General features: G+C 38.0%; 4 protein-coding genes and 1 pseudogene across 5 annotated transcripts; 1 reads left to right on the forward strand and 4 right to left on the reverse strand.

The window, feature by feature from the left end:
* LOC147866446 (uncharacterized) overlaps positions 1-101 on the reverse strand; it is a 630-nt pseudogene extending 529 nt beyond the window's left edge.
* Positions 102-4,990: 4,889 nt separating this feature from the next.
* On the reverse strand, positions 4,991-18,227 carry LOC147866447 (alpha/beta-Hydrolases superfamily protein). The gene is made up of 11 exons (XM_087316893.1): positions 18,063-18,227; positions 11,189-11,370; positions 8,038-8,174; positions 7,780-7,953; positions 7,431-7,664; positions 6,823-6,923; positions 6,669-6,741; positions 6,524-6,592; positions 6,324-6,431; positions 6,115-6,240; positions 4,991-5,451 (listed from the first exon to the last, which is right to left on the reverse strand). Exons 1-11 carry the CDS (start codon positions 18,206-18,208, stop codon positions 5,257-5,259), a joined length of 1,545 nt encoding a protein of 514 aa, XP_087173019.1. The 5' UTR covers positions 18,209-18,227; the 3' UTR covers positions 4,991-5,256.
* Positions 18,228-21,082: 2,855 nt separating this feature from the next.
* LOC147866448 (uncharacterized) lies at positions 21,083-25,599 on the reverse strand. The gene is made up of 7 exons (XM_087316890.1): positions 25,417-25,599; positions 23,677-24,105; positions 23,385-23,571; positions 22,978-23,251; positions 22,301-22,461; positions 22,077-22,153; positions 21,083-21,930 (listed from the first exon to the last, which is right to left on the reverse strand). The coding sequence occupies exons 1-7, from the start codon at positions 25,465-25,467 to the stop codon at positions 21,628-21,630; spliced, it is 1,482 nt and encodes a 493-aa protein (XP_087173016.1). The 5' UTR covers positions 25,468-25,599; the 3' UTR covers positions 21,083-21,627.
* Positions 25,600-33,030: 7,431 nt separating this feature from the next.
* LOC147866449 (uncharacterized) lies at positions 33,031-59,091 on the forward strand. Of its 2 annotated transcripts, none has more exons than XM_087316891.1 (17): positions 33,031-33,168; positions 40,910-41,231; positions 44,119-44,557; positions 44,636-44,698; positions 44,820-45,032; positions 45,123-45,650; positions 46,182-46,910; positions 47,015-47,305; positions 47,406-47,558; positions 48,301-48,683; positions 48,766-49,651; positions 49,785-50,559; positions 54,627-54,694; positions 54,997-55,072; positions 55,143-55,282; positions 55,436-55,474; positions 58,709-59,091. In XM_087316891.1, exons 1-17 carry the CDS (start codon positions 33,114-33,116, stop codon positions 58,892-58,894), a joined length of 5,346 nt encoding a protein of 1,781 aa, XP_087173017.1. In that variant the 5' UTR covers positions 33,031-33,113; the 3' UTR covers positions 58,895-59,091. The 2 variants fall into 2 exon arrangements, with proteins under 2 accessions (XP_087173017.1, XP_087173018.1); XM_087316892.1 differs by having other exon boundaries at positions 54,997-55,046; positions 58,709-58,847.
* Positions 37,237-37,998, reverse strand: LOC147866450 (uncharacterized). The gene is made up of 2 exons (XM_087317518.1): positions 37,910-37,998; positions 37,237-37,846 (listed from the first exon to the last, which is right to left on the reverse strand). Exons 1-2 carry the CDS (start codon positions 37,981-37,983, stop codon positions 37,369-37,371), a joined length of 552 nt encoding a protein of 183 aa, XP_087173644.1. The 5' UTR covers positions 37,984-37,998; the 3' UTR covers positions 37,237-37,368.
* Positions 59,092-60,948: the final 1,857 nt, after the last annotated feature.

Consider the following 60,948-nt stretch of genomic DNA (forward strand, 5'->3'; position numbering starts at 1 on the left):
TCTTTGCGAACCTGTACTAAGGAAATAATACCACAGTCGCAACACTTTAAGTTGTTTATACAAGTCTCTACAATCCTCATCATACACTTATTATGTGGCATAGAACCTGTTCTACTGTGATTGGAGTGTTTCACGTATGGGAGCTATTGATTGTTGTTGAGTGAAGGATGTGTGTGAGTTCTGTAATGAGGTTCTCTAAAGGCAGGGAAGGATCAAGAGAGGAGAGATGGACTTGAACACGTCGGGAGTAGATTTCAGAGAGCTCATGCGTGAAATGTATTGTGGTGTGATGGTTTGGTTGACTAGGGTTGGTGGTGTTGGAGGTGTCACACTTTATCTCAAAGTATAGGAAGCTATGCTTGGCACCAATAGGGCATGGGGCCACGGGAAGGAGTTAATCATGTGGGTAGCTTTAGGGCGTCCTATTAGGTAATCAACTGTGCTTTCCCCTCCTCCATGTGGGAAACATGTGAGCTCTTCCGAACCCAACCACTTGGCTAAGCCATTATATATGATCATTTGGTGTCTACTTCCGAGTTCAAGCAGATGATGGCCAAAGCTTGTGGCATCCGCACATTGATCTTTTGATCTACGTGTTATGCCTATGGCTAAAGCCTGGTCAACATTCACCATTTCCAGGTTTTTATCCATTTGAAATATTGTGCATTGTCGAGATTGGGTTCTCACATTGAAATCTCCTATAAGGAAGACTTCCCCTTGAGAAGAATATCGGATTATGTCATCCGATAAAGGTTCGTATGGAGAAGGCCCATGTGGCACTCCTTCATCAACTATACTCGCCTCTCCAACCATATTATACCGGGATCCTTTCAAGGGGAAGTAACAAATGGCGATAAATATCGCCTGATCCTTGCTAGTGAGGACTTTCACCCACATAAAACGGGCTTTTGGGTTTGTCCTTAGTATTTCTATCCTATTCTGTATCTCTCTCCAAAATAATATTGCAAACCCTCCAGACCCTCTGGTAGTGTGTCAACGTGAGGTTTGTCTAAAGTCAGATTCCCAACGAAAACCTTCAACTCGTGACAATCCTTGATTTGGACTTTGATGTGTTTCTACTAAGAAAAGTATATCAAATACCTTCAAAATCTCCTCTAAACGGCCAAGATGTGTCCAAAGTGCACCGTTACAATTCCATAAAGTCATCCTAATTTTATTGTCTATCACATGGGCCACACACCATCAACTGGCAGCGAGATCATTTATTATCACTCGTCTGTTTTGGTAAAAGGCACGATGCCCTTCTTTACGAGCTTGTATGACTCGCGACATACAAGTTTTACGTTGCTCAATTTGCACCTTGGTAAGGTCCTTATCTAGGTAGATAGGGTCCCCACCTAGTCCTCAAAGAATTGGTCTTTTCTTGAAAAATGTGATTATAGATTTAGAGTCTTTAAATTGAAGGACTAAAGCTCTCTTCCTAGTAGTGTCACGTCCGACCCTCCAAGGAGAGAGAAAGAGAGATGCAAAGGAAGAAAAAGCCTCTCTTTTTCTTTGTGTTTTTTTTGGCTTCATATAAATGTGTATGTATGTATTATTTATTTACTTCACGAAAATGTTTGTTTATTTCGCTGGATACCTCCCTTCCCCCCCCCCCCCCCCCCCCCCCCCCCCACTTTTCTTTATTTCCCCAAAATGCCCCTATCCCAAAGAAGAGAGATCAAAGGGAAGAGTAAAATCACGCTTCTTCAAAAATGTGCAGTTTAGGTTTAGAATACATTTTAGAATTCTATACATGTATTCTACGTTTCAAAACCAACTGCCATTTTTAAATACTTTATGTATTCTACATATTTAACAAGTATCTAACGTTTCCAAAATGTTACAAGTTTAAAATTTTAAAAATGTAGGAAGTATTTATCACATTCTACACATTTCGATGTATATTATCTATAAAATACGTATTCCAAATCATTTAAAAAAATGTGTAGAATACTTTGATGAATATGGAGACATGTTATGTAGAGGAAAGTGTGGACCTGTAGGTTAGTGTCAAGCAAACAACACAGTAAAATAGATGAGCAGATATGTGCACTGCAAACAGAATCAAGAAGATGACACAAACAAACTGTTACACAGAAAGTTACCTCAAAGACAGACATTGTTATTCCCACCCTAACTCTCTCTAAGACATAGTTGTTAAAAAACGTGTATTCTACGTCTAGAGTATGTTTTAGAATACTCTGAAGTATTCTACACGTAGTCTACATTTTAGAACTGTTGTTTTTTAAAATTTGACGTATTCAACGTATTTAACAAGTATTTATCATTTCAAAAAATATTTTTTATTTTAAAAAAAACTTTAAATTTAAAGAAGTATTTAACGTATTTTACAAGTATTGTACGCCTATTCTAAGTATTTAACGGATTTTATCTATAAAATACGTATTCTAAGTATTTTTTTAAAAAAGTTAGAATACTTAGAGTACGTATTCTACACGTATTTTATGCTAAGTATTTTACAACAATGCTCTATTACAATGACTTAGATGGGCTTTATATAATAAAGCCCTAACTTGGTCGTGTGTTCACACTAGAGATACAAATGGGTGGAGTCGGCCTTTTATGCCAACAAGCTCCCCCATAAAAGGACTACTCTATATGGGTATACAATCTGTTGGGGTTATCTCCCCTGTAAACCTAGATTACAATTTGAATCTAAAGTTATGGTTGTATATAAAAGTGGATCGGCTTATGGCTGAATCAGTGGAGGATAAGTTTGAATCTAGCCTAATTCAGCTAGTGTTCGGATCTGGTATCGTTCAGATAGGCTTTCCGGATCAGCCGGATCGGATCGTGTCTGATTCCGGATTTCGACCTCTAGTCGTCCTTTGGTTCTCCACTTGCACTTGCATATGTGATCGGTCTTTGGCTCCAATTGCCCCACAATCGTCTCCTTTCCATTTGACTTCCTCGCACATTAGCGTCCTTAGCCTCTCGACTTTGCGGCTTCTTTGGCTTTGCCTTTTCCGCCCATCCGGTCTGGCTAGTCTTCGACTTACCTATTGCTTTTGTTCGTTCGACCCTTTGTTGCTCGGTTGCTTGTCGTAGTTCCATATGCTCTCGTAGACCTCCGAAGTGTTATTCTAGGAGTGGCTTCATCAGGCTGTCAGCGATATTCACCTCGGTATCTATCTTCTGAACTTCGAGATTTTTCTCTCTTACGAGCTCCCGGATGTGATGGTACCACACCTCAATATGCTTCGTTTTAGCATGGTAAATCGGATTCCGGATGAGGTGTATTGTGCTTTGTGAGTCGCAATGTAGGGTCGGTGTCAGATGGTCGATTTGGCTTTTGGCCAAAAAATCAGCTGACAGTAAGTGCATCCAGATCACTTCCTTGGCTGCCTCCGAAGCGGCTATGTATTCGGCCTCTATTGTCGAGAGGGTCCTAGAGTCTTGAACCTTCGACCTCTAGGATATGGCTCCGTCGCCATAAGTGAATATGTAGCCAGACGTGGATCTCCGATTATCCAGATTGATAGGATACTCAAAATCCGTGTAGCCTTCGACTTCGATCGGATTGTTCGATTCGATTGTCAGCTACATATCTTCGGTTCCTCATAGGTACATGAAGATGTTCTTCACAACTTCCCAGTGCTTCCGTCCGAGATTGGACATGTACCAACTAACGACCCCTACAACATATGCAAGGTCGGGTCAGGTCTCCACCATTGCGTACATAATACTTCCTATGGCCGATGATTAGGGTATGCTACTTGTGAGTTCCCTCTCTTCATCTGTCAAAAGAGAGTCTTTGTATGATAGTTGATACAATGTCGGAAGCAAAGTCAGTGTTGGCTTCGCGTTCTCCATGTTGAATTGCCCTCAACACCTTCCGGATGTAGTCATACTAGGAGAGTCGGAGGGTCTTTGCCGTCCGATTTTGCTCTATCCGCGTGCCCAATATATGGCGGGCTTGTCCAAGCTCCTTCATCATGAATTTCTCATGAAGGCTCTGTTTTAGCTTTTCGATTTCGGCTCAATCCTTACTAGCAATGAGCATGTCGTCAACATATAGGATCAGATGGATTCGGAACTTGTCGGCCAGTTGCCGAATATACATACATGGATCAAAGTTCGATCAATTGTAACTAAGTTGCCAAATGTAGGTATCAAATTTCTGATACCACATTCGCAGCACTTGCGTTAGGCCATACAAGCTCTTCTTCAACTTATAGACAAAGTGGCCTTACTCCCCCGTCGTCGTGAAGCCAACCAGTTGAGACATGTAAATGTCTTCGTCAAGATCTTCGTGTAGGAAGGTTGTCTTGACATAGAGTTGTTCAAGCTCTAAGTCTTCCATCGCCACAACCCCGAGTAGGAGCTTGAGGGTGGTCATCTTGACTACACGAGAGAAGATCTTGCCATAACCAGCCCCGTGTTCTTGCTTAAACCCTTTGGCAACAAGACGAGTTTTGTACTTAGATTGTTCCGAACCGGATACGTACTTGTATCGGTAGACCCACTTACAAGGCAACGGTTTCCGTGCAACTGGTAGTTCGACCAACTCCCATGTGTTATTTTCGTTGATCGAGTTCATCTTAGATCGAATGGCTTCTAGCCATGTGTCGACGGCCGATGCAACTATAACTTTCTCATAGGAGCTTGGTTTGCCTGCATCCATGTAATGAACGTAGTCAAGACCTGGTTGATAAAACTCTGTCAGCCTACGGACTCGTCCGGATCTTTTTGTTGCCAATTTTTTTGGTTCATATTCTTCGATAAACGTGTGTTGCTGATAGACATTTTTTGAACCATTTTCATAAGGAGTTTGTTGAGGTGATCTATTGTGGCAATTGTTATGCGTTTGTGTCAGATCATCCTCTCCTCGGGAGTGATTGACCGGTGTTTTGATGCCTTAGTTGGTTCTTATTGATTTTTGCCTACACCGTATCTATTTCTTACTGATATCTGTCTACCAATCTACAACGGACGAAGTACACAAAGGTGGCAATAAAACCTTAAATGGACAAAACATTGAATTCTCTCACTCATTATTTTTATCACTAGTATCCAAAACAAGAGAAAGTAACCAAGACCTTCACTGTTGAACACAACAATAGCCATGAAGATATTGCATTAAATCAATTAAAAATAGATTCCATGCATTACATGATACTAATAGACTATTTCAGTAAAACCAATTTTCCAGTTTTGGCAGTTATACCATATCAGTGGATTGGTTTCTTGCCTTTCAGTAAACCAAACTGGTTCAAAATTTTCTCGTGATGATCAGTAAATTGGTTTCTTGCCATTCAGCAAGTCAAGCAAGTAGTCCAAGATTCGCTCACCATCCTCACGTAAACCAGAATGCATATACTCGTTAGTTACCCATAACCTAGCTCCAGCAATCTCATTTGCTGTTTCTTCTGATATACGAAAGTCGACATACATATCTTCATAATATGCTACTGCAGCTACTGGCACCTGAAAAGAATAGAAAGAAATGCCACTTCATCAAGACAAACTAAATGCTGCTTGGAGAAACAGAAGCTTCAATGCAATTGAGGCAGTCAAAAAAAATGTTAGTGATGACATGCGTGCAAATGTGGCCTATATGCTCTTCATAGGGAATATATACTGCTTTTCTTGAGATAACGCTATCCAAGTGATTAGCAGGATTTTTCACTGAAAACCAGGGTTCTCTACTTCATCTGAGAAGACAAAAAAGTACAGGTAGCCATTACATTCAATACATATGCATGTGTAAGTACATACATACACACACACACACACACACACATTATATACACATCTGAAGACATACAGGCAACCAAGACTTGGAAATGATACAGAACAATGGACCTGTGATCATGGACAAAAAAACTTTTAGAGCTTCTTTTTAGTGTAGCAAACTAACAGATATAACACCAGTCATGGCTAGTGGAAAAGTCATCCTTAACAGACTAATTTACTCTTTTGCTTCTGTTAGAAACTAAAGATATGAAAGTTTTGGCAATCTACATTTCAATTTGGAAAGGACAAATAAGATATGAAAGTTTTAGTAAGATCATGGAAGTAATGTGGTCGCAATTAACAAAAAACATACAGCAAATCTTATTTATGAAAACCTAAAAATCAGATGCTTACTCTGTTTGCATTTAGAGCTTGTCTGTCATATAACACAGGCCAATCTTCTTTGGCTGCTAAGATAGCAGCTGCCTCCTTTAATGGAGCTAAAGCACTAAACTCATCAAACATCCATGGAAATACCATCTGCTTCAAACAAGCTGCCGATAGGTTATGTTCATATTGCATTAACCAATTTCCATCATTCTATTCATGTTGATAAAACAGACCTCTCCTGTGAAAAAAACAGGTCTTCCATCCTTTGCGGCCTTCAATGCATTGAAGTATCTTTCAAATTCATTTCGTACTCTGTGAGCAGCCCAATTAGATGCAGCACCCTGAAAGGATATTCATTGACACTACAAATTACTATCCTTCCATTAAATGCCTCATGCACAATACATTTCTTAGACACACTGTGATGATATACCTGGCAATATATTGATTCATGCATCAACGCATACAATGGGTTTGTATCGAAAGAGAGCCAATTCTCACACTGGACATTAGACTTGAAATCAGCATGCTGACATCATATACTTCAATAAGTAAATGCATCCATAAGTATTAATTACCTTCCGAAGGAAAGAACTACTAAGTTTCCTTTGGGACCCAGGCACAATCACAGGGTCCCATGCTGTCTCTAGCCTGCAGTTTCTTGGGCATCAGTTTTTCCAGAAGCTTATCATGATATGCAAAATAGAATCTATTAAAGGGAGGAAACCATACAAATGATAAAGGCGTTCAAAGCCTCCACTTGAACCTAATCCAGACAATCCTAAAAGTTGCAGACCACAAGAGCTTAATTTACCGCCTGTTGGTAAGTCCACCTGCCACCAAATAAAAGGAAGAACACATGAACAGTTTGAAATTACTCTTTCATGCGACTTTGAGAACAGTAAGTTGTCGAACATGCATTCTACAAATATTTCAATACTACATACTATTTCCCTTTGATATGTAGAAGGCTAGACTGTAATCAAAGTTTTGGAAATTAGCCTTTTCTGATAGCTAAAACCCACATGGTCCACTGGATTGATCCCATCCATATGCCCATGTACTCACCCTGGACCAGACCATGTTGGAGATCTTTTAAAGACAAATTATCTAATGGGAATACCAAATAACTTAGGCAGTTTTAATTAATCTCGTTATATTTGTTCTCCAAAATGAGACAGTATTTTAAAATGTGATCTCTCATTCAGTCTCATATGCCAATCTGGCCTCTTAAAATATATTAGTATATCTTCTTCTTTTTTATGAAAACAATAAAAGAAATGGTTTAAGTATGCCGAAGTATGTTCTTAGATGTTTATGACAATGTATTAGAGAGAGACCATTCCTCCAGCATTGTGAAGATGCAAGACAATTTCCTGAACTGTCTTAACAGCGTCTGGGAAACGGCTGTAGAACTTCTTATTCTGCTTGATTACATGTTTGAAACAGTTACGATACACAAGTTCTGCTGTGCAGCCTGAACCAATGGGTGGAAGACCACCAGTAAGCAGCACCTGTTTCAGCCCAGATGGAGCCAAACTGAGATATGTAACTGCACAGAATCCACCAAAGCTCTGCAAAATACAAGATGTAAGTGTATTTAAGAACAAGCTTAGATTCCAACATAGGAAGATGATTGAGTATTTCAAATCAGTCAAATTTCTGTATAAAAGAAAAGAGAACACAAACCTGTCCAAGCACAGTCCAAGGCTCTTTGGAAGGAACTAAAATATTTCTCAAATATTCAGCATCTTTTACAATACTATCAGCTCGAAAATGTTGTAGATAATCCGCCTGTTCTTGGGCAGATGGAAATTGACCCAAAGACGAAGTACTTAATGGAGTTGACAACCCTGTGCCTCTCTGTAACCCCCAAAAGAACCCATCAGAAATCCTGGTAATCATATTCTAAATGGTAAGATATTCAAAAAAGGATTCAGAGCATGCTTGGTCTAGAAGGAAGACACGAAATTCCTTGCAAGCTCTCTTTAGCCAAGCCCCAGCTTCTGAAGGACGAGGACTTTCGAAACCTGGACCCCCTTGCAAGAACAATAAGCAAGGCATTTGGTGTTCCTGTTTTCCAGCTTTCAATCCATTGGAAAACAAAAACAAGTTTAGAAAGTGAGCAGGCTCATGTATAATTATGCCTTTCTTTCACTAGATAAAATTTGCAAACAGTAACACAGAGAATAATATAAATTCTATGAATCATGATCCAGAAGTCTGTGCCACCCTTCAAACTAGCGCTTCCCTTCTAACCAGCTCTAGTATTGTAGCATGTTGTAGACAAAACCAGCCAATGCATTGCTCTAGACTAAACACCACATGGCAGAGTTTCCATTTCTCCATGCAACAGACAACAATAACACACTCATCATCAACATAGACTTTGAAAAAGTTATAATATACATTGCTTTTGCCTTCCACGAAAAAACAATATTCAGTTTCCCGTTTTACACAACCTTTATGCACAAATTTTAGCTTCCTCATTGGCACTTGAGATCATTACAAGGCAGAATTGATTGGTCATAAGAATACACAACAATGTGAATCATAAAGGAGTGTCCATGTCTGAGCTTAATGAATGTCTGGCCGAATACAAAGAATATTTTTGTTAAAATAATCAGTCGCTACCCTGCCTTGTCCCTGAAGGGTGACCCTTGTATTAAATTGCCAGCTTAAGTGAATTCAAATATCTAGGAAATCTTATCAGTGCTACTATTGTAATTCAAATAGTCACAACAGGCCTTTTCCATAATGCATATTAGGCGTTGATGGTATTTCTCATGAGCTAAACTTATGCAGACCGCCAACTATCGAGATATCAAAAGACATACACTTTTATGAGAGAGTATCAAGAAACTTTAGGCCCTGAGAGGAATCTGACAAGATGGCCAGCACCATTGGAGTAAATAAGGATGTCCTAAGCACCCACTGTCTTTGGACTATACATCAATGATATTTCAGATAGATTGGTGAATCTAGTGCAATTCTCGTCAGGGTATTTAATATACATACTTTCTCTATGAAAATGCTTATCCCTGAAGGGCACAAAAAAACATCTAGATGTTCTACTTGCATTTAGGGAAGAAAGCAATATTATTAAGACCCTTGACATAATCAAGCTTAAAATGTTTTATAATAAGTCACATATGACTAGATAGGTTGGATCATTAGATTTTATTTAGAGGGAAGCCAGTATAGTACACCAAGTCATACGTATATTTGGGAACCACCTTCACAGGATCCTTCCCTGAAAGAGGCATCCACTGGCAGATTCTCTAGAAGTGTGCAACTTGGGGAACATGTTTTTATGTGCAGTTCCAGGTATCATGCACCAAGCCGTAGTTGTTCAATACATTGGTCACACCCACACAAGTCAAATTGTATTCATCAAGCTTCACAGGGTTCTTTCACCAGAATTTGTCCCTGATTGAATGTTCAAAAGCCCGTTATATTGGGTGAAGGAATCTTTTTTCATTTGCCATTTTTTTTACTTCTCTTTTGCTTTATTTCTGTTTTTTCCTCAGAAAGAAAGAAAGATATATTAACGTCTTTTTGGCGCAGAGAGTGGACGGGCATGAGTCAGCAGATGATGTGAATGAGAATGGTGAAATGACACCCTATTTTCTTTTTCTCCACCCTGCATGATGCTTCTATAACTATTCAGCTCATTTGTAAAAGCCCCTATATGGCTTCTCATTAAAGCCATTAAAAAGTCTTAAATAAAACTTGAGAAGGCTTTAATAAGATGAACTTCAGCCCTTAAAGCCTCCTCTTTCCTTTGCACATCCCTTTCATCCTTCGAACACATGTTTCATTTTTCATTTTGCTTGCATTCTAATTCTTAGATTCGGGGACATCACAATCATTTTTATTGCTATGGATATGGATGCACTTTCCCCAGTTGAGTATAGACTATTGTCCATTTTTGGATATGTCTAAGTCAAAGAGAAATAAAGTTATGAGAACAGATATCATTAAAGTAGGCATAAAACGAACTTGGATATACCTAACAGGTCAGTTAGGCACAACCTAACCAATTATAAGTCTTTACATATGTCTCTAAATGGTTTCATTATTCAATCCAAGTTTATGCAGAAACACATGTCACATGCTTTTTGCACAAGGACAGGACAGGTCCAGACATCATCTCATTCAAGGATATATACCAGACCATGGCATTGCCCAGTCTATTATGAGTCGGAGGAAGATAGCATGTGTCTTGTTAGAGAAGGATTTGAACATCTTTGCAGAGTATGTATGGAGTGCACTGATTGAAGATGCTTTGAGCTCTTTCTTATTAAGATAAGGATGCATAGATAAATCCACTTCAGAGAGAGGTCCACAATCACATATCCACCCAGGCATATCTTTGACATTTCTTCCACAGGGATACTACCAGGGACACTATTGATGATGTTACATGTACAAGCAACCAACCAGACTGACTGAAGTTACAACTTAGAGGACTGAAGACAACTAGAGTCATAGCTCCTTTTTAACATCACTATGCCAGCTTTGACCATGACCCCAATGTTTATACCTTTATCGCTTCAAAGTCATCATCACATGCCATCTTAGAAGTCTTCCTTGTCACTTCAACCTTTCCGTATTGAATCACCACAACATGGATACTTTCTGAGGTTGACAATTTCAGTCCAAATGAGCAATTTCACTTCTAACGATCAGACACTAAACTTACATTTCAAGCTGTTAAGTTTTAGGACGCCAGAGTGGAATAATAGAATAAACAGTTGTATATTTATCAGGTTTCAAAAGTCATTATGGTTCGTTTATATATCTTTCTTACTTTCTTTCTGAATTCAAGAACTATACGGTGCTTAATTGATCTTGTTCTTTAACACAGTTTTTGCTGGATTTGGGGATTCACTACATCCCCTGCCATTCAATGGTTTTCATACATGGAAAAATATTGACTCTTGTTATATGCTTGATACCCCTACTTGCATCAGAGGTGATACCATCTCCTTTTGCCAGTAGAGATCTTCTCCACCAGAATTACTGTTGCTGGGGCATACATAAAGCAGGAAAAGAGTGTAGTTATGCAGGCTTTAGTGATCAGTAGCTCACTCACTTTCTGTAACTTCTCTCACAAAAAGTGTGATATGAGTTGAATCAGTTGATGCATGATTTAATGGCACAGGTATGTGATAATCCCGAAATGATAGGTGTGGCACTTCATACCATCGGCCAGTATGACTAGTATTAGAGCCACTGTTCCATTCTATCACTTTCTCCATTGCTATTCCTTTGGATCTGTCAAACATAAAATATTATGAGTTAGCTGCTAAGCTTCTTGTAACTATTTTTATTTTAGAAGATTATTTAACTCCATAAGAATAATGCTTTTCTCATAACTATTTGCTTTTTCTTGTGAAACTGATGCATGGATATCCAATTTATAGACAGCATTAAAAATAGGGGACGTCTACACCCACAGCCCCAAATTTCTATGTACACTCCTTTCATATAGATAATGGGATTATTTAGCTACTTTTATTTTTACTTACTTTTTTACTTAGTTACATCTATATTTTGGATTAATCTCTTGTTTGGTCTTATCGGCCATTTTGAGCACTTGAGGATGTTAATCTCTCTCTCTCTCTCTCTCTCTCTCTCTCTCTCTCTCTCTCTCTCCTTTGACACTGTGCCACATGCTCGGCATATGAAGTGGCTAGAAGCTCTTGGTGTTCCTACAGATATGCAATGGGGAATCTATGCACTCTATGAATCTGTGTCAGGGAAAGTGCGGTCTTCCAAGGGTTTGTCAGAGGCGGTAGCTAGCACAATCAAAGTGAAGCAAGGATGCCCACTATCACTCACTCTCTTCGGTCTCTATATAGATGAGGTATCACATTACATAGAGAGATTTGGGGGTTCAGGAGCACGCCCAACAGGTATAGCTATACAAATATTACTATATGCTGATTTCTGACTCTGTGGAGGGACTACAAAGACATCTAAATGCCTTAAAACTATTTTGTACAGACAAAGGTTTGTCAAACAACATGGATAAAACTAAAATGGTGGTGTTTAACACCACTCAAGCATGGGTAACAAGATCAGAACCGGAATTCTTCTTGGTAAAGGAAAAGGTGGAATACACACACTCCTACACATACCTAGGAGTAACATTTACATGGCCTAGGTTCTCTTTACATGAGGCTGCTTGTGCTCGACTTTCTCGTGGATATGCATCCCTTAGTGCTTTCGAAAGACAATGTGCACATTTGCAGTTCCAAGAGCCACGAACTAACCTGTGGTTATTTGATACACTTGTCACACCAACTCTTCTCTATGGAGTAGAAAAATGGGGACCGAGTCTTAACAAGGCAAATCATTGGAAAGATTTAGACCTTTAGTGTCAATGATTGCTCGCATGATAAGGAGCAAAGCGTCGGTGCCCCACGATATAATCCGGGCAGAGATGGGAGCAGCACCTATAATCACCGAGGCATTGTTCCGATAAGTGACATTTATCCAACGTCTTTGGGAGCTCCCTAAACGAAGGTACCCAAGGTTGCACTTATGTCATCAAGACAACTAGCTGAAAATGGAGACATTCATTGTTGGTATGCTAAAATGCAGCAATGGTTCGAGTCACATGGCATGAGTATAAATGCACTACCCCCATTCCAATATAGCTTGGACTGTCCCCATCTAAATATGACCAAAGTGGAAAAGAATAGAGTGATCCGAACTGATATTATTAACTTGGAAAACAAGATAACATGGATCAACTCTAAAATACCACTTGGTACAAAGATGGCCCACTATAAGACACGCTGCTTACACACATCGGAGGATGGATTCATCATCAGGCCACCTTATATGGACATACATCTATCCTATGCGCTCCGTAGTGTGATAGGCCAACTTCGAACTTCATCACATCAGTTACAGATTGAGGTAGGCAGATATATACGACTACCTCTAGAATAGAGGACTTGCCAATTGTGTCATCAAGGAGTGGAATCCAAAGAACACTATGTTTGTCACTGTAGTGTCTTTTATGAAATCAAAGGGAGATACCATTGCCTCTTTAAACAAGGCTTTGGCCCACTACGCAAGGTGGAGCTCAAGAGACATCGGGAAAAGTTGTTGAAGAATACAACCACACAAGCTCATCCACGAAGAACAATCACAATTTTCTTTAGCCCCATCACTCCTACTAATGCTACAAGTCAATCACGGGATACACAAATGGGCTCCCGACCAGGACATAGCAAAGGGGTTACAATTGATTGGGCAATAGCAATTTGTCGTGCACGTAAGCCCCGGCCCCATGGACCCCGACCTCGACACCCTTGTCATCGACAGATAAAAGCCATTATCTCCCGCCATCGCAGGTGTTTCGCTTCGGAGACATTTCCATTCTGGATTGACCTATGCTAGAGATCTTTCGAAGACAAAAGCTACAATATATCTAGCTTGAGAATCTCACATGTGCCGAAAACCAGATTCCCTCGTCTCTTTTTATCTTATATACTTTTATATTTACGGGGTATTATTTACTTCTTCTTTTTTGTTGTTCTCAAAGACGAGAAAACACTTAAGATGTAATCTCTTGTTTGGTCTTATAGGCCATTTTGGCCTCGTAAAAGACATTAATATTTCTTTCTTTCTCTCTCCTGCACATACCTAGGATTAACATTTACAGGGCCTAGCTTCTCCTTACAAGAGGCTACTTGTGCCCGACTTTCTCATGGATATGCAGCCCTTGGTGCTCTCAAAAGACAATGTGCACATTTGCAATTCCAAGAGCCACGAATTAAGTTGTAGTTATTTGATACACTTGTCACACCAACTTTTCTCAATGGAGTAAAAACGTGGGAACTAATTCTTAACAAGGCAAATTATTGGAAAGATTTAGAGAGACCTTTAGTGTCAATTATTGCCCGCATGTTAAGGAGCAAACCATTGGTGCTCCACGATATAATCCAGGCAAAGATGGAGCAACCCCTATAATTACCGAGGCATTGTTTTGATCAGTGACCTATATCCAATGTTGTCACATAAACGCACGTGTGTGTGCTACTCCAGCAGGACCACGGGGGACTTGGACCAAGGAGAGCGCAAGGACTAGGAAGGTGTGGACGTTAGCCGACTCGAACGCTCCTGGGAGTCGAAAGCTCGTCAAACTCAAAGGCTCTTCATACTCAAACGCTCTCCAAAGTCAAATATTTTTTCAAACTCGAAGGTTCTTCAAAGTCAGAGGACATCTAGCGTTGAAGGCTCGTCAAAGTCAAAGGCTTTCTAGAGTCAAAGGCTTCTCAGACTTGAAGGCTCTCTAGAGTCAAAGGCTTTTCAATGTCGAAGGTTTTCCAAACTCGAAGGCTCGCCAGACTCAAAGGCTAGTGGGACGCAGAGGGAGCAATGTGTCAAATGATGATTAACACGTGAGGTTAAGATCAAAATATGTGATTAGCACAAGGAACACAAGATTACCAAGGGTTTGCACAAAAAATAGGACATAAAGTGCAACTTTGAAGGCCGAAAACGATAGATTAAGAAGAAAAAGAATCCCTTTAACAAATAGGGTTACAAGTGTACATAGTGATTAGATACAATATCGGTAACGAGAAGAGTTTCATTGAACAATTAGAAGATAAACATTAGGCTTAAATGGAACAAAAGTTGGGGAGTCAGCCCCAAATGTATGAAATTTCTTAAATGTAGCAAAGGCTTCATCCTTAGATTTTACCAAATATACCCAAAGCTTCCTAGAGTACTCATCAACAAATGAAATAAAATAAAGAGCTCCCCCACAGATTTGGTGGGCATGCTGCAAATATCAGAATGAACTAGATTAAGAAGATTCGGCTTATGCGAGACACCAGAGTAGTAGGAATCCTTTACTTGCTTACCGTATTGGCATCCATTACAAAAATCAAGTTTTGATCCTTTAGCATTAAACTTGTCCAAATTACATAGTTTATCAAGGCCTTTTTGGCTCATGTGGCCAACGCTTTTATGCCATACTTCCATATGTGAATGGATTTCAACCAAAACAATAAAGTTGCCCATCAAAGATTTACAATGCAAGCAATACAAAGTTCCTTTCTTAGTACCTGTAACAATTAGCTAAGAGCCTTCGATAAGTTTCCATGACCCTTTCTCAAAGGTCCTATATCCATGCATATCCATTTGTCCAACAAACAATAAGCTTTTCTTGATGCTTGGTACATACCTTACATCATGCAAAACCAGCTCATTAGTACCATCCACTATGAGATGCATTGTGCCAATACCTTCAATAGAACAAGTATGGTTATTTCCAAGGTATATATTTCCATGGATGCCTACATCAAAGGTAGTAAACCACTCCTTAATAGGAGTAACATAGAATGATGCACCTGAATCCACAATCCATGTTTGTGACAAAGCATCATTCAGAGTAAGCAAGTCATCAATTAGTTCACTCTTTGTAATCTGCATATCATGTGCATGAATAAAAACAGAAGCACCATTAACTTCAGCATGATTTGTTGCCATAGTAGCACAAAGAATATCTTTTGCATCTAATGGTTCCTCAATGATGACACTAGAGGCCACATTGGCCTTCTCTTTGTCCTTGTCCTTAAAGATGTTATGTGCTTCATTCGCGTTGTCCTTTTTCTTCTTGTCACTTGTGTTCTTCATTCTTTCTAATTCAACTTTGTAATATCTACAATCAAGCTTCTTATGACCTTTCCTACCACATTGATAACAAGTCACTTCAGCCTTGCCTTTGCTTTTGCTCCTATTCCTGTGTACATTCTCACTTTTCTTTTCAGTTCTTCCTCTAGCCACATTAGGTGAACCAGTTTCCTCTCCACTAGCTTTCCTCCTAATTTCCTCATTCAAAATAGAACCCCTTACACCATCAAATGTAGGATTAGGGTTATTTGAGAGTGAAACAACCAATGTTTCCCACGAATCTAGTAAGGTCATCAACAGAAGATGACCTTAAGCTTATCATCAAAGGGAGGTAAACCGAAGTCATGCAATTGTGAGAGAGCACCTATAAAGGCAAATAAGTGCTCAGCTACACTTTTTGACTCATCAAGTTGCATACACACTAACTTACACATGAGATGCCCTTGATTTACAAGAGTGGTAATTTCATAAGTAGCTTTCAGCTTCTCCCAAACCTCAAAAGCAGTTGTGAGGCCCTTCAGATCCATTAAGATCTCACCTGATACAACCATCTTAATGTAAGTGGTGCCCTTCTTATTTAGTTTCATCCATGCTACATCTGTCATTTCTTCAAGCTTGACTTCAAGAAGTGCCCCTTCATAATCTTTAAGAAAGAGAATGCCTAACATTCTCTCTTTCCATAAATCAAAACCACTAACTTCAAATCTCTTGATCTCAAACAAGCTTTTGAGATCAGATGAGGTAGTTGTTATGTTTACACTTCACAGTTTAAAATCAAATTCGCCAAAAAAGGTAAAATCACCTTTTGTTTTGTGCACAATCACCTGATGAGACAGAAATTATTCACAATGAAACTCTCTTGCTATGATACCAATTGAAAGAGATAATGATGGTGTGGTCAGATCCAAAACACCAAGGGAGTTTATTGTTATGCGAGGAGAGAAATTAGAGAAAACTATGCAGAAAATGGAGAGGAAACCCTAGCCACTAAAAGTCGTTTGTTCATTATGAGAGGTTTGGGACCAATTAATATTGATAAGTAGCTTTTGGGCCATTCTTGGCATGTTCACACATGGCCAATGACCAAAAGTTATAAAAATAATGTAAATGTCTATAACCCCTCAAATTGGGGCCAAAGATACAATAAAAGTATGCCTAGAAAGCTCTCGACGAAGACGATTTCTCCATAAACTTGAGGAAAATTCGGAAGCTCATCAAATTTTCACATGACATCATTTACAACCGATTATTTGGAGACTAGAATCTCTTGTTAGGATTGTAACCCTTCTCCTACAAGTCAAAACCTAGTAGCCTCTTACGTGCCCACACATAATCATGGTTGATTACCATAGGACCGTCCAATAAGGCTGGAGATAGGACCATTATGGAATATGTCCAAAGTTGTTATGCATGGGACTAGGCCTTTTAGGAAGGACCTAGCTACCCCATTTGGTACTCTTCATCGATTCTCTGATTCAATCTCACGCCTATTCATGGGAATCTGAAATGCCACCTCCATCACAAAGCAATAATTTTCTTGAGCTAGATAACATGCCTCTGACTTGGTACAATACATGTTATGCATCCAACTATCTGGTTAGATATGGAATTGGGTGGAAAGCATCGCACTAACTAAAGGGCGTCAGTTTGGAAGTTTGGTTATGAGGAGGGTTAATCTCTGGCTGTCTTATTTTGATAATCATAGACATAATTAGCATAAATAAGTTACCCTTTGCTAAGTAAACTTGATCATTTGCATGGAAAATGATGTCAAAAGCCATGCGCTGCATTATGCATCTAGCTAATCATTGTGTCTTGCTCTAGGGATCAATTGGGCTCTAGAGTTCTGTTTTGATGACAGGATGGATTTATATTTTAATTATTTATTCCGCATCCTTGACCCTGACATGGAAAAGCATATCAAAAAATCAATGGTTCATGTAGATTTCCATATGAGATCAATATATAAGGTTGCAAGAAGTTGCAAGACACATGTTAAGTGTTTCCGCTAAGATTTTTCAATAATCTTATGACTAGTTTTTTATTTTGTTTTTGTTTGAATATTGGCATTTTGATGTTCATGCTGGTAATTAGTATCACATTATGTTAATTCCTTATTAGGGACCCATTTCGTATAGAGAAGCATGTGAGAAGATCATATGCAAGCTGAAAACAGATGTTGAGCCTTTTCATAGAGACGACGATGGTCAGTAAACCCACGACTAATTTTATTTGAATAGTGGCTTCTCTAATCAGATTTCGCCATAGTTAACAGACCCAGTTTCAACAACACGGGGAAGAGAACATACCTGTCTTGCTGAGAGCAAAAGAAAACGATCTTGGTGGTGTTGGAGAAGCGAGGTCTTGGCGTAGTTAAACTGGGAAAACGAAAAAATGTAGTAGTTCCACTCCCACAAGAGGATCTTCCTACTAATGTAATAATCAATGGTGTCATTGTTCCCTCTGTATAAAAATAAATAAATAAAGTCTCTCTTGCACTCTACACTCTACATATCCCACCCGCCTCATATTGGCCTTCTTTGGGTCTGATCCCTCGGACCGCACTTTTCTTGTCCATCATCTCTTATTTCATGTTTTGTCTTGCTCTTGCTTCTCGTGGGTTCGATCCTCTTGACCCCACTTTCCTTCTCTATATGATCGCTCATTTCATTTCCTTGTCGAAGCTCACTTGATAGTCTGCACACAGGAAAAAAAAAGAAAAAAAAGATCGTTGTTCCCCATGTAGAAAAGGTTCGCTCTATAGCCTGCCTTGCTTTCGTTGGTCTTGCTTTGGGTCTGATCCTTTGTAGTGCCTCAGTTCAATCCTGACTATATGAGGGTTAATTCCAAATTATAACCCACGTCGAACTCATAGTGAATATGGAAACACCCCATGATAACTGCCCATCCTTGCAACTTTGTCAACCTACAACACCTCAGAGTTCTCGAGGGCTATGAGATAATTGTGATTCCCTTCCATTAATGTTACAAGTCTATGCTTTGCACCCTCTTACTTTGGGGAATTATGATGCACAAACATCCAATATACATAAGGGGTCTTCAACAAATTTTGTGCCCTCTTCATTGGCTTGCTTTGTGAACAAATTTGAACAATGGCAATCGATATGAAAAGGCGAAACCCAATCCAACATGTTTTGCACTATTGTACACAAACTCGAGGAAAGGGAAGTAATCCTCCCAACCCCTTTGTGTGCATGAAGGTTATGTGCTAATACATTATTAACATATTCAAATTGGCCACCTTAATATAATATATTAGGTTCTAGAAAATGTCAACATTGTGCTCAATTGTGCCCTTGACCATAAGTTGACAACAAATGTTTTATCGCAATCCATTATGATTTGCGTTGAGTACCCCCATTCAAATAACAGGATAGTCAACAAACTTATTTATGAGCGTATGACTTCAACGTGTACTTTTCATGCTTGTAACCTTGTTCATATTAATACATATATCCACCCTTGTTATTTGTAGGTTGTTGGCAAACCATCAACAAAATCCAAAAGAATCTTTTCTGAAAGTCTGCAATTTTAGTTCAATATTTATTTAAAGTTTAGATTTTTTGAAGGACTAGGGATTTGAAGGTTTCAAAACAAATTCATCATAAAAACTCGATGCACAACATCAAATATCCACCAAAACTCGATATTACGCATCAACTCTCAGATTTGTTGTCAACTTTGATTTTAATGTTTTTAACTTTTAGAAGGGAAATATGATGAATGTGCTAGAAAAAAAGTTAGTTATGTTTACGAGGGTCAAATGACCACCCATTCACATGTTTCTGAAAAGCGTTGGCCACTAATTATCTTCAACTCACTAAAGGGTTTGCTCACTTGTCCCAATATTATAAATAAAACTAGATGTATGAAATAACTTATTCTTCCTAACCATTTACACAAGTATTCAACAATATTCCAATTAAAGTAATAATGGGATAAGCAGAACATGGTTATGGTGATGAAACATGTAAGAGCTTTTCGGAGATGTAGCATAGAGGCATCCAACCAAATGCTTTCAAATTTGTGGTTGCCTTGAAAGTTTATGTTAGCAACATAAGAGCAATTTAGAAGGGATGTGAAATTCATGTTGAGATTGAAAGGAAGGGATTGTTGGATGAACACATTAGTCTTGAATATGCAGAACATGAACAAGATTGGCTAGAAAGATTGGCTACGGCCATTCGGCGCGAATATACAATATTCATTGTAATAGTGAACTATTTTGTATATTGCCTTTCACCACTCTAATTTTAATACCAATGGAGGATAACTTTTTATGATGATTATTTTTTAATTCTTCCTAACATAAAAAATTGGCACAACAACTAGATCAATATATTCTTCCATGGGTGTTTTGACTCATTGCCTTGCCAATTAGAATTTGGTTTATAGTATATACTTATTAGTTTATTCGATCTTTTTTAATTATATTTATGTATAATATCGTTGTTTAATGTAGTCAATAATGTTTCGCACCATGAACTTCACGAGTTATGAAAGGTTGGTGGCGTTGATTTTCCAAGTTTTGAAATATAACTACAAAAACATTTTGATATTCTTCAAAATCAATTTTATTTCTAAGGGTTTCTCAAATTTAAGTATTGTTAAAAGTGATATTTCCAAATACATAAATATAGACTTTTTTTACAATGTGCAAGGAGCCTTTAATAAGAAGTATGTACCATGACTTGTTGCAATAAATTTGAAGATGTCTCATCAAGAATTATTGAGATGGAGACTTTGGATATAGTTCCCTAGTCGAGGATCCCAAATACATGGTTACAAGTACAACCCTCCTTGCACCAGAAGATATTACAATTTTCTTTAAATACCTTGTGTGAATAGGGAGAGACATTTTCATTAGGCAAGGATGTGTCATTCCTACTTAGCTATGTTAGCAGGCTTCATGCATGTATTGGGCACAACTATTTGAAATGTTTTTTTTTTTTTCCAAAAGAAAACTCCTTCCATTAGTTATAAACTATTTGAAATGTTTTTGATCATTATATATCATCAACCCATGAGTAGTTTGATTTCAACATATCTATCATATGCAAGACTCAAGTAGTCTATTGGTTTCATTCATGTTCACGCTTGCTTTTTTTGCAATTGTGTAGTTGACATATGCATTGGGTATTCATTTGATATATAATGATAAGTTCTCACAACCCATGTTTATTTTGTCACCTACAAAATGAGAGACCAAAGGCAATCATTGAGATGTTACCTTTGGTGCAATCTCTAAAGTGCAAAATGTAATATTAAGAATAATCAATCTCCCATACACATGGAGACCTTCACCATCATACCAATTTCATCAATTCAGACCCTATGAATTTTGTGGGATGCATCCACAAGCTCTTAAAGGGATACCAAGGAAAGGAAACAAGCCTTCTGCAGAGGACGAGGTAATTTTCATCTTCACTTTGATTTTCATACTCGGTGAGCTGGTATGATAATAAACATCCCATCATTTGTTCATCCCATAATGTGTGCTTCTTCAAAACATTGTAAGCCCTGCTTAAATATAGGATGTTCACAAACATCCTTACTTTGTCCTTATACAATCCTTAGAACTATAGGCGAAGTTAGCAAATGTTTCGTAGAAATCGATATACAAAGGTTTTGGAAAGAGACAGAGAAAAGAAATGGTCGAGGTATATAGATCCACGCTCACTGTATTGCAAGCGAGTGATATAAGATGCATCTCTCCCAAGGGAGTATTGTGTGATGCATACGGTTTGATATAATTATTATACAACAGATGATGAAAGCATAGTCTCACGAAAAGCGCGATGACGGAAACATAGGTTGTCATGAAAGAGTGTGCTACAGAAGGGTTCAGGTCAATTAACCACCAGCCTCAACATCTACTAGAGCTAGAGATCCTGCCTGTGGGTGATGCTGACCTGTAGGCTGGTGAGTGTGTTCCGGCTCCGGCTCCGGCTCCGGCTGCTCGGACACAGCCATGCCCCGTCCCACCATTAATATCCCGATTGCTCGATCGCGAGACCGGGCTGCTGTTGCTCCAGCACCCCCTCTCATCTCCATGTAGCTGTGATACTGGACGATGAAAGCATTGCAGCTGAAGGCCAGGCCGAACCCAGAGCAGGACGCGAGTAGGATCGCCAGAAAAGCCGGCTTCACACCGATCTGCGCAGTTACACAAAAAGTCCCCAAAATTTGCCTTTTTTTCTTTTTGCATTTGATACCCATTACAAGCAAAAATGCAGCAAATTCAGAAGATTTTGAAAAAAGAAAGAAAGTGGGTGGAGATTAACTAATCATATTCAAAATACCAATGAATAAAACAGGTGAGTAAGCAGTACAACAAGCCCGAATTGGAATACCGCATAAATCCAGATGTACTTTTTCACTGTCAAAAAACATTACAACTGCAGTCTTTCAAGTAGAGGCTTCATCAATCACTTCATCAGGAAGAAAAGCAATTCGGTTAAGCAATGAAATTAGATTTTTAAGAGACATTTGAAAGCTTAACTAGCTTGTCTTTCCACAGACTCACCAACAGTAGATGCTACGATGGAACCCAGAATACCAAGGACACAAGCGAATGGCAATGCAATAACCAGTGCACCTGAGCCCATATTGACCAGCATTTGCTCAAGAAAACAGAAGTAACCAAGCATGCTAATCATTATAAGTACTGGTATATCTTGCCAAACCCTGCACAGAGTGTGAAGACATAGACAAATTAGAACGTGATAACATTAATAATCACATATGATCCATTGGATAATGAATTACATGTGGTTGCACATATTAGAGTACTGGCCAAAGATTTCCACAAGTAACAACATGGATATGCATACTCGTTTTGTACAATGAGACCTATCGAAAATATTTTCTGTGAGACATCAATTCATAGGTAGCTCTTGCATGCACTCTGTTTGTGTATCTGTTCATCAGCCAATTTCACTTTCGGTATTCAACACCTATACAATATTTCCTAGAGTGTAATCAGAACAAAACATTATGGGAATACTTGTTTCATCCATGATATCCCTTCACAAGGCCTTTAGAAATAATCACAACCTTAACATTAAAATCACTATGTGAGGTTAGCAAATTATAGGCATTTATCTAACATGCAGGAAGGATTTCAGGAAACCTGATAAAGAAAGAAAAACAAATTGGCTTAGTAGAAGTCAGGTTATGACCAGTAGCTAACAATTGACATACCGTTCCGTAGTTTGATGAGATACTTGAATAAAGGAGGCAGCACGACTGGGAACTCTGAGCAGAGTAACAGGTAAGTTTTGGACCTCGTGACCACAGACATCGCAAGTACCATTTCCTTTAATCCCAAACCACCTCATTGCACACTCCTGATGAGCCAATGCTAATTCACCTTTGCAAGCACATTCCAGCTTCAGGGTTTTCCCTTCTTCGTTCAAATCGTCCAAACAGATTCTGCATACTGCCTCCTCTTCTGGAATCTCCTCCTCACCTCCCCCTGTGGTAAAGGTAACCAGCCACACACACCAGTACAAATATATATAACACATGCTATATAATACTATAATGGAGGACTGAAGCACTAAGTGTGACATGTTCACAAATTTAGTGTAGAGTTTAGTCTGTTTCACCCTCTGCACCATGTGCTTTTCGAGAATTGGGCGTTGCCAGCTCCACTGCACTTGCTGAATATACTCGTGGAGTAGACAGCTTGACAAGTATTGTCCCCCCTCCTGATGTCATGCGTCGCAAACTGTTAGCTTTCTGCACTGGAACCGAGAGGGATCGTGCAATACTTCCTCCTCTCACGCTACTCCTCTACAGAATTAAAACATGATGGAAGTACTGAGATTTAGAAAAAAGATTCAAAACTGGTGACTGTACAAAATGATGAATTGGGATAGATGAATGAATAGGTCTTACACTGGATTGTGGTGAAAATTCGGGTGGAAGACCACCTCGAACAGATCCAGCCGAATCAGAACGAGGCGATGTAGAATCCAACAACATATGGGACAGTGGCAATGAAGATGTTCTTCTTGTAGATAAAGGCCTAAGAACATGGGTCTGGAAAAAGGACCCTGAAGGTAATAACTGCTTATTCTCACGTTCCGTATTGACGTCGCTAGCAGGTGTTTTCATTAATTTAGAAGAAGACCTCGGCAGTAATTGTTTGCTATACGATTTGTACCCCTTGGTAGCAGGGTTCGGAAGTAGTAGTTTTTGAGATACAGAGTTAGGATCAGAGAATTCAGGCATCTCATGATGTGTAGTGGATGGTATTATATCCAGGAGCACATCTTTCCGGGGCACCATCAGGCCCTCCGGTACTGTATCTGAGCTTTCTGCTATCTGAACCCAAAAAAATATTGGAAACAAATGATGATATAGCATCAAAAAATAGGAAATAGGGAGAATGGGCACATTAATATTAAGCTCCATACATCCTACTTGTCCTCAATCATATATTTCTACGTGTCCAAATCTGTTACAGATGACCAGACCCTAGCTGGAAGATTGTTTAGCTTTTAGACATTAATAATAACCACAGAACTCCTTGGATTCGTGTGTTAGCTGCAATAGTAAATCTTTTAGATGCAGAAGACTTTCCTATTGAAACTCCAAATTACAATTAATTCTGATGGCTAACTTCCCTGGTTGAAGAACACGTATACATGACAATAGATAGTGATATTCTGGAATAATGAAGCGATTGGAATCAATCAAACATAAGGTCAAAAACAAAGAGCAAATATCTAAAAGAATGGCATTCTATCTGCATGTATTTTGCTTTCCCTCTAACACTGCCCATCTCGATGGAGGAATGAGAACAATGTTCCAACTTCCAAGTTCAAACCAGTACAGATGTGGAGGAACTCAGTATGTATTATTCTAATAAAAACTTCAAAGCAACTAGACTACAATACACTCATAATGTAATAAATATTTTATCTAAGCAATGTTGATTGTGCACAACTACCATGGTCAAAAATCTGTATCTACATATAATAGATACACATGTGCACATACATGCACGTATACAGACATCAAATCTATTGAAATATTTTTAAGTTATGATATCACAAACGTAACTCTGCATTAGAAGTAGATGAGATTCGTTAGATACATCAGATTCCAACTGAACAACCATATAGATGAGTTCCATTCTGAATTGTTCAATGTTTACAAGGATTAGTACAATGGCCACATATCATCATTTTGTAAGAGGACCCCAATTCCCAAATCCAGATTCCTAAAGCAAAACCACATCCCAAACCCCTCTTAGCATTATCCGGTCAGACCATATTTAACGTGAAATTCTGATTTGAAATTTTGACTGTAAATAATCCTCTCAAATACCACACATACGGTGAGCATTCATGTTAGGTGTTTTCCTCGAGCCGATTGTGCAAAACCTTCAGGTTTTATATGGAAATGGTTACTCATCCATGAACATCTTTACATTCTCAACTTCTGAGGTTGAAGATAGTCTATGTTCAATTATTTGCTTGCTTGTTTGTTTGGTGAATTTTAATGCCACTTCTAGAGTTTTTATTGAGCTTTTCCTCTAGTACCTCATACCGTACTCATCAATTTATCTTCAAATGATGCTTAAGTTTGAGTAATTTTTCCTAATTGAGAAAGGAATTTATTGGCACTTACTTCATGATGATGCCTATGAGAATCATGTGGATCCGGTTGTGTGGATTCCATTGTTAGTTGAGAAGAAGAAGACGCAGGCGAGGATGTGGGTTTACTCAAGTCGACATTGCTGTGGGTTCGCTCAATCTGGAACAGATAACATAATTCTTCACTAAATTCTGAGCAGATAGCATAATTGTTCACTCAATCGAGAGTAGAAAACATCTTCTTCTTTTTTCCTGAAGAGAAAGAAAGGGCTCCGTAATTGATAATCACAAAAGATATATAGTTTACACAGCTGTGGCAGTTGATTCTATGTCAAATCTGCAGGGTGAGAGATGGATTGAACGAAGACCATTCCCGTCTTTTCTCTCATCTCTCCCCCCCTCCTCCCCTCCCCTCCTCTGTCGACTGTATGATGAGAGGGAGGGCCCATCGGGGAGAGGGCCATTGCCCAAAGGGCATTTACTCTGCAACAAGAAATACAGATAGCACAGAGTAAATGCGCTCGCTATCTGTGTGTAGTGAAGAATTGAATGGGAATTGGGATCAATGAATTGCTCTCATCACACGTATACGTATACGTATACCTCTATCTATTATATGATATACATGTATACGTATACGTATACCTATATCAATATGTATGTGTATATCATATATGTATATTATATATATGTATATGTATATGCTTTTGTTTGAAAATAACTATTTTAACCCTCTTCCTGAATTCACCCCTCCCATCCTTTTCTAAGCCATCATGATGATTCATGGCCCATCTCTGGCAGTGCCTCGCCCGTATGTGTAGTTATTATATGTCATTCCGAGAAGAGGCTTCTGCCAATACCGTACTCTCGTCTCGTTCCTTCAGAAATATACTCGAATATACCTTTGTCGAGTTGGTTGGCTGCGCTTTTCCTGCCCCAACCAGTTGTAAGGAGTGAGAGGCTATGCTCTCACTCGGCCCAAAACATCTATGTTTTAGATTAATCGCTCATCGATTCTATTTATTAACGCTTGACATTTGAGATAGAATCAGATACAACCTTTGGCCTGTTGCTTTGTTTAAGGCTTGTAGCATTAGAAGCCTTTGTAATTCCAAAGCGCTTTCGTAGAGTTGGTCTTATATACATATATATTGTCTATGCTCTTTGGAACTTTTCTCATATTTATGTATGTATGCTCTTCAGGTGATTCCTAGTTACAATTTGAAACAACTTGGGAGGCGTGTTGAAAACCAACACCATGCCTTTTATCCATTGAATAGACCACCACTATATCATGCTCACATATTTATTCTCCCTTGTCTATTTTATGTTATAACTCTTGTGGTGTACCTGCCATGCGTTTATCATATTTGTAGTGACCGACTTTTGAGGAAAATTTACAATTCAAAATTCATAAGGATCTTAACAAACTTGTGTATTTCCTCCTATTTGAAAGGAATGCTTCATGTCAAACATCCTTAAAAGGTAATTGGTTTCTAGTCAACATGATTAAATTACACTATAAGTTTCTAGTTTCTCTTTCCAAAAACATCTCTTAAGACAGAGATTAAGTGTTTGAGGTGTTTTCATATAAGGATGTATTCAAGTATCCACTTTAACCTCCTTTACTTTATTAACTAATTCTTGTTGATCTATTTGTCCCGCACATAGGCCTCCCAACCTTTATAATACAAATTGTTACTTACACACTCTTGTCTATGTACTTTTAGATAAATTAAAATATATCATAATAAAGTTATATGTAGGACAACAATTTTTAATGTAATTATATCTACTTTTAGATTGTTAACAAATACTTCCAACATAAAGAACATTTGAGAAAATAGTCCAATTTATAGAATTAAGTGTTTGGAAGTTTAATATTTCATATGAATTCAATATCAAATCATTGTCATCCTCTTCATTGACACCAGCCTTTTGTGATGCTTTTTCTTGTGTCATATCTGACACATGCCACTATCAAATGACCTCACAGTCACCATTGTTTTGCTTATGAAATTATTAACAAACATGGTATTTTAACTAAAAGTTTGGGTAATGATGTAACAAAGTAGAGAAAATCATGTATACCAAATTGGAGTAATGAAAATAATTATCACATATAACATTATGCTCAATAGTAAGTACTAGGCTAAAAATAACATACAACAAGATTAATAAAGAGGATTGCATTGTGGTTGGAAACAAAAGATAATTCATTGACGACTATAGTAAACATTGATTATATTTTAGAGATTGGAAACACAAGTTGTCACAATAAACTTTGTCACTAATTTGGTTTGTTGTTTCACCTTAGTTATTTTATGGTAGTGTCAACCTTACCTTCTAAAATAAACGGTTCATAAAAGCACAATATGAAAATATAATATCATAATGCCTTTATTTATAAATAAGAACCCCAATTTCTAAATTAAAAACACCTCTTTGGAAAACGATAAAAACATAGTATGAAAATATAATATCACAATGCCTTTACTCTTAAATAAGAACCACAAATTGTAACAAAAATGGTTCCATGTGGAAATTCATGGAGTCAAAGGAACAAGCATGACTAGGATCGCTAAAATCATGGGGTCTCCTTATTTGAAGATGCAAGTATAAAAACATGTGAAGGGAAGAATAAGGATCAATGTATGCAGTTTGAAGACATAGTGGTAAAGAAGGATTGATAATGTGACCAACATAAGGGAAAAGGGGTATCGTTTGCCACAAAGGACTATGGGATAAGAAACATTGGAATGCCCTTATATAAATATTAAAGATAGAAAGGGAAGAGAAAGAGGTAAACCTCAAATATTGTCCTAAAGCATGTTGTTTTGTAGAAAGACCTTCCAAAGTTTAGCAAAGGAATGGCATAACAATGGCATGATCCTTGTGTAATTAGGTATATTGCATGTCATAATGATAATAATGAGATTGTGTTTTGAAGCTTACCATATATAACCATATATTATTTGCAATGTAGGGGACATCCTTAATGAGAGCTATTAGTGTGTTGATCGACGAACTAACACTGAGTAAGCATGACAATGAAGGACACATGTGGTAGGTGATCCACAATTTCGACCAACTCACAAAGGATCCCAAGTTGGATTACTCTACACCGAGGAATGCATCCCACCAAAAGGAATCTTCTAAGTAGCATGCACATGTGTTACTTGCGAGATGTGACTTGAAACTGTGTCATTGATACACTCTAAACAACAACTTGTTATTGCATTGGTACTCCAAGGTTGAACTTCGGTGAACCTACTAGGATCACAACATTGAACAAGTTTGGTCATGGCACAATCATCTGAACAACAATGCATGCCTTTTGCAAACCAAGAAATGGTATCCAAGTGATCCACAATGTGCCTACTTTTTTGGCAAATTGATGATGAACCTTGATTTTCACGTGATCAAGTGGCTTCATCGAGGACAATGACTAAGCTAAATGAGATTAAGAGGGACAAACTCTTTAATATGTGTTGAAGAAAGCAATAAATTGGCATTATCATGTCCAATATTTGCCCAATAAGTTCAACAACTTTAATTCATTGGGTAATATGTTACTTTATAAAAATATAGTTCATATCTATGTACAAACTTAGACAAGAGGATTGAGCAATGGAATTATCTATCCACAATGTTGAGAACATGAAAGCGCATGGAGGACGTAGGTAAACAACTATGTGAATGGTTAATTGACATCTCAAATCTAGGTATAAGTGTTGTCGTCAATACTAGAACATGGAAATTGACTAGAACTCGATGACATGGTGGATGAGGCAATTAGACAAGCATATGTCATGCACGTAATGTTGAGAAGTTACAAAGAAGAGAGAGTGATAATGTGATGCGCCATCTCAAAATAATCAAAACTACTTAGATTAAAGGGGCTCCTATAACAAAATGAGAGAGAAAAGAACAAAGCAATGCATATTCTCTCAATTTCGATCATAACACAATAACTAGACTTGTGAAAAACAAAGAAAAACACCTCAAAAAGGCATGAGGAGCCCATATCAAACATATGGTGCAACTAGAGTTAGATTATTGACTTGATGCAAGTATTTGGAACTCCTCTCACATGTGCCATTTGCATGACATGGGATCACTCAATTGAGTGTCGCAAGTATAATCCATAGTGTTGACTATTGACACGCAACAAATCAAGTGTGTACCTAGGAATAAAGTGGACTCCCAAGGCAAGTGCAAGTGCAAAGTTGTGTTGGTTTTGTTGGTTGCGCCATTGTGGCCAATGATATTTTCCACCTTGATGTTGATTGAATGGAATAATGTAAAGCCCTTCCCAAATGCACGATTTGCATGATGTATGATAAGTTGATAGAGCACCATATGATCCATGATGTCAACCCCTGGTAGTGTAACAAATCAAAGTGAATGGTCCACTTTACTCTTGGTAACATAAGCGTAGAGTAGACCCATAAGGCCAATGCAATCATGGATGGTCGTTGAGGTTGTATGCAATGGTGGGGTAACCAAGAAAGTAAACACCACCAACTTTCCATGATTGCACGTACTATAAACAAACAATGGAGATTGTTAGGCACATGCATCTACTATGGAAAATTGTCCCATAAAAGGATTCAAATGCATCCTACAATGATTACACAAAATGGACATCAACAATAGAGGGATATGTTGGCAATCATCATCATCCATCTAAAAGGAGACACACGCGTTGATGGTGATGACAAGGGGTTGTGGAGTGACAACATGTGAGGAGGAGACAACAAAATAGAACGAACCATGCATTGTTGGATGGCTTGAGTAGAAACTAGTTGAAGGTCAACCACAATGAATGTTGGAGGTATGAAGACCATATAAGAAAAAATGTGAACAATTAAATGAAGAAGGAAAGAGAAGGAAAATAATTGAATTTTTTTTGGGTGAACTCACACGAGGAATTACAAACATGGTTGAAATACATTGGTCACACACAAATTTGTTTTCCTAATTTGAACATGCAAATAAACTTTTAACATTTTTCTAATTTGAACATAGGCTAATAACTTTTAAACTTCTTTCTAATTTGAATGTAGGCTAATAACTTTTAAACATTTTTGGACATGTTACATAAACTTATCCCAAAGCAAAGACACTTTCTGATTCCACCCTAACATTCTCATACAAAAAAACTAAAAATGTTCTTTGGTCACTAACTTTGAAAAAATAATATCGCGTATCTTTAAAGGATGGATACACTAAAGTTGTGAGTGTTGTTGAAGAAGACTGAAAAAACATTTGAAAGTGAGGATCGGAAATTATAGGTCCATCAAAACCATAGTCTCACCAATTGAACAGTATCTACATGCCACAAAAGTTGTGAATGTTGTTGGAGAAGACCGAAAAAACTTTTGAAAGTGGGGCTCAGACATTGTAGGTCCATCGAAACCACAATCTCACTAATTGAACATTAGCTACATGCTAGTGGAAAATGGACCCATTTATAGGTAGTTCAAAACCAAGGCATTGTCTACAATGTACATGTTTCCTTTGAGATCGTGATTTGAATTGGCAAAATCATAGGCTTAATGATCGATCAAGGTGGCATTTCTACATATAAATAATATGTGCTAGCACATAAGCAAGTTATTGGCTTAGTACTATCGACATGCGAAAGATAAACACATCCTTCAAAGGCTAATGTTTGACTACAAATTGGATTACTCTAGAATAAACTCTTATATGCTCAACAAGCCTTCTTGAATTTGTATGAGACTTGCCCATCTAGTCCACACCACATTTCTTGCAAGGTGCAACAATGTATAGAAAAATGTTGCATGCTCTTCATTAGTGTAGCATTTTACTAATTGTGTCATACTAGAAAATTCTTATATTTATATAAACCCTCATGTTGAAAGACATCTAACTAATTACGTAACTAAGTAACTAACTATATATACATTATTACATATATATATATATATATATATATATATTCATTCCCGTCCATATTTTGTGCATTCTATACTACAACCATGACTCATGAATTTATTCATCTATTTGAAATGGCATGGGTCCTCCTTGTTGATAATACAACAAGTTAGAAATAGTTTTTGTATACGAAGGAAAAACTTTATTGCAAAACATGTATACACCATCATCATATAAAATGGCTAACATTTGAATATGAAACAACTTCATTTCATCAAATATCTGGTCCTTTTTCTTATCACTTTGAATTCATTTTCCAGTGTCACGAAGTTACGCATGCATGTGTGAAATCTGAGCAGAACCACCGAGGACTTGAACAAGACAGGATGGGTGACTCAAAGGCTCGTCAGAAGTGAAAGCTCCTAGGAGTTGAAAGATCGGTAGAGTCGAAGGTTCCTCAAAGTTGAAACATCATTAGAGTTGAAGGTTGTTCAAACTTGAAGGCTCGTTAGAGTTGAGGATAAGGCGGAGTTGAAGATAAATCTGAGTTGATGGGAAGACAAAGTCGAAGGATCATTAGACTCAAAGGTTTTGTAAAGTCAAAGGTAAATAAGAGTTGATGTGTACAACAATGAGTTGAACAATGATTAATGCATGATATTATGAATGAAACATGCATTTAGCCCAAAGAATATGTGATTAGGAAGAGATCTCATGATATTAAGTCCAAATATGCTAGGTTAAGAAATAAATTCTCATTATACAATAGGGATTACACATTTTGGGGTAAATGAATACAACAGTGGTAATTCGTCAAAATGAGCTAAGAACCCTATTATTCAAAATGAAGAAGAAAATGTAATCATAAGATCTCACCCTATTACTTCACGAGGAGATCCTTGAGTTTCGATGCAACCTCCCAACAACGACATCCATGTTGCCTCTTGTAAATGTTGGCCTTGCACACCCTCTTTATTCGCAACCCTAACTTTCTTGCTTCTGAATTCGCCCCTCTTCCCCTCTTGGTGCCTAATGCTAGCAAGAAGCATTGACAAGCTCTTAGCAATTGAGCTAAGACTTTATTATTATTTTTAAATGCAACTCGTTATTCGTCATTCATACTACCCCTCGACTTATCATTCAATCTTTTTGATATTCCTAGTTTAGCTTTGTTTTCTCTTATGCATTTCCCACATCACAACACTGAGACACCTTCATCTCATCCTTTTCTTATCAAGTTTGAATTCATTTGGCATTGAGGTCATTAATCAAGTTCGTTCTTAAAAATGAACCACAAACTTCCCATAATACAAGAACGAAAAAACACAACATTAACCAAATTGGATACTTAACTGTTTGGTGCATATCTCTATTAGTGTAACTCACACATCGGCACTTGAGAACATGATTGGGAAGTTGAACCAATAGGGAGCACTACAAGTACAAAGCAAAGATTTTGAAAATGATCCCGACATTTATTATGATTTCTAAATATACATACTTGAAGATTTTGGTTCTTTCCCTAAGCTAAACAACTTGGGTGCGCCTCGGAAAGAGAAAAAATAAAGGGGATGAACTCGACCAACGGAATATGTGATCTATGTACTCACACAACCACCAAAGGGTATTTGAGGAGTTAATAAAAAGTATAGGGGCATTTTCGGAAGAATTAAAAGCCGACTGTATCTGGCTATTTTAAAGGGAGGATGATATGTACATATATAATTAGCTATACCTAAAATGTAATTTTACATATGGTCGTGCGATGATTGCTTGCTTGCTAGATTGTTTTGTCATGCACAAAGTTGGCCTTGCTGTGTTAACGCCATGGACGCTCTGGTCTCTGTGGCCTTCCAAGAGGTAGCAGCTGAAGGTCCACTTGGTAAGTAAGCTCTATTCTTCCTCTTAAAGGAAACAAAGCTTCTGTATATATGTTTGTATGTATATAATATAAAAATGCATACATATACAATATATATGTATGTGTCTGTGAGTATGCATGCACATGTGTATGCAAGATATGTTATCAAAGTATATGTCACACATAACATACGTATACAATTTACATGCATAGATAGACATAAACCATATGTGCATATATATACATAATATTAACGTAATATAGACTTATATAGACACACACATAAAATTTTCATTCATATACATACAACATAGATGCTATATATTTTGTTATATGTGTTTATTTGCATAGACACACGTATACTATAGACTTACAATGTACAGCATAGATATGCATAAAAGGTATATATATATATATATACGCACACACATATACTATAGAGTTACAATGTGCATGCATCGGTATACATAAAACATAGATGCACACACACACACACACATAATATGTACATACTATAGACTTACATATACGTGCTTTTGCATGTTGGATTCTCATACATATATGTGCATGTGTGCGTGGGGTTCTCATACATTGATCTTGATGAGCACGTTGAGATTATATATATGTATGATCTCAATAAATGTAAATGTATGTAGAAAGATAGAGATAAACAAAGAAAGCTATGATAAAATCTTTCAAGAGAGACCAAAATGGCATACAAAACCGAACAAGAGATCACATGTTAAAATGTTGTCTTGTCTTTGAGAAAACAAAACAAAATAAATATAACAAAAGGTAGGATACTAAAGAATATAGTTAGCTAAGCATCTAAGGTTCTAAACTTAGAGAGATTGAAATTTCTGCCTTAGATCTCCAATATGGGCCATTCCTGGGTGAAGAGATCTCCGAAGCAAGGGAAGCAGTGACCTATCTTTGTTGATGACAAGCGTGATGGGGAAGTGGCCTTAATGGCGGTGGTCTGTGTCTGCGACACATGGCCTAATGTATTTAAACCCTTTTGAGTTTTCTGGTCAAGACCCCACTTATGTACAATCATTCACTTTTAACATGAGAAGTGATGGAAATAAAGAATGTCATGATCGAGCTTGTCGATGGTATCATTGATGTTATTGTTGATGGTGTTGTCCTTCAACAACTTCTCTCTATTTCTCTCTAGTTCAAGCAAGAAGAGTCCCAAACATAGTTTGTTTGGTATTCCATTAACTTGCGTAGTGGACGGAACCCTTGTTTGAAGAGGCAATGCTATTTCACTCATATTTCATAAAAAATAAGACAAAGGCAAACATAATATTCTTCCAATTCCAAACCAATGTCACAAAAGACATATCTTTTCTTCCATAGATTTGCGTGCATATCTACCCCCTAATAAATCCATCTTGGGATGCGTGCAACAAGAGTGTCTTATAGCGAACCATCTTCCTACCAAGAGATGTTGTGGGGCTGATCCTTATTCTTTCATTTTCCAATTTGATAATATCAATCTGAATCACTCTATTCCGTTTTTCTATTTTGTTCATAATTAAGTGTGGACAATCCAAGCTATATTGGAATCGGGGAGTCCATTTATACTTTTCCATGTGATTGGATCCATTCTTGCACTTTAGCATTCCAACAATGATTATCTGCATGTTCAGCAAGCTGTTTCAATAACATAAGTACCAATATTGAGTACCTTTCCTTAGGAACATCCAATCTGAGGGATACTGGCCATATGCTTGGGCTCACTATTGGTGCTGCTCCCATCACTGCCCAAATTGTATCATGCGGCAGTAATGCTTTGCTCCTTATTATGCAGGCAATCATCAAGATAAAAAGTTTTTTGATGTCCTATGGAAACATGGCTCCCAAATTATACTCCATAGAGAACAGTGTATTGAACGAACACAATTTAGTTTGTGTTTCATGGAATTCTATACGAGCACATTGTCTTCAAGGGCATCAAGGGTTTCTGTAGGGAGAATTGAGGCCTTGTGCATGCTATTAGGGTCTAGCATATGCCATGCCATCTTTTACTTTCCCTAGAAGGATCCTGGTTCTGTTCTTGTTTGTCACCTATGTGTGAGCAGTGTTAAACAGCATCACTTTAGTTTATTGGCATAGGGAGAACTGATGCCCTATGAAGCTACTCTCCCAAACATAGGGAATTGCCCCCTTTTGAGCGGTCTTTTTTCCTTTAGGTAGGCTGCCCATCTCCCATGTTTTGTTTTGCTCCAATGCCTTCATCTCAACATTCATCGCTTGCTTCCAATTCTCATCAGATAATGCCTCAGACACATTTTTCGGTATAGTAATGCTATTCAAGCTCATAAGAAAGTATTTATGGGCTGGTGAAAATTTATGGAATGAAACATAATTAGAGAGAGGATATAATGGACGTTTAGTGCATTCTCTAGATCCTTTTCTAATAGCAATGGGTAAATTTAGATTATTGTTTGATTCAATTCTGAAGTAGTTACCTCGGGTCTAGGATTTGGATCTGAGTCATGGATGTTCATTGGTCTAGGAGCAAGGTTCTTTCTCCGCGAGTACACCTTGCCAAACCATGGATCGTCTTGATTTATTGATTCCTCTTGGTTGGGTATTAGGGGTTCAGCAGTAGATTGAGGAGTAGGAAGATTAGTGGGAGTAGTAGATTGAGTAGGTTGAGAAGTTAATTTGGGATCTAGAATAAGTGGTAGGCTGTTTGTACTAGTTAAAATTTCATCACTATTTTCTATAAATAATTCCTCCCCCTGAGCATGATTATTGTTGAAATATGATGCATCCTCATTGAATGTTATATCTATAGAGACAAACTACTTTCTAGTTGGAGGGTGATAGCATTTATACCCCTTTTGTGTACAAGAATATCCTATAAATATGCACTTTTGAGCTCAAGGATCTAACTTCCCTCTATTTGAGCTATGAATGTGGACAAAACATACACAACCAAATATTCTAGGAATAAGATGGTTCGTCGTTTTTACATCAGGAAAAAATTGATTAAGGGATTCTATTGGGCGTTTAAGTTCTAAGACATGTGTTGGTAGTTGATTTATTAGATAGGTAGATGTAAGGACTGCTTGCTCCCAATAAGCCCTAGGGACATGTTTGTGAAAGAGAATGGCTCGAGTCATATCTAGTACGTGTCTATTCTTCCTCTCTGCCAAACTGTTCTGTTGGGGTGTATTAATACATGAAGACTCATGGATTATCCCTTCGTGTTGGAAAAATTGTGCTAGTGTGATTAAAAAAGTCTCGTGCATTATCGGATCTGAATTTCTTAATTCCTACTCCAAATTGAGTGTTAACCATATTAAAGAAATTGGGAACAATATAACTCACATCTGATTTGTTTTTCATGAGAAATACCCATGTTACTCTAGCACAATCATCAATAAAGGATATGAAAAATCAGGCTCCAGAGATATTAGGAATAGTGGATGGGCCTCATCCATCACTATGGACTAAATGAAATGGTGCTAGGCTTCTACTTTTACTGATTGGAAAGTTTGTTCTTTTATGCTTTGCATATTCACAGATATCACAATGAAATCGATCAACACTTAATCTAGTAAATAATGTTGGAAATATAAACTTGAGAGTTCTAAATGAGACATGACCTAACCTATGGTGATGTAACCAAAATTTTCTTTCATGGTCGGATGGTTCTTTAACTAAGTAGAGAGACGTCATTTCATGGTTATGGCTTGGCAACTCGAGGTAATAGAGACAATTCTGCTCCTTAGCACGTCCAATCATCTTCCCTGAATCCTTCTCCTAAAATATACAATAGGTGTCGTTGAATGTGACTTGAAAACACAGATCATGAGTGAGTTTGTGAATAGATATCAAATTAGTAGATAATTTAGGAACATGAAGGACATTTTTCAAGGTGAGTGAGGAATTTATTTGAACATCTCCTATGCCTGCTACTGTAGTTAGTGTTCCATCTGCTGTGACAACTTTCCTAGTGCTAGGACAAGGGGAATATGTGATAAATAACGAAGACTCAAAAGTCATGTGATTAGTTACCCCTGAATCAATGATCCAGGGCTTGTCATATGATGTGTCTGAGGCATTAAGACTAATGGAATACGGAAGTATACCTGAATATATTGATGTATTTGTACCTGATGTTCGCCCTTCATCCTTTCCATTGTTGCATTCCTCTGATTTTCTCTTGCTTTCATCTAGCAGTGCAGCAACAATCATACGAGTTTAACTATTTCTCTGTTTGTTTCCATATTCCATATTTGTTGGTTTGCCATGTAGTTTCCAACATTTTTCCCTTGTATGGCGTGGCTTCTTACAATAGCTACACACCAGATCATCCTTGTTTTGACTGTTTCTCCCATTTCCATTCCTTAATATCATTGCTGATCCGTTGGATACTTGTGAGGTGAGCATCCCAGTCCGCCTGCTTTCTTCAGCAAGGACAATAGATATGACTATGTCAAGAGCCGGGAGTGTTCCTTCACAAAGGATCTGCACGCTGACTTGATCAAATTCTTGATTGATTCCAACGAGGAAATCATAGGTTCGATCACATTCAGTGATTTTCTTTAAGGTGGCAGCATCATCCGTACACTTGATCTCTATCTGCCTATAGTGGTCCAATTCCTGCCACAAACCTTTTAATTCATTTGCATACTCGGTAACAGTCCTGTTACCTTGTTTTGCTGAAATAGCTCGCATTCTTAACTCATAGACATGTGCTGTATCACAAGCCTTTGAGTATGTTTGTTTAACTGCCTCCTACATCTTTTGTGCGGTGGACAATGTTAAACAAGTATCACTTATCTCCGGTATCATTGAGTTCCACAGCCACACCATAATAAGTGAGCCTTCTTCATCTCATGCAACGAATTTGGGATCACCCGTGGCTTTGCTTCCCTTTTCCTTTTAGGAGTACTATCTGTGACCATTTGAAGTAGTTTTTCCATCGAGTCGATTTGCAGCTGGAATAGTTGGTAAGTCTCCTCCACCTAGTTGAAACATAGTAGTTTCGATTGTATGTCCACCAGGTATGCTGCTCGCATTGGATGTTTCAGACATCTTGAGAATTCAGTGATTGGAGGGGAAGGCAAGAAAAAAAACTCAGCTATGAAGGCTGAAAATAAAGAGATTCTTGGAAAAAAAGGTTCTCAGCTATGAAGCCAAATCACAGGAGATTCTTGTCTATGAAGAGAAACAATGAGTGCTTAAGAGAAGAAACAATGACAAGGAGATTCTCAGCTATGAGGGCTGATAACAAGGGAATTCTCAGCTAAGAAGGCTGATGAAATAACAAGGATAGGAGTGTATGAGTTTGGAGTCAATCAAGGCCTAAGAGAGAGCAATGAAGGTTCTTCGCTCTGATACCATGTTAAATCGAATGAAAAAAGAAAGACTACCCTTATCTCTTACATAGGGAATTGCCCCCCTTTTATACAAGTGGTGAGTGTCTATTTTTAGAAACTGTTACACCAGAGATTGTTACAACATTTAATATTTAAATACTTAAATATTAAACAATTTAATATTTAATCACTTTAGCTAAAACAGTACTCTGTAACAACTCTCATTACCCATGCTTGAGCGGTGTTAAGCACCATCACTTTAGTTTTATCAAGGTTGATCATAAAATCTTTACCTATCTAGAATAACTTTAACTCATTAGATGTCCTTGTATCTCATCCGAAAGTCAGAATCAACACGATGTCATCGGCATAAAGTAATATCTGTATGGCTATTTGTGTTAAGCATGACCTTTAACCACCCAATCTCTCTATGCAATTAGATATCTCATTTATATAAAAATTGAAGAGATTGGGTGAAATCGAGCTAGCCACGACTTGGTGACAAGGTGTGTACACTTTTCTCGACAATAATTCATATAGTCAATAGATTTCCTCTTGTATATCTAATAGAACTCCAAGGGCTTCTAGTTGCTACATGAGCCAAGCATGTGCTACAACATAGAAGGCTTTCTAGAAATCTACAAAGCAAAAAGAGCTTCTCCGTTAATGGTCTCTTGCTTCCTCAATAAGGGCTCAGGGGGTCGATATGTGATCAAAAGTTGTGAACCCATTTAAGAAATCTGCATGCGTGGCTGACTGGCAGCCATGAGCCTGGGGCTGGCTTCGTGGACCATGATCTCACCACTCTTGTCATCAACAGATACATGCCACTACCTCTTGCCATCGCAGGTGCTTCCCTTGCTTTAGAGATTTCACCATTTTGGATGGACCTATGCTAGAGAAAGAAAGAAATATTAATGTCTTTTAAGACCAAGCAAGAGATTACATCTTAAGTGTTGTCTCGTCTTTGAGGACAAAAAAATCAAAATAAAATTAATATTACTAAGTAAATATAAAAGTAAATAAGATAGAAAGAGACTAGATAATCTGGTTTTCGGCACATGTGAAAGATCTCTAGCATAGATCGATCCAAAATGGAGAGGTCTCCAAAGCAAGGGAAGGACCTGATATGGCGGAAGATAATGGCCTTTATCTATCGATGACAGGGGCACTGAGGTCATGGTCCGTGAGGCTGGGGTCTACGTGCACAACAAATTGCTTTTGACTGATCTATTGTAATCCCTTTGTTATGTCTTGGTCGGAACCCCATTTGTGTACATGCTGCATTAGTGGAGCGATGGGGCTGAAGAAAGTTGTGATTGTTCTTTGTGGATGAGCTTGTGTGGCTGTACTATTGTCCTTCAACAACTTTTCCTTATGTCTCTTGAGTTCTAGCCATTTGTGTACATGCTGCATTAGTGGAGCGATGGGGCTGAAGAAAGTTGTGATTGTTCTTTGTGGATGAGCTTGTGTGGCTGTACTATTGTCCTTCAACAACTTTTCCTTATGTCTCTTGAGTTCTAGCCATTTGTGTACATGCTGCATTAGTGGAGCGATGGGGCTGAAGAAAGTTGTGATTGTTCTTTGTGGATGAGCTTGTGTGGCTGTACTATTGTCCTTCAACAACTTTTCCTTATGTCTCTTGAGTTCTAGCCATTTGTGTACATGCTGCATTAGTGGAGCGATGGGGCTGAAGAAAGTTGTGATTGTTCTTTGTGGATGAGCTTGTGTGGCTGTACTATTGTCCTTCAACAACTTTTCCTTATGTCTCTTGAGTTCTAGCCATTTGTGTACATGCTGCATTAGTGGAGCGATGGGGCTGAAGAAAGTTGTGATTGTTCTTTGTGGATGAGCTTGTGTGGCTGTACTATTGTCCTTCAACAACTTTTCCTTATGTCTCTTGAGTTCTAGCCATTTGTGTACATGCTGCATTAGTGGAGCGATGGGGCTGAAGAAAGTTGTGATTGTTCTTTGTGGATGAGCTTGTGTGGCTGTACTATTGTCCTTCAACAACTTTTCCTTATGTCTCTTGAGTTCTAGCCATTTGTGTACATGCTGCATTAGTGGAGCGATGGGGCTGAAGAAAGTTGTGATTGTTCTTTGTGGATGAGCTTGTGTGGCTGTACTATTGTCCTTCAACAACTTTTCCTTATGTCTCTTGAGTTCTAGCAAGAAAAGAACTAGGCACCGTTAGTCGTCATATTCCATTACCTTGTGTAGTGGGCCAAATCCTTGTTTAAAGAGGCAATGGTATCTCCCTCTGATTTCATAAAAGAGACGTTAGTGACAAACATAGTGTTCTTCAGATTCCACCCCTTGATGACACAATTGGCAAATTCTTTCTTCTAGTGGTATTTGTGTATATCTTCTAGAGAGAGAGAGAGCACGAGAGATTATTGATTGCACGCCGATAATTGCAGGATGTTCTCTGAGAAATCTATGGAAATGGCTGGAAAACTCTTGTAAATCTGCTGGATTTCCATTGGACACTCTAGTGAAGCAGGCTCTATGGAAGCTTCTCCTCCCATCTGGCTGCTTGACCTATGAGGTGCCTGGCTCTGGTTGTGTGGACTCCACCGATGGGTCCATCCAAGATTTTATGGATGCTGAGAAACTGAATGTTAACATTATAGCGTCAGAGGATTTGCGTGAGAGCTTTCTCGGTGCATGTAATGTCAGACATTGTGATACAAAACTCTCGACTATACAACGATCAATCCTTGAACGGCTTGGACAAGCCAGGTATTCTCATCAGTCGCTTATTTTGGATCAGTGAGAAATGATTATGAAATGAAACGAGATCAGATAAGCTAAAGTGGGGTACATGTGAGCTGCATGAAATCAAATGAAAAGCAAGGTAAATGTTGTGTTAATTTTCACTGAAATGCCAAATTGATCTTTATGAGGCTGAAAGCTACATTCCCCTGTAACTTATACAGCGTTGTGGAAAAAAATGCAGAAAATAAACTGTACATAAACCAAGTAAGTAGCCCTAATCTCTGTGAGCAATGTACAATCATGTATGACCCATGGTAAAAGTTGTGAACATTGTAGGATGATGTCATGACCCAAATGAAAGCTTAGAAATTTCTTGAAACAGACATTTAGGGACATGCATTTTTTGTTTTGCCAGTAAAGACTTTCAGATACTATACGATATATGCAAGTTTCATGTTTTGACAATTATTTTTTTAATCATGGTTCATCCTTGTCGATCTGCTATCTGATCCTCCATTCCAGCTTCTGCTCATTGGAACAAAATACCCCACCTTTTGTAGAGTTTGAATGATCCTCTCTTGATTGAACTTCAGTTGTGTTATCTTATCCGTCGCAAAGATACCACTTTTACTTTGGTGTCAAAATTGTTAATCTTGACACAGGTTAATGGAAGGGTACTCATGCTTCTCTGAATTTTTTTAGTATGAATACAGATACAACCAACAAGTCATTTTGTTGCAATAAGTTTTTTTGGGGCTACAATTCATTACAATGTAATAGAAGAGGGCACTTCTTTCATCTTCAGTGCTTGTATTTTTTCTTCTTGAACATTCTATGCCTCTTAGGTACAGTACTCTAATACCATGTTAAAGAAAGGAACCCTATTGGAGAGACTCTTCAAAGTTACATGCTAACTGGAACTTCATGATTCCAAGCAGTAATACGTCCTCCTCTTATCTTACAGGGGACCAGAAACCCTCCCAGTCATCAAACTCAGTGCCTCTGTCAATAGCTGAATGATATATAAGCCAACTTTGGTTCAGTTCTTGCAAAGGAATGAACCTTGCCCATACATAATACTTTCTCTCATATTGCTCAATGATGTAATCTCTTGTTATATCTTTCTTTCACAACTTTCTTTAGCCTTATCACTCCTACTTGTTTTTAGTTAGTAACATTTATTTATTTTGATTTGTTGTTCTCAAAGATGAGACAACACTTAAGATGTAATCCCTTGTTTGGTCTTATAGGCCATTTTGGATTCCTAAAAGATGTTAATATATCTTTTCTTTTTTTTCCTTTCTTTCTCAAATAGAACACATTCCCAGGTTCTCTCACAAAAGAACTTCACAATTATACTGCAAAGAATTAATCATAACATATAACTTTACACCACATTCCCAGGCTCCCTTATTTCATCTTCTGAGCTTGTATCTTATTTTCTTGAATATTCTATTCCTCTTATCTCTCTGCACAGTTGGTCTGGCGTAGTGCTCTAATACCATGTTAGAGAAAAAACCTTATCGGAGAAACTTTTGGAAGTTAAATGCTAACTGAAACTTAGCATCACCTAACATGATTCTGCAGTAATAATTCCTTCTCTTCTTTACAGGAGATCAGGAACCCTCCCAGCCATCAAAATCAGTGCCTGTCTCAATATCTCAATGATATATAATCTAAAAAAGTTGAGGTTATCGCAATGTAATGGACCTCAACCGTACATATTTCTTTTGCTAAAAACGAACACACTCCAAGATTCCTTGACACAAGAACTTTACGAATATAATGTGAAGAACTAGTCATAAAACGTAACTTTACACCATGTGTTTGACTAATATCCTGCAAATGCGTTGCATATCATCAATGTTTCTCAGCACATGAAGTCTTTGATCATGCAACTGAATCAATTTATTTTCATATGTCTTGGAAAACTGTATGAGAACCATAAAATTAACCAATTTGCAGATTAATATCAGATCTTGATGATGGGGAATTGAGTACTTGAGAAAATACAAAAGAAATTTCCGTTTGAAGTGTAATTAATCCTTTCATTATGCACATTGTGAATACCAAAGAAATACCTTTCGAAGCGTAATTAATCCTTTCTTTGTGACATTATATGAAAACCATATATCAAAGTTAGGTCCGCACGAAGTCCTGCTGTTTCCCTTAGTGTGCATCCATCTTACGGTCTTTTTGTGATCGGGAGTGTCTTTTACAGATGTGTAATGTCACTGGTGCTTGTTTGTATATCAACATGCACGCACGCTGTTTTAATTTACTTTTTATTCTATAATTGATGGTTTTTTTCTCGTGTCTATAATTGTTTTGATCTGTCTTTGGTTTTAGGGGATCTCCTTTTTTGTATATAGGGTCTAAAACTCTTTTTTTGGTCTTATATTTGGAAGTTCGATCATGCTACAGAAAATAGTATGAATTGTGAAGTACAAAAACATGTGCAGTATGTTGGTCTCACAGCTACACAGTTCTTTTCTGGAAATGATGCATAAACATACGGTGTTTTGTCTTCTCTTGAGTTAAAGTAAGGGAGAATGAAAATCTCTTAGTTGAACTTAGTGCATTTTTAAGAATGTGATTGTGGAGACTGCCATAGTCATGCCTACCAAGGTAGTCTAAAAGTTTCAAAGCAGCATAGTGGGCCATTGTTCGATGGTCGGAATTTCTCTGCAAACACCATATAAGTCTGGTAGCAGAGAGAACATGAGCAAAATCTATCTGTCCAAATTATGATGATTTGAATAGGTTTGGAATGCAATAAATATTTTGTGTGAATACGTTCAATCGCCATCACGTATGTGACTTCTATTTTTTGACATTCATGTCATGTTATTTGCATGAAGCTTTATTCTTGTTGTTGCTTTTGTGAAGTGATGATGCATTTCATATGCAGAGCAAATGGAGTAACACAATACGAGATTGGTAAAGAATTTGGCATCATTGGCAATAAGCTGTTCTATATAATAAAAAGCTTGGAATCACGGGGTTTGCTAGTGAGACATTCTTCTATATATAGGGGGGAACGCCCAATAGCTACAAATCTTATCCACCTTAAGAGGTTTTCCAAAAGTGTGAAACTTGGATTTCATCAACGGTTTGAAATCTGCAGTGCTAGCAGAACAACATTTGATGATGATAATGATATTTCTGTTACTGAAGGAGAAGCAAATCAAGTGTGTAATCTGAAAGATACTCTTATTAATGATGACTTGCCTTCACTAAAAGAGGCATGCAAGAAAATTGAAGAGGCAGATAATAAAGTATTAGTAATGTCAGACTTGAAAGTTAGCTTGGGCTATCGGTTTACACGTGGGCATCGTGAATGGCGAAGGGTAAATATCGTGCATTGTTATCCGTGTAACCTGTCTTTGAGCAAGTAATTGCTAACAGATGCTATTGGTGTTTTGCAGATACTCAACAGGTTGGTGATTGCCGGTTTAGTTGAGGTTTTCGATGCAAAAGTAGAAAAAAAGGTATTGCTCACATTTGTTTGGGCTAAACAAGCTTTTACTGTATGAATTCTGTTTCCCTTTGTCAATCTGCTCCCACTCTTTTATGTTTTAGTTAAGGAGATCGTGGATTTCCATTGTACAGGTGCGACCCTGTATACGTCTTCTGAAGCCCTTCGATGCAAAAGCCTTCTTTACTAAATCTAACACTCTGAATGGTGATGAAATGGGGTTTGACCTCAATTTCAAAGGTGCAAAGCGTGGTAAAGTTACAGAGCAAGTAGCTGAGCTTTCTATGAACCGCCAGATTTATGACACTATCAAGCAAGGTGGCTCAGATGGAGTGACAGTTACCGAGGTGCATGTAGACTCTAATACGTATAATATGTCAATAGATTGACAATATGCATATTTCGTTTTAATAATGACTTCTTAAGTTTCATCACAGGTATTTAATCGTCTTGGTATCATCAACAAAAAAAACTATTATCGGTTAACTAACATGGTTTCAAAGTATGGCTTACATTTACAAGTGAAAACTTACAAGAGATCTACCCAGTACCGAGTATTAGTACGTGAAGACTACACCAATCCCCAGGTTGATGTTGGTTGTGCTAAACAAAATAAACACAAACAAGACCCTTGGGTGCAATCCAGGGGTAAACATGAAGCAGAAAAGGAAGAGATATTTGTATCTAGTCCTCTGCCCCAAATGCCAGAAAATACGTTGCCCCATGCTGAGGTGATATCAGATAAACCAGCTGAAGATAAAACTCTAGTGATGGAATCAGAGATGGTGCCTTATAGAGAGGTTGAAAATTCAGAAGCAAACGAGTTCCCAGTACGTTTATGTGCTCCAGCTCCTTTTGCCTCTCTGGACACCATGCCTATTGCTTTTTCAAAATGCAATCAACGTGTCGTGGCATTGTCCAGTGCACACACACAGCGGGAAGTGCAGATTATGGAAAAATTAGAGGTGTGGAAGTTTGCTTTATAGTGTTTGGCACTTTCAGTTTTTACATCACTTAGCAGAAATTTAGAAAGCTTTACTGAAGTATTAAGATCTCTAGATTCTTTAGTCATGTCTTAATTCTATTTTTATTTCCTTATTTCCTTATTTACTTATATACTTAGTTCTGTTTGTTTTGATTTGCTGTTCTCAAAGATGAGACAACATTTTAAGATGTAATCTCTTGTTTAGTCCTATACACCATTTTGGTCTCTTAAAAGATATTAACATATCTTTCTTTCTTTCCGTGATCATGCATGTTTTAAAACCTTGAGTCTGTTCTCCATCTTATAACAACACAGATGCTGGATTTCATAATGACACATTCATGGTCTGCTCAGAAAAGAAAGCTATACATTTTCTCAATATAGTTGAAGTTATTTCTGAGAATCATGTCATCCTAGAGTAGATATGCTTGTTTTTATATGTACAAATTTTATTTCTGCTTCTCCTAGTAAATTCTAAGTTGTTTAGAATGTCTGAATTTTTCTATAACAGAAGGAGAAGTTTATCCTTCGAAGTGAACTGCATAAATTGTTGGAAGATCTTGATGACAGAAAAAATACCCTTCTTGATAGAAAGACTGTATCACGCAACTTGCAGAAACTTCAGAGAGAAGGCCGTTGTAAATGTATATTGGTGAATCTTCCTGGAGTCTCAAACTATGGACAAATACGTACAATTGATGTGGTTCTGTTGCCTTCTATTGAGATATCCCCAGATATATTGACGCAAATCTATGAGCGTCAGAGGGCCTTTGACAAATCAATTCGTCATGAAAGCTCAATCCGGTTGAGGAAGTCAAAGACTGAAGACATTCCTTCTTTGAGTGGAGTACAGAGAATGCCGAAAGCAGAAATTGTAGAAAAAGGAAGAACCTTACAAGAAAATGGTTTTATTTCTCCAAAGCTAGTTCGATCCCGTTTGCTTCATCAGTTCTTATGGCTCTATATCTCGGGATTAAGAGACGAAAATACTCACTTGGAGGAATATGACGCAGTTAATGGTGGTGGAGTGGTTTTTTCATTGCTTGTCGCTATACAGTCAATGCCATTAGAGAGTTTCCTGCAGGTGATTGGTTCAACCAAACATATTAAAGGACTTGCTGAACGTTGCAAGCGCGGAATGAGATTGTCAGACCTTCCTAGAAAGGAGTCTGAATCTTTGCTTGATTTAAATGCCAGTGGACGTCTTGCTTGGCTTGTTGATATTCTCCGACGATTGAAGGTATGTGATTTGTTGTAATGTAATACCCTTTGGAACTGTCTTCAGTATGGCAAATTGTTGCAAATACTAAACATTCTAGCTGCTGAAAATTGTTGTCTTTTAAGCTGCTTAGGATTGTTATGATACCTCCTCTTGTTAAAGATCATCCAGATAAGTCTGCACAAGCAGGGGTAGCCTATGCTTTAGAGCTGAATCCATATATCGATGAACCTGATTTTGAGCCACCTTCAACAATATCTGCACATGTCTTGAATCTTGGCCCATCTCCAAGACATTATTTTAAACTCTCATCTAAGGAAAGCGTGGAAGAGTATTGGAAGAGTTTAGAATATTTCTACCGGGGATCAGAGTCCCATATTGCAAGACGTATTTTTCCTGGTTCAACAGTGCCAGAGGTATGAAACATATTTTGGGGTGTAGCACAATAAACAGTTGTTTTTGTTGTAGGTGCTCTAATTATTCCTTAAAATTTTCTCCCTCTTTTCCTGTATTAAGCTCTTTGGAGTTCGGTCTTGGTCATGTTTACGTGTTATGAGCATGGAACAGCGAAGGAAACTTCAAGAACGGATTGGTTTACATGACTCCAGGAGGCTTCCGTATGAAGAATGCGTAAGAATTGCACGAGAACTGAACCTTTCTCTTGATCAGGTCATCAAGATTTTTTTCTTGTGTTTCTTGGTACTTCTTCATATTATGAAAAATCTTACTGTAGTAATATAGAGATGAAATCTTGAATATATCCTGTATCAACTCCCTGGATTCATAGGTCATTTAAGTTTCTTCCCGATTATTCGAGCCATTGTTGTGACTCATGTATATGTATTTATAAGTACTATAGGGTCAAATTTGTTTATGGATTCCTTTTAGTATGCTCATTTGTGTATAACTAGGAATTTTATTTCTAATTTCTTATTACTCTGAGATGTATTATAATGGTTTAATGAAATCTTCATGCTCGATCTTCATTGTCTTAAAATATTTACAGTTGTGTTTTCTAAGTGAATAACTGCGTGGAGAACTGGCATTTGATACTTCAAAGAATCCATTATAAAAGAAAAGGCTAGTTACTAGTACCTTCTCAAAGACGAGACAACACTTAATATCTAATCTCTTGTTTGGTCTTATAGGCCATTTTGGCCTCTTAAAAGACATTAATATATCTTTCTTTCTTTCTTTCTTCTTGAGTCTGAGTCCATTTGGAATTTAGATGGTTGTATGGTTCATAACCTTCTTTTAATCGCTAAAGTCACTCTGAAAGATTCTGCCTGAATAGTTAGTTAATTGTCATTAATATTCAGCTTTGCTTACTTAGCAAAGTTAGGTTGACCTCTACTGAAACCATTGTTTGGGCCTATGGATTATATTTAATTCTGGTGATTTTTGCTGACAGGTTTTGGGAGTTTCATATGAAAAGAATCAAAGAATCAAACAGGAGATGCAACCTTCAAAGAAAGATCCTTTGAACCCCTCACAAATAAACATAGCCCTGGGAACTAGGAGCCAGACAAAGAAACGTTCAGCCTCAAGTGGTGGTATTCCAGAAGAATCAGCAAGGCTAGAAATTAGAAAAAGGCGTAACCAAAATAGTTTGGATTTCCAAACTAAATGTGCTGAACAGGGATCCATTTTAGCAGATAAAAGCAATAATATAGGAAATCCTGAAGATGATGATTGCAATGAAGATTTAGCGACAAACCCTTTGCCTCAAATTTTGGTTCGGAAGTTTCGACCCTTGAGGAAAAAGAAGTATATGTGGACGGATGAGGCAGATAGGTGAGCTAAGTAAAACAAATGGCAAGTTCAATTCCTTTATACTGCTCTTGTATTTTGATGGGTGTTTTTCTATTTCTTCTAGAGTTCTTGTTGCATGTTATACAAGACAAAGAGCGATATTAGGTTCCAGATACAATCGTGTGGAGTGGAACTCAATATCAGGGCTCCCAGCTCCTGCAGATAAATGTAGAAGAAGAATCGTTTCTCTTAAAATGATTCCTACTGTCCGAAAGTCTATGATGGCAGTTTGTAATCTTCTTGGAACACGGTACACGAAACATCTTCGTTTGCATGCTGATCATGGTCAGAGCTCGCATAATGACTTATGGAACACAATGGCTGAAGAGAGTCTGGAAAGGGAAGTGTCTGATGGTAAAGTTTATAGCTGGGAAGATTTTGAAGATCCTATACTCTCAGCTGCCCTTAATGATATTATGCGGCGCAAGAATGTTGTACGATCAACCTCTTCAAAGAAATGTATTGAGACTTCTTCTGTAAGATTAAAGAGCTCACAATTTGGTCGTCAGCAATTTGCAGCATCGACAGACCATGACAGGATTAAGACAGGTGATGTGAAGTCTTCTGTGCCAGCAACAGGTTCTGATTGTTATACTGTTGAACGCATTCCAGAAAATGTTTTGCAAGCTTCAGATGAGGTAGTACCAGGAAAGTGTATTAATACACGCTCCCTTCCAAACATGAAGAGTGCTACTAGTGCTCGAGCCAGACCCAACAGGTTTAATGTTCGGAAGAAAATGCAGAGACCAACCACACTGAAGGATATCAGCAGCGGTGAGATGATAAGGAAGTCTGCAGGTGTAGCAATGGCTGTAGAACTCATAAAATTAGTTTTTCTCAACTCGGCTGTGGAGTCAGAAGTGTCACAAATACTTGTGGATGCACTGCGTCGATGTAAGGAGGCTGATATTTTCACAGCTTTCAGATTTCTGAAGGACCAGGCTTTGGTGGTAAGCTCTCAAAACTTTTGCCAATATTCCTAAATATTTTTAAGATCTTCAAGAAGATTTAGGATAACACCTTGAATAAAATTAATATAGCATTTTCTGTTGTTTGATTTGTGGTAGTTTGTGATACATGTAGGCTGTTGGGGATGACTGCCATGCTTTTGTGCTCTCTCATAAATTCTATCAAAATTCTACTTCATCCCCATTTGTACTAACTACTAGTGATGAGTCCAAAAAATTTGAGAGGTGGCTTCGGGATCAGAAAACTCGTTTAGATGAAGATTGGGTGACTTTGGCATCCGAACCACAGTGGGGTGAACTGTTCCAACTTTTCTCCAATGTATTATCTGGTCAACTTTATATTGCACCCTTTTTACCTGAAACAGGAATTGGTGAGAAAGATCCAGATGAAACCACCCGAAAACGTAAAAGGGATTTTCCTATATCTGAGCAAGCTACCAAAGCTAAGACTGTTTCAGGATGTGAAGAAGGTGGTTTTGGTCAGCGAAGAGAGAGAGGTTTTCCGGGTATTGAAGTGAAGGTTCACACTGCAGTTAAATCGTTTGAAAGTATGCTTATGATGAGGACTGAAAAACATGCTCTCTTAGATTCATATAACTTCTCAACTTTGGAAGGTTCAGATGAGATGAATGTACCTGAAATCTTGGAGTTAGAGCAAGAGAAAACCTCAATGGAGAGGAATTCTCAGTATCATGCTACTGCGAATGAAGATAAAGATGAGGTGGGGAATTTCTTGAGACCGGAGGGTTTGGATAGTCATTCTCTTGACCTCCATATTGTGGACGATAATTTCGAAGTGCCTATGTTGGAGCAAGTTCATGCCGCAATTTTAAGTGCAGGAGAAACAGGGATAAAGCTTGGGGATTCAATAGAAATCATCAGAGCTGAAGGTAAGGAACTATTTAATATGCATGTATGTTTATGCTTTATCTATGATATTGTGGTGTGCATGTGTTCCTTTGTGTACCCTTTTAGCACGCCCTTTTTAGGATGCATGTACCTAAGCCGACCCACCCTTTTAGCGCACCCTTTTTAGCTAAGCCAACCCAAATGGGTACCTTTGTATCAACTATAAATTGAGTAAGAAGTAAGAAGCTAACGAGACTGGTTTTGATATCTTATGTGCATTTCACATATTGGTGGAGATGATGGGTACCAGTCCCCCACATCCAAGCATCCACCTCTTCCCCCTCACCTTAGGTTGCCTGCTAACTTCTTGTCCCACGAGTTTCTCTGATCCCCCTCCTACACGATAGCCCTCCTGTCCCCCACCTCAGCCAAGTCCAGGTGGCCCTCAGTCCACAGGAGTGATTGATCTCTATCCGCCTATAGCCCTCCTGTCCCCCACCTTAGCCAAGTCTAGGTGGCCCTCAGTCCACAGGAGCGATTGATCTCTATCCGCCTATAGCCCTCCTGTCCCCCACCTTAGCCAAGTCCAGGTGGCCCTCAGTCCACAGGAGCGATTGATCTTTATCCGCCAATTGCTAGCTCGTTTTTCGTCACTAGCCCCATCCAACTATGAGTGCCGGCGGTTCCCGGGATGTCCTCAATGCCGTTGCAACTCAACTAGGTGTCCAGCAGATGTTTACATCCCCATACCCTCCTGAGACAAATGACCTCACCGAACGCCTCAACAAGAGCCTCAAGCAAGAGATGGCTGCACGAATCAGCCCTTTTCGAGCACTCTATGGGCGTGACCCTCGCCTCCCACAAGAATCGTCTATTGACGTCCATTCCAACCCTTGTCATCGACAGATAAAAGCCATTATCTCCCGCCATCGTAGGTGCTTCCCTCGCTTCGGAGACATTTCCATTTTGGATCGACCTATGCTAGAGATCTTTCGAAGACAAAAGCTACAATATACCTAACTTGAGAATCACACATGTGCCAAAAACCACATTCCGTCGTTTCTTCTCTTTTCATCTTATTTACTTTTATATTTACTGTGTAATATTTATTTTATTTTGATTTGTTCTCAAAGACGAGAAAACACTCAAGATGTAATCTCTTATTTGGTCTTATAGGCCATTTTGGCTTCTTAAAAGACGTTAATATATCTTTCTTTCTTTCTTTCAGCGGGGAAATGTGGTGTGCATGTGTTCCTTTGTGCTACCCTTTTAGCACACCCTTTTTAGGATGCATGTACCTAAGTCGACCCACCCTTTTAGCATACCCTTTTTAGCTAAGCCAACCCAAATGGGTACCTTTGTATCAACTATAAATTGAGTAAGAAGTAAGAAGGTAAGGAGACTGGTTTTGATATCTTATGTGCATTTTACGATATGTCCAGAGAGGTGGATACTATTGTACATGGTTTGTCTCAATCAGGCCTGGTGTAGATTTTAAGCTGATATTCTTTTATTTCTTTCACAAAACACATATGTATGTCATCACATAACCTACTATTCAGTAGTTATGTTGAAGACATTGTTTAGTCATTACATCATCTCCCGGTTGAGGTCCTGTTGAAGAATATTATAGATGAGGTATATTCTTATTCTACAATAAAACAGAATCCTAGGATACTAATGAACATCAAGGTGACTGATGATGTTGAGATGTACCATAGAGTCTAGAATATACATATAGTCTTACTTAGCTTGAATTCTTATATGGGAGAGGCTTTGCAGATCCTGATTTCATATTTAATATACGTTCCTGGGCATTGCATTAACAGGGTCGCATGTAGGGATTGTATGATCGCAGGGACATGTTGATCAGATGAGGGTTTTGGAGTATAGTTGTGCCAAAATAATCTTTGGTTATTTGTTGTATTGGTCATACCTGCACTGTTGAATGAAGTGGAATTATTATGGGAACAGGGGTTGATAAATCGGGTGAGATAGAAGCTAGATAGGGTAGTACATAAAATATTCACAATTAGACACAGGACACCTGTAAAGGTACCCAATAGTGACCAAAGGTCATTATGTCTGCCACTTTGGTGTTTTTATGAAATACGGAGATGAACTATAGTGGTCATTATCATGTGGGTACTCATCGAGACTAAAGATCTCTCCAAAGCTGTCCAGTGGTGAAGGCTCGGTCCCCAAATGTCTACTCCATAGAGAAGAGTTGATGTTACAATTGTATCAAACAACTAAAATTTAGTTTGGTGGTTCGTGAACCGGGATCATCCATTGCATATCTAGTGGGACACAAGAGCTTCTATATCATTGCATGAGCTGAGTGGTACAATGTCGAAGACTTTCTGGAAATCCATAAAGAAACAATGGATTTCTCTTTAATAGTTTCCTCCCTCCTTAATAAGGGCTTGGAGGATCAATATGTGACCCAAAGTTGTGAACTCCTTATGGAAACTTGTCTATCCAACTGAACAACAGTCATCCTTTGACTGTGGGATCACGTCATATAGTTTAGGCAAGTAATGGATAATGATGGTAGTCTTATAATTGCAAGGTCTCGTGGATCTTTGCCTACTAGAGCTGTCTTCACTCATAACTCTATTAAAATTGTGAGCAAGAAGCAGGAGCAATGTGTCACGGGCATATATGAAATGCTCACTCACCAATCCATCATGATCTTTGGGCCTTTCCAAATTGTAATCTATCAATGGAATTGCTCACTTTTTGTGGAGTACTAATGGGTTGATTCATGTGTGTGTGAATCATATGGGTGGGGGAGAGATGGCTGTCCGGAATGTCATAAAATACCTTTTCATATTCATGCCAATTTTGTGGTGAGGTCAGTTGTATGGTAGGTTGCGTCTCATTTTCCATTTTCCATTCTCTTTTACTTTCTTGTTGTAGGAACAATCTGTATACCTCTTCCTCAAAGTTAGCCAAATATGATATCTTGTTTTCCTCACAAGGCGTTGGAAGGCTGCTCTTGCTTGTTTATATTTACAAAACTCCAGGTCACTTCCCGTTCCAAGGTTCTCTGTGTTTCAAGACATTCCTCATCATACCTACTATTTTGTCTAGCTTTACCATGTAAGGGTTCATTGCTGACTGTGGTGTGTGGAAAGGCATTTGTTGCGGCATAATGTCATGATTTTGACAACCCTTGTGTGACTTCCTCTAGAGATGAGAAAGCATCCAAATCAAGCATGCCATTAGATACTCCACAGCTACACACATCAATTGTTTCCTGAATAAATTGGTATTGAAAATGCCAATCTCCTTCTTAACACATACATCCTTTTGGTATCCATATTCGCCGTGAAGTGTTGATATACATGAAATCTGTCATCTCGAGTAGAGGGATGGAGATCCAATAAAGTAATTGAACGTGCTTGCACCTCCCTTGGGCTTCCAACATGTCAAAGAATCTGATCTTAGCCATTGTGACAAACCAATTTTATATCACAAATCCATGAAGAAGATTGGGAGGTGAGGGCTTTTAGGGGTATGATTGGGTCTAGATGATAGAGTACTTCGTGGACATGCTTAAGTTTCAGCTAATTCATGGTTAAAATAGGTGATTGTAAAAGGGCTGGTGATTTGGAAGCAGGTGGTTGTGATTGTGTGCTGTTGGCAAGGGTTATGGAAAGGTGTTATCTGAACTGATTTTGATGATTTTATGGCTTCCTTTGTGTCAAGGATATAATCAACTCGTCTCCTGCCACCTTCTAGTGGGAAATAAGGCCAGTAGAATCTGACCATGAGTTCATCCTGTTGTAGATATCTGGAGGCCCTGGTTATAATAGATGTTTAGTATATCTTCTGTTGTTTGGTCCTGAGTTGGCTAAACATCAACAAAGTTTACTCCTGGATTACATACGCTTTATCCCGCTAGCATTCTTCTTGGGGTTATTTGATTGACTGTAAATCTTTTACTCGAGTTAAGCTGTGTTCAAGACTTGTATTGAGTTGAAAGTCTTGCAATAAATTTCCTAGTTGTTAAAGACTATTTAATTGATTGTCTATGGCTATGGATTGATGTGTACATATCCTGAATCTTACAGAAATTCTGAACAAGAGTTTTTTATTGCAGGAAAAGTGACGGTTGAAATCACAATATCATATGCAAGGGCATTACATTCACTTGAACTGGCTAGAGAGGTTTGATAACAATTTTATCTTTAGTGATTTTTCATATCTTTGCAACCTAGTATTAGCTAATGGTGATGCAGTTATAGATGATATTTTTGAAGAAATTCGAGTAGATTTAAGTGCCTTTGTTTAAAACGAAAAAAGGAAAAGAAGAGGCTAGGTAGGAAGGGAGAAGAGGAGTGATAATTTTCCGTGGCTTAAGAGGGAGAAGAGTAAAGTAGTGATAATTTACCTCTTATGACCTTGTTTGCCATCAATAACGGATTTTGAATATTATACTTAAAACCTGACCCATCCTTTCTGTCTGTCAGGTGATGGCTTTTGACCATTTAAGAGTTGTGGCTGCACCTTACTATGAACGGTACTTCTTGCATGTACCAAAATCAGGTTGATTGATTGCCTTATCGTTTGAAGCAAATGTACTTTGCTACTGTATTTACATCCCATTATTTTCCAGGGAACGCACAAGAGGGTCCAGTAGAAATGGTTCCCATTCTACCTTGGTTGGAAGCAGATGGGAAAGAGAATGCTATCAGGCGATCAGCTCTGAACCGAAGAATAATGGGAATTGTTATGCTAAATCCTGGTATTCTGGAGGTAGTTTTACTACTGTAGATTGTAACATTCTAAATGCTGGCTTTGGAGAAAATATTTATTAATACATTGTGGAGTAGATAATAGCTTTTTATCTTTATTTTTGTCAAGTCACGTAGAAAATCTAAACCTGATTGTCTGGTTATTTTCTTCCAGGAATCTATTATTGAGCAAGTGGATGTGCTTAATCCAATGGTTAGTTTTACTATTTATGAACTTTAGAAATATAAGATTAAAATGGTCTTTCTGTACAATATAATATTAATAGTGTTATAATTGGGAAATCTATATGCACCGATGTGAATGTCCTATGTATTGTTGCTATTATAATGCAGCAATGAAATTACACACTATATACAGCATATTACATGCTTACAAATGAACTGGTAGATGACTGGATAATTGCGGGGTGCAATTCTAGTGAAATGCTAACGGGATGGAGTTATTGCATTTCATGCTATAATATATATGTGTTAGGATTCCGTCCGTCCTAATGGGAGAAGTCGGCTATCAATTGGGAGAATCGGCAGTCAAATATGAACCGACTGGTCGGGCTGACCTGATGGTCGAAGACAATGTTGACTAGTCGCGCCGACCGGATTGGTCGAAAGACAGTCGGTTGGTCGGACCGACTGGATAGCCGACAGAAGGAGTCGGCTATGTGAATCGACGAGACTTTCAACTTGTGGGTCGGACATTTGAGTCGATCAGTCGGCCGATTAACTACTGTTATTATTAAATAATAATAATAACAGATTCTTCCTATAAATATGGGAAGCTAGGGCAAACAGAGTTGTTGAGTCTGTTGTAGCAGTAGTGGAATAGAGTGTAGAACAGAAGGAGTGCAACAAAGCAGAGACGAGAGACAGCGTGAGTGTTAATGTCACTCTTGTAAAACCCTAACTGGTGAATACTCTGATATTACAGAGTTCTTGTAATCTGTTTATCCTCTTGTATCTCTATTGTATAGTGCAAATCTGTTGCCTGTGGTTTTCCCCTTGTTTTAGGGTTTCCATGTAAATATTGTGTCCTGTGTATTCTCTGTGTTTTGCTGTTTTCTGTTCGGTACATCTTTTGATTCTATCTTTCTCGTAAATCAACGGTCTGAATCCAACAGTATGCATAAACAATGTAGTTTTTTTCCTCACAATATTGGACACAAATGCCTCACACTTAATGCAGATGCAAAGTTGAGAAATTTCTTCTCTGTTTCTGCTCATGTTCTGCCTTCCACCTTGGATACGATTCCTTACATCATCCCAATGGGACTATAATTTCTTGACATATCCAGCTCTATCCTGATGATATTTTGGAGAATGACATATTGTGCATTTAATTCTTTTGAATATCAGGTTGGGGAATTTATATAGATAAAATATCTCACCATGGATAGACTGAGTCAACACCTGGCATCTCTTGCAGCCTACCAGAGATGCTCATACCCATACTACTATATCCAGATGTTATTGTGCTAATTTCGAGTTTTCCAGTGGGGCCGCAAAAACATCTAGACGCTGTTTACACATTCTGCTTCATGGTCTTTTATGAGTCTTATTAAAGTCAAGTTCATAGTACTTAACAACGACGAAGTATGAAGTATGGCTAAGTAGATCGGGCTGGAATTCCTTTTTGTTAGGGGAGAAGTGTAATATACACGATCTTATGTGTACTTAGGTGTCACATTCACAGGATCTTCTCTCTATGTCTCTTGAGCTCTAGCAAGAACAGTCCCAAGCACTGAATCTTTGTATGCCATTACCTTTTGTAGTGGGTCAGAACCTTGTTTGAAGAGACAGAAGAACCTCCCTCTTATTTAATAGAAAACAGCAGACGTGGAGATGTCGTGTTCTTCCAATTTCACCCCTTAATTGCACAATTGGGAGATCTATTCTTCTATAGTTCTGCATGCATATCTGGTTATCTCATTTTCTTACCGATGTGAATAGGTTCTGAGCTACCAATGTAGTGCATGTGATGGATATGTATCCACATAAGAAGTCTTGATGATGAATCTGTCCTGTGATGTGTAGAAAGGGTGCCTTATGATGGGCCAGCTTCATACCAAGAGGTGTTGGTGCAGCTGATCCATGTGCTTTCATTATCCAATTCTTTTCCAATTTAGTCATGTTTAGTGTTGATAATCCAATCTATATTGGAATGAGATTAGCACATTCATAGCTATGCCATACGATTCAAGTCATTCTTATACATTTCAGCATACAAACAATGATTACCTCCATGTTAAGCAAACTGTTTTGATGAATTAAATCCCAGTTTGAGTACCTAGGGAGCTCTCAAAGCCATTGGATGATTGGAACAAATGCCTCTGTCAATATACCATGGGGTATGCTCCTTATCATGCAGGCAATAATCAAGATGAAAAGTCGTTCTGAATCTGTCCAGTTGATAGCCCTATGAAGGCTGGGTCCCAAAATTTCTACTCAGAGAGGAGTCGTATGCATACACATGTTTCAAGGGCACCAAGGGCTTCATATCCATGAGAAAGTCCAGCACAAGTATTCTCCTTCAGGGAGAATTGAGGTTTTCTGAATGCTACTCCTAGATGCTGGTAGGATTATGTGTATGCCACCTTCCCAAGAAGAATTCCAGTTTTGATCTCATCAACCACTCTTTAGTCGCTTTGAAGACCAGTATTTAAGTTTTCTCAAGGTTGATTGACAAATCTATAACATCAAAGAATTTAGATGTCTCTGGGAGAGTCTGTGGCTACCCTTATTAAGCATGCTCCTGAGATCAGTTGTATGCTAAGTTCTCTCATATTTTTCAAGCTCTTTTACGGTCTTGTCCTAGCTAAACATTTTCCTCACAAGGTCTTGGAAGACTTTTCTTGCTTGTTTTTGTGTACAAATCTCCCAGGGCACTTTTTGTTGAAAGTGTCTCCTTTGTCATGAAATTACCATTGAATTCTTCATCATACAAACCCTTTTGTGTGTTTCTACAACGTATAAGTGCATTGCAACAATGGTGTGGGAAAGGCTTTATTGGCTGCATAATGGAATGACTTTGACAACTCGTGTGATTACATCATGCGATACCAATTGTATACTCCACGGAGCACAACTATGCTCATTGCGTCTGATTCAATTGGTTTTAGCACATACATATATATGATCTACTCCCCAGCCAATAGTGCTACGAGAGACCAATATGAACTTGGGTAGAAGGGATGGAGAGGGAAGAAAGAAAAAATATTGATATCTTTTAATAGACCAATAGCCTGCAAGACGGAATGAGAGCTTACATCACCTACTCATTTTCTGAAGGACTTAATTATTTTTATAATTATAATTTGATTCATTTATCATGTATCTTAACAAATGTATGAGGAGTGAAAGATGTTGGCTTCACTCTTTTGCATATTGTAGTTCGAATATTTTTCTTATTTTGATGCTCTTTCCCTTATGCCAGAGCTGTCAAAAATTTCTTCAATTGATGGTGTTAGATGGTCATTTGTTCATCCGAACAAGAATGGAATATGATTCTCCAGAAATTCCTTTTTCTATTCAAATGGTTTCTCCAGAAAGGTCAAGACAGCGTAACCTTCTGCAAAGACGTCACTATTTTGGTAATCCAAAATGTAGCTTCTTATTGTAGGGATTTTTGTTTGTTAGATTCTACAGCCCCGCAAATGGGCTTATTCTTTCACTAGAGTCAACCAGTTTTTTGCATACTAGAGAAATATATTGTGCATATTAGTGAATGATATCAATCTGAAAATGCTATGATTCAACCAAAGCTCACTATATTACCTTGATCAAGTATGAATAATTTTTTCTGCCGTTTCTGGATTACATTTGAAATACTGTGTGGATCTGCGGGAGGTGCAGGGGAATATTTCTATTTGTGAGGGTGTTAAAGTGCCAGGGAGAATACCCACGGTTGGTATGATTCACAAATCTGTCTTCGAGGATTTGACGAAAGCATTCTTTGTTAAATAGAAGAGTTTGTGGTGATTAATGTTAAAACATTGTGTTTCATAAAAGTAACACAGCATATATTAATATGTTTTATTCTAGGCCTTTGTACATGTAGTTTAATATAATGATTGCAAAATCTGATTAGAAGTTCACTATATCAATTGTGAATGTAAATTGTGGTAGTAGTTATTCAAAGTTCAAACAATGGTTGTAGTGGTTGCCTCTCCCATGCATCCACTTCCAAATGTTTTACATATTCTTTAAAGTTTAGACATGTTAAATACTCTAAATAAATCCTAGCATTATTTTTTAGCATTTAAATGGTAAAGATGATGAAGAATGCTTGTCACGAGTCTTTTGTTGAAAAGCACAATTGCATCTACATGATTTTGACATCACCTAACCATTCATTTTGGACGCACAAAGAACTATGCAAGTAATTGATTCAATCATTCCCTATTTTATTGTCATGTAATGTTTGTGTTGAGCAAACAACAAACACGAATAATTGAAAGGATTGTTTTCAAACTTCACATTTTAACAATTATGGCCACACAATCATATTGCAAGTAAACAAAGAAATGAGGGGAGGGAACTTGTTTGTCAATATTAGTGGCCATGTTCTCAAATGTTTTTATTGGCAGTCAAATTTCGTTGGTTGTCTCCACTTTATGAGTAATATAGATCAATGGGTACTTAAAAAAGTGGGAGTGACAACAGTGATGTTTTCAGTTATGGTTACAAGTTTCAACAATAAATCATGAGTGACATGCAACAATTAGAATTTCTCACAATAAATAATCAGCATGTCCATCCCTATGAGTTTATAAGTTATGACACCAAGTTGTAACTTTTCCTTCCTAGTTTGTATAGTTGTGAACATCACCTTCCCAATAAGAGAATTTGGTCAAAATTCTAGACCCACAATGGAATTCTATGGGCATATTTTTTCAATTAATTTGCATTGAAAACTGGATAAACTGAAGCTAGAAGAGCTTCTTGTTTTGGATCTGAAAATGGTTCCAAGAGAGTAACTATAAGCGACATATTGCTAACACTAGTGACCGTCCATCAACATTAGTAACATCAGATCGAGAAAGATTGTGGATATCACATGGACTATTAAAAAAGTAAATCATGGTGTGAATCCATTTCAAATCTATGGGGAAATGTGATACATTTCATTCATAGAAATATAGATAGCTATAACTTTAGTGTGAAGTTCAATGTAGATCATATAACTTAAGTGGAGATAATTATGCCACTTTGATTCAATAATTTACTGTTAAAACATTCAAAATCTTACCTTGCGCAATGTCAAAAATTCAAACATGCACACATGATTGTAGTAGTGAATCTAGTGCGTTGCAACCTTAAGATGGCCGGTTTACAGGCAATGTATGTGAGATCATTTTTTAAAAAGAATGAAGACAACTCAATTTGAATCCTATTGATAGTGCAATACCATTATCTTACAACATGCTAAAAAAGATTGAAGATACATCTTTTTCCGTTTGAGGTAAGCCATGCTTTGATAAACTCATGTGAGCTAGGTTACTAAATACAGGTGAAAATTTGTGTGGAGTGGAAGCATAACCTTGTGGTCTTTGGTCTACAACTTTCCAGCAATTGAGGCTGGGAAAATTTTGACCTTCAATGCTTCGACCCGCCTCGCATTACCAAATCAAGGTGCATCTAGTTTGAATTCCTTACATTTCCTTTTCACACCTA

The sequence above is a fragment of the Azolla caroliniana genome, unplaced genomic scaffold (assembly GCF_043228905.1).
Source record: "Azolla caroliniana isolate FFs.n. ecotype wild unplaced genomic scaffold, voAzoCaro1.0.p SCAF_3, whole genome shotgun sequence".
In the NCBI taxonomy this organism is placed as follows: domain Eukaryota; kingdom Viridiplantae; phylum Streptophyta; class Polypodiopsida; order Salviniales; family Salviniaceae; genus Azolla; species Azolla caroliniana.

Excerpts from the sequence above, each read along its gene's own strand:
- LOC147866447 (XM_087316893.1), bottom strand. The coding sequence starts at position 18,208 with ATGACACCATTGATTATTACATTAGTAGGAAGATCCTCTTGTGGGAGT. Across the intron at positions 7,665-7,779 it reads CTTGGACTGTGCTTGGACAG|AGCTTTGGTGGATTCTGTGC; the intron begins GTTTGTGTTCTC and ends TGTATTTTGCAG. Across the intron at positions 6,742-6,822 it reads TTTGAACGCCTTTATCATTT|GCTAGAGACAGCATGGGACC; the intron begins GTATGGTTTCCT and ends AAGAAACTGCAG.
- LOC147866449 (XM_087316891.1), top strand. The coding sequence starts at position 33,114 with ATGGACGCTCTGGTCTCTGTGGCCTTCCAAGAGGTAGCAGCTGAAGGT. Across the intron at positions 33,169-40,909 it reads AGCAGCTGAAGGTCCACTTG|GATGTTCTCTGAGAAATCTA; the intron begins GTAAGTAAGCTC and ends CGATAATTGCAG. Across the intron at positions 55,283-55,435 it reads TAAATCCTGGTATTCTGGAG|GAATCTATTATTGAGCAAGT; the intron begins GTAGTTTTACTA and ends ATTTTCTTCCAG.
- LOC147866448 (XM_087316890.1), bottom strand. The coding sequence starts at position 25,467 with ATGGAATCCACACAACCGGATCCACATGATTCTCATAGGCATCATCAT. Across the intron at positions 24,106-25,416 it reads CTCATAGGCATCATCATGAA|ATAGCAGAAAGCTCAGATAC; the intron begins GTAAGTGCCAAT and ends TTTTGGGTTCAG. Across the intron at positions 22,462-22,977 it reads TCTCATCAAACTACGGAACG|GGTTTGGCAAGATATACCAG; the intron begins GTATGTCAATTG and ends CACTCTGTGCAG.
- LOC147866450 (XM_087317518.1), bottom strand. The coding sequence starts at position 37,983 with ATGGTGTGGCTGTGGAACTCAATGATACCGGAGATAAGTGATACTTGT. Across the intron at positions 37,847-37,909 it reads TTGTCCACCGCACAAAAGAT|AATGCGAGCTATTTCAGCAA; the intron begins GTAGGAGGCAGT and ends CTATGAGTTAAG.